Below are 72,089 nucleotides of genomic sequence, written 5' to 3'. Positions count from 1 at the left end.
ATTTCAATTCATTCCAAATCATTTCATTTCCAAAGAAAAAATGAATGCATTTATATTAATCATTTCCAAAGAAAGAATAAAATGCATTGATATTCAGACAGACTTATGATATGACTACATTTTAGTATGTCTGTCTGAAAATAATGCATTCTTGTGTGTGGCAGCAGCCTAGAAATCTAGACGCACCCTAGCGGCAGCAAATGCAATTCTCTGTTGGCTTGCAAGCTGGAAAAATTAAACTTCGATCAGGCCAATCACATGCTGTATAGAGTCGGTGGGTGGGCTTAACATAATGATGGCAGAGTTCCAACGGTTCTGTGTGAATTCCCTGCTACTTGAAAACAAAGAAGATGAATGCTGCTGCTGGTAAACAGCGACACGAGTTAAGCTTTTTTTAAGTTGGCAAAAGTTTGATCAACTAGCCAACTAGCTCCACTGGTGGGAGACACATGGGAGTTGTAGCGCCATCCTATTGCGTGCAGAGGGAATTTGAAAGACAACCGTTTATCCCACCCCTCGGATTGAGCACTGTGAATGGTGAGTTCCCAGACCCTACATCTTTGTGGGTCTGGCTTGTCAGGCTAGTGTGGCAGTTTATTGCCCTCCTGAATCATCTTTTGCATTTGACATTCGAGTGTTATAGGATTTTCATATGACTCCTCAGACTTTATGGCTTCTAAATTCCTGAATGTCACAGAATGTCGCAACCAAGGCCAAACTGGTGTTCTACTATGGCCTTGATATTATCTCTGTAAGGTTGACCTCCTTATCTCTAAATGCCAGTGTGACATTTCGGTATACTTCACCACCAAATGTTGCTCTACCCTTTCCAGGTAATTAACTAATGGTTTCCCACCGTTAATGATGAAATTATCTAACTTACATGTAGCATCCTCTGTTGCTGATTGAATGTGTTTAACAGGGTATGATGCTATCCAAGCCAACATTATTTCAATTTCAATTCAAAGAGTTACCCCAGTTATCCTCCTCATATTTTAAGCCAACATTTTCACCAAGGCATGTTTTGGCTCATGGCATCTTTTCAAATGCTGCTGTGCAATTCAATACAATGTGGAGTTCCACAAAGTTCAATACTGGACCCCATGATCATTCTTTTAAAGAGCATGGGGTCTATAACTGCTGAACTGAAAATATATGTGCCTCTGTTTAGAGAAAATAAACAGATCAAATATAAAAACATTTTGTCTAGGTGACACTTCATGACTCTGGTTTAGTTTCCATAACCAAGGCACAGCGTAAACGTAGCAGCAGAGGCTGCAAAACATGTAATTTGGCACTCATATATGAACATATACACACCTTGCATTTATATCTCAGCTTCAGAAGATGTGTGAGTCAGCCTTCATTGATCAAATGATCAAAATCATTATGTTACGGGACCTGGCATTATTGATCATATTGTGCAAAAGTCAAAATCATCAAATGGAAAAACTGATAACTGCTGACACCACCAAGTGCCAACAGGATGGCTGTTTTTAAAATTCCTTATCATCATATTGAATTATGTTTCTAGAAGCATAACTACAACAGTCTACTTGTAATAGGACACACCACACAAGAGAGACCAGGAGGGTGCAGCATATGTTTTAGATCTTAAACTCAATTTCATGAGTTTGAAAAGTAGCACATTTACAAATTGCAAAGGAGATTACATGGATGCAGACTCCCTGCCAATGCAATAGTCTAGGTGAAGAGCATAGCATTTAACTGGCGTTTCTTAGATGAGCTGAGACAGAATGATGATGGAACACATCTGTGAGGTTTTAGGCTACTATTGGGCAGTCTTTCCCAAGTCCTATAAAAATTAAAATTAGCACTTCATGGTGTTATTACACTATTATTAGTATGGTGTCACCATTAGTTTATACATCACTGTGACGTTATTCTAATATAGCCCATTCATAAATAATGTCATGAAGTACCATAGACTAAGTATGTCATATTAACAGCACACTACACCCTACTCTCTATACTCACCTGTATTCTACATGGTGTTAGGCTATACCCATTATAATGGACTAGCTGGGGGACAGGGTTTTTTTTCTTACAAATTTGCCAATTCATCTACATTCAAAAACTGGACATTTCTAACTATTGGTTCAATAATTAGCCATTTTCTTTTCTTTTTTTCATTTTATGCCTTGCATAAGACTTTTGTTCATGGAATTCTAAGCCAGTTTTGAACGCAAAGATTGCTGGGGATTAACTAAATCAATGATTTGTCATTTCAAGGCAGCAGTATTGGTTTACATAACAAGGCAAGGCTTTGTGTTTAGAATAATTTTGTCATGTAATGCATTTCCTAATCTGCTGAATCTCCACATGAATTTGGACAAACATAAACAAAAATGTATTTTCATGATCAAGGAAGAAACTTTACATGGACAATATCAGCATGCCACAGAATGATTATAGGGCGGTACATTCCATTGGATGCCATAAAACTATACTGCTCAAAAAAATTACGGGAACACTTCAATCATACACTGGATCGGTACTCTGTCACCTTTGGTTCTGAGCACAAGTAAAACTTTTGAGGCGAGTCTTTTATTTGCAACTGTCAGACACTCTGTGAATGTAGTTTGAGAATAGAGAAAAGGGAGGAAGGTTTAAAAATATGTGTTTTAACAATTGTGGCAAACTGTAAGTGTTCCCTAAATTTTTTTGAGCAGTATATATTAAGCCTATATGGACATTTATTTTGTGGACATAATTAGTTTCATAATACAAGGAGAACAGTCTTTTGCCTACAAAATGAAACATTGATTCCATGGACCACATGGCCGAAAATGACATTTCTTATTTCTTACATTAAGTTCAACAGACAAAATGTTTGTGGATTATATAGGCTAGCCTAATGCATTACTTTGTCATGAAATGAATGCCTTCTTTTTCATATTGTCTTGTGTTTCAAATCAATGTTGTCACAGCTCACAAGTACATTTTTAGCCTACAGTATGGAAGGCAGCTATTAATTTTAGGCTTTTAGTTTGTGTTTTGGAGACATGACAACATAAGACATAGGCATAAAACAACTGAGGAGGTAGCCTAGCTGCAAAGTTAAAGTTTCTGTGTAATTTCAGCTATAACCTCGTCTCGGACTGAACTGGACTGCAGTTGATGTAGGGTGATGGTGTCAACATTAATAAGCTAGGGTAGGCTACATACTTTGTAAGTAGCCTAAGTTTAACTTCCCAATCTTTTTTATGTCTGCATCACATAGGTCAGCAATTGAAAAACAGTAAACTATCTAACAATTGTCCTATTGTGTAGGTTTTTTTAATCACACCTTTAAACTGAATTCGCCATTCGCTTCTCACTGCAACAGAACATCCAAACTGCGTGACAATGGAAGCAGGCTACTCATCTCACCAGGTGCATCTCAGTGCCTCACCTTAGCTACGAGTGGCTAATAAACGTGGTTCAATAAACATATTAAGATGTTGAAAACCACACGAATGATTAAAAGTATCGCGAACTACCCTGAATTTCAAAACGTTCCTGCTTAAGTTGTAATGATATTGTGTAGCTACTTACGTTTCGATGAAAGGGACGATATCTTCATAGGTTAGGCTACTTTGTTGGCGTGAAGGGATCTGAATAAACCTATCGTAGCCTAGGCAATAGGTTGCGTTAGGTCTGCCAACTGAGCAGACCACATTCAGCATAATAACCTATCGCAACGTGCCACTATGAGCGCTCCAGAGACAGAAAGGGGGGGGGGGGGGGATTGTGCGTGATGCTTGAATGGCATCAAACGTCTGTCATTCTTGTAGACTAAATCGGAGATATGATTCCATATGGCCACGATAATTAGCCTAGGTATATATTTACTGGGCTGTCCTCTGAAAACTTGAGCGAAACACATTTGGTCATACAGTTGTGTGGCTTTAGGCGTTCCACTTCTGTTTGTTTTATCTTAAGTCATAAGATAGGCTAAGACATAAGCAGATCTGGCTCAGGTGCATAATACAGGTTGTAGGCTAACTGTTCAGATGTTGCAAATCAGTCAAACTGCAAGGTCTTGCTTTTGGAGGTCTACAACTTTATCATAATAAAAGTAAAATATCTCAAACTGAGATGACTCTGGGCCACCACAAACCACACGAAACACTTTGAATCTTTTAATATAGAATATGGCAGAATGTGTCAGACTAAATATTTTTTGAAATTAAAGATTTAGACATCATCTTACAAATTCCAAATATTCACCTATCAAAGGCGATACAATTTAGTTCATATGCATGTTAGAATGAATGCAGTTTTCAATTGGAAATTGAAAATGACTTCTGAATGGATGTGTTTAAAAATCACTGTGCATTTTCTGTTGCGTTCTGAATATTTATATTTGCAAAACAATACCATGTGTAGAGCAAACTGGCTTTTAATGACAGTTCTGGGCTGGGTGTAGCACACAGTGTACTACTTGTGATGAGGGGTGTTTTCAATGAAGGCTGAGGTTATTTTAGCTCCAGACATGTTTACATTTCTGTGGTCTAGTCTCTAACTTTCCCTGTTTTTTTTTCCTTTTCTCATTTCAGAATGCTCCCGGACGAGTGCTGGCCCAATCCCCTCAGCAGCCAGACATTCCTGGAGTCTGCCAGCAAATGGAGAGAAAGAAAAATAATATAATATGACAGACACACACATGCAGAGACCCCCAGCATTAGGCAGAAAGGCTCCTGTTATTTCAAGTGTCCCCATCATCATGTTCCACTTAAGAAACAAACACAGGTCTTGGAGTTTCAACATAATCCTAAAGTATATTGACCTGCTAACATAGCCTAGTTGTTGGGATGTTGTGCTTTACAGATTACAATTGCTTAATAAGCAAAGTTTTTTAAGCAAAGCAAAAACAGGGATTTTGTCAAAACACACACAATTCACAGAACCACACACACAAATAGCAGAACACTCCAGATCTTTTGCCAAATTAAACACTTATATCACTTATTGATTTAAAAACCCTTATTTTGTCACTGTATGGCACTCATGTAGCACTTTGGCCATATCTCAGGCTCTCTAAAGACAACAATGGAAGAATCTTCTTAAATGGCAAATCCATCCTTTAAAAAGAAAAACTTTTTATACCTTTAATCTAACAGGACAGTGAGGAGAGTGACAGGCTTCGAGTGAGAAACTGTGTGGGATAGGGAAATGACCCGTTGGACTCTAACCTGGGTCCCTGTAGGCCAGTGGTTCTCAAAGAGTGGGGCGGGCCCCACTAGTGGGGAATAGAGACATGACAGGTGGGGCGCGAAGAACAAGAGGAAATTGTTTTGTTTTTTGTGCCTATCTTTAATAATGCCTTTCTTTTTTTGACAAGGAAGATCATAGATTCAAAACAAAATAGCCACACACAAACATAGGAGTCATAAACAGACCGACATATGAATTAAAACATCATCAGATCCTGCGGACCGAGACGGGAAATGTAACGTGGAACCAAAATGCGAAAATAATATTTTAACGTTACCATTTTGCCGTGGTGATGGGGTTATTGAAATTTCCCCACCTCCAAAGTGGGGAATGACATAAAAAGTTTGAGAACCACTACTTTAGGCACACTGACCTGATTATGGTATGGGCGCTGTAGCCAGTTGCACCACAGCGCCCTCTGGTAAATCCATCCTTCCATTATGTTGCATGGCTCAACCCATTCTTTACAACATACCATAGTCAAGCATGCAATGCTGCTCGAATCTCATCGGATACATTTGGTCCTTGTCTACTTTGTCCTCACTCTCCCCTTTCCTCTCCCTGTCAATGCTGTTTTCCATTTCTGTTGAAGGTACGTGACACGTGATGGCTGTGATCAACTGGATCAGTGTGGTACTTTTGAAGTACCTTATGCCCAGCGCATCGTGGAGCCAGTATCTGCTAGTTTGTGGCCAACACAGTTATCATTGTCCTGTCAGGTGCATACATTGTCTATGACATTGTCAGGTGCACACATTGTCTATGACATTGTCAGGTGCACTCATTGTCTATAACAGATGAACTGAATGAAAAGCACATTCCCTTGCATGTCGGAGAAAAAATTAGGTGTGGTCAGGCACATTGATCACACATTGCTATTTTGATGCCACTAAAAAAAAGGATAATGCCAGTGACTGGTCTAAAGTGAATTGTGTAGTATTTAACTGTTATTTTGAGAGTGCACAGTCAAGAAGTCCAGCTTCTTGTTATTTTTAGTGTCATATCGTGCATTGCATTGACTGGAAATGTTCCATAGATGTGTGTGCATAATGTTAGACGTCCAAGATTTAAGGAAAGAGCTGTGTAGCCTTCATGTACAAATCCTACAAGTCAAAGTAATGTAACATCTCTGATATGAACATCCTGAAAACAGAAAAAAAGACCAGAGGGAACTGAGGTTTTAAAGGAAGAGAACACAAGAGGGAGCTTTGTCACAAATTACCTCAACTGTGATCTGGTTGTCTGTGCAGACAGTCCAATAGAACGTATCTCCTATGTATTTCATAAGCAATTGTATTTTACAGTTTTTCACAATTGCTAAAACACTAAATCCCATTCTCTGAACAAATGCTCAGAGACCTGAACACATTTATTGATCACTGTTGACAAAACCATAAACACTTTTCACCTAGTAAACACAATTTGCAGAACTCATTTACATGCAAAAACTCTTAACACATTGATTCTCATGTAATGAGATTCAAAATCCTGCAACATACCATTTTCCACTGTTGATTTTTGCTTTTTTCTCTAGATAACTAGAGATAACAATAATGAATAATTAGATATTCATATTGAACCATCACCAGTCATTGCCATTTTTGGAGTAGTACCACAAGAGCTTGGCATAGGCAACTGGGGAAAAACGATGATAGCATTTGAAACTCTCCTAGCCAGGCACATTGTTTTAATTCAAGGATAAGTCTCCACCTATATATTTACAAAAATCCCCTCTTTAATGTCAAAGTGAAAAAAACATCTACAAAGTAATGTTAATTAATTAAAAATGTATAATGCAAAATAAGCGATATAACATAAATCACCCTTCAAGTTGGCATTGAGTAGATGCACCTTTGGCCGCAATTAAAGCATGGAGTGCGTGGATAGGTCTTAATTATGCTTGCACATCTGGATACTGCAATTTTACTAAATTTTTCTTTGTAAAACTGCTCAAGCTCTGCCAGGTTGGAAGGGGATCGGGTACGAACAGCCCTTTTAAGGCCAGCCACAGATTGACTCGACCACTCCAGAACATTTACCTTGTTGTCTTTAAACCATTTCAGTTTTTGCTGTAGGCTTCGGCTCACTGTCTTGTTGGAGAGTTAATCCAGGATTTCTATATATTTTGCTCAATTCATTTTTCTTTTACCTTTACAAGCCTTCCAGGGCCTGCTGTCGAGAACTATCCCCACAGCATGATGCTACCACCACTATGCTTCAAATTACGGATGGTGCGTTTTTAGTGATGTGCAGTGTTTGGTGTCCGCCAAAAATAGCATCTAGTCTGATGGCCAAAAAGCTCAATTTTAGTCTCATCAGACCAACAAACCTTCTTCCATTTCCATTGGGTGAACTTTAGTCGAGATTTGATAAAAGCTTTGCCACTCACCCATAGAGCTCTGACTGGTGAAGAACTTGGCAAAAGTTGCTGTATGCATAGTTTCTGCCATCTCAACTGCTGAAGCATTAAACTTCTTCAGAGTTGTCATAGGTGCCTTGGTCACTCAGGTTGTGGTAAAAGCCTGCTCTAAGCAGATTTGCACATTTGCCATATACCTTACATTCCTTAATGATGGATTTCAGTGAACTCCAGGGGATGCTCAGTGACTTGAACATTTTTTTGCATCCATCCCCTCACTTATGCTTTTCAATAACGTTTTCTTTGAGTTGTTTGGAGTGTTTTTTCGTCTTCATTGTGGAATTATAGCCAGGAATATTGATTGACCAGGGACTGGACCTTCCAGACGCAGGTGTCTTTATATTACTTCACTACATTCACTGCACTCAGATGATCTCCATTTCACTAATTTTGAGACTATTAGCACCAATTGGCTGGACCGCTGTTGATTTAGGTCAGTCACTTTAAGGGGGGTGAATATTTATGCAATCGCTTATTTAAAATATAAAATATTATATATTTTTAATTAATTAACATTACTTTGTAGAAATTTGCTTTCACTTTGACGTCAGAGAGGGGATTTTTGTAAATTATTGTTAAGAATACCCCTGTTATACTTCGTATAAATAAAAGTAGACTTTTATTTGTAGGATTTATAGCCAGTGTCAGTCAGCATCATGTAATGACCAAAAAACCTAGATGTACCGCATAGCGGTACAAAATATGACCGCCGCTCAGTCCTGTACATCCGTTCCGCGAAAAGAAATCACACTTCAATTTGTCTCCATATTTTACTCCATCCCCCACTCTTGAAACTTTTGTGTATGCTTGTTTGGCATGCCTGAGTGTGTGTGTGCGGCTGCACAGAAAGTAGCCTACTGGTGCTGAAAAGGTGAATAGATTGTAGAATAGCCAAAGAAGATGTAGCATTGTTATAAAACCTTTAAAATCTCTAAACAATCACAAGTAGGGCAGTTCATCCCAGTTCATCCATGGCAACTGGATTGATGAAAGGTCACTTAGACCTGTAGGCTACATTGTATTTGGGAAAAGCAAAAGGTATCAGCATAATGTTATTTATTTATTTATAAACAAAAACATCTGTCAGTTCCATGCCGTTTTCAACAGCTATCAAAAACAAAGGTCATTTTTGGATGGATGGATTTTTTGTGAATGTTTCTTCTTCTACATAAGATTTTAGTCATCTTTAGTTCATGTGATACTTTATTGTCAATGCACAAATTAAGTAACAGTAGTCTGAAACGTTATTGTTAATGCACAAATTAAGTAACAGTAGTCTGAAACGAAATGCTGTTTTACATCTAACCAGTGGTGCAAATAACTGACATGTCCACATGTGCCTTGATGAAATGCGTCGCTAGACTGTTCATACACATTTTAACGGGACAAAGTTGAAGAGCTGTTGTCCGTTATTGTTCGTGCAAATATAGGCTGATTCATGTTCCCTTGCATTGTGTAACTGAGGTCCATGGCTAGTCTGGCTTTCACCAGACCAAGCTCAATCTTTTAAGAAATCAAAAAATAAATAGCGGGCAGATCAGGCTGGGTTCACCCAGCCTAGTCCATAGGCGCCCGATATTGTTTAATTTTCCGATTGAGATATCCACGCTCTGGCTATTCTAAATGCAGAAATGCATCAGGGAGTTATGACAAAACTGTAACTAACAAACTAGATCCTAATAGAAAGCTGTTAGCTTCCCTAAGCTACAGGTAGGCTTATAAGGTAGGCCTATTTACAACATAAATTGTCAATAGGCTATGCTGGCGACACAAATAAAATCTCCTTTGGAAACCAATGGCTTACGCCAATTACAGTATTAAGCGGACTTAAACTGCCATATCGTGGCGAAAAGTTGTAATAAAATTCACGCAGCTCCATGAGTCAAGGAAAGCGCGAATGAAGTAGCCACTTCTAAATGGGACCCACTACACAGTAGCTTAAGGTGTGTTGCTAAAGCAGCCATAATGAAATGAAGGTGTCTGGATACTTCACACACACGTGCTTTTTAATTTCACAGACTACAACTACCAAGCTGGAATCAAAGCACCACTTAAAACAAAATAAACAGGCGTCTCAGTCTCACGCATACAGGAAAAACTGTATCAGACCGGTGTAACGTTGGTAAATCTTCCATTGCACAGAATGATTTTTGTAGCACGTGCAACAAATGACAGTCGAAAGATACAATTACAGTGCTGCTATCAATTTGCTTGGTATAACCGCATTTATAGTTTTCTACAAATGCAATCAATCAAATTGGCCTCCATCACTCAACCAACGCTAAAGGTACATTACCTAGGTCCTTATTGATATTATAAGATTAACGTACCTGCAGTAAAAACCAAGCATGTTCGATAAACATCCTCAGATTTATTTCGGCTTCAAGAAGAAATGGGAATTACATTTCATGTGAACATCGTCCTATCCTTATTAGACGTTCTCTGCGGTAAACTAGTCCTTGTAGGAAGCGTCCATTGTTTTTTCCAACTCACTTTTAACTTCCAACAAAATTACGTCTCACTGCAACGATGCGCCATCTAGTGGACAAACGACTACTTATCGCCAATACTGGAAATGCAGCCATGATGATGAATATTTATTTTGGCTTTCTTTTAATCCTACTGAATTTGTAATTATGTATCGGCCGTTCTAATACCGATAGTATGTGGGTGCCTGTGTGTGTGTGCATGTGTATATGTGTGCACCGCCATCTACAGGCCAATGAGTGTACAGTCACTAAATGTACACATAACATAATTTTTTTTAGACCCCCCCATGGATGAAATTCTACGAAACTTGGCATACCCCCAGAGAATGCCAGGTCAATCATACACATAAAATTTGGTGCAGTTCTGAACATCTTAACTGAAGATATGGGCGATTAAAGCAGAATAATATTGCATTTTCATTTTTTACCGGGGGGGTGCAAATCACAAATGAGTGATTATGGGCCAGGTTGATGTGGGCCCTTGAGACCAACATACCATAAAAGATTCTTCATCCTCAGTGCCACGGTTCAGGTGGTTATTTAGGAAAAACTGCTTTTTTTGCGGTTCGGGGGGCCCAGCACGGGGGGGGAGTGGCCCCCGGGGACGAAACGAAATTTTTCCGTAAAAGTCTAGTGGGGCTACATACCCACCAAATTTCATGTGACCTGGTGGTTCGGTGTCCCGGGTATCGTTGACCAAAAATTCAGGAAGTAGATGACGGAAAAAAAAAAAAAAAACTTTGACAATCCCTATATGAGCGCTTCGCTAGCTTCGCTAGCGGCGGTCATAATTATGTTAGCATATTTAAAGGCTGTTGTGAGCTAGCATAACAGCCTATGCTGCAATGGCCAATCGTTTCATACAATAAATGAGCTTTAGCAATCTCACATTCTGACTTTTTTTGGTTGATATCAATTTGGTATATATCAATGCAGATCATCTTCGATTGTGCCAGCAGTGTTTGTGTTATATGTTACAGGATTCATCATTTTAACGCTATTACATGATGCTGACTGACACTGGCAATAAAGCCTACTAACGTTTAAAAGTCTACTGGGTTAAGGCTGTAGGCCTACCAAAACCTGTCCCTGTTCAGTTAAATTCTTCACAAACTATAACTTATTGTTTAATTTTGAGTCAACTTTCAGAGAGAATACATATATACGACTCCTTTCTGACCAAATTTCACAGCTTCTAAAAAAGTCTATCGTGTTTTGAACAGAGAAAATAGAAAAAAGTTAGGCTACAACTTTGCCCGTTCTCCCATACAGATCAACACCCCAAATCAGGGCAATTTTAGCTAAATAACGTTCCTGTGACAGGCTATCAAATATTTAACAATGATGGTGTAACTCTTGTGTAACTCTGTTTACCGAACAGTCTCTGGGTTAGCACTATCAAGTAAATTCTGTAATATCTCTCACTAGATTCTGTCAGGGTTATCTTAAGGTTCGTACAGGAGGACTGCAGTAATGCTCAATTACTAAGTATTGCACCCAAACCCACAATGACAACAGCAGCAGACCAATCAGATTATGTATCAAAAGATAAGCTTGTATTAACAGGAGGTGTCATCACATTAAATCGGAATGTATCAGGAAAATTTTATAAATGAAAAATGAATATGTATATTCTGTATATTAAGTGTAGACACTGGAACTAATTTCCAAAAATGTGTGGTGTATAATATGAAATATCAAGGCAGATCTTAAAATACCACTAGTAAATCGTGTGGTGTATAATATGAAATATCAAGGCAGATCTGGAAGTAGGCTACCACTAATAAAACGTGTGGTGAGTAATATGAAATATCAGAGCAGATCATAAGGTTCAGCCTTAGCTTGTAGAACATGTAGTGAACCACAATCACACATGGAATATTAGACAATACAAATCAAACTATGTTGGATCCAACAACCCCCAAAAGAAAATGTAAATGTCTTTAAGTTTGAGATCTCTTAAAAAAATGGAATCAAGAGCTCGAGCTGAGACGAATGAAAAAAGGAGAAAAAAGTTGTGTGTTAAGTTCTGATCAGTATATCCCGTCCTACCACGCTCCTGGGCGAAATCAGTCCGTGGGAAGGCGTCCTACTCTCAAGGGGAACTTCTCAGTCCATGGAACACTGCACTCAGGGGGGTGGGGAAAAAAACCAGCACACAGCGATTAACAAAACTACATTCTGGAACTACGCTGTTCATCATTCAACATTTGGGGTAAATAATTCATTCTCCATGGCGTTACTCCTTAATATGAACATACAGCAAGTGTTTATATCAAAAGACACAAGTATTACTTTTCTTCATTCAAATATGTCTCCTAGCTTATTCAGCTATAGCACAATAGCTAGGTGGCTAACACAGCTAGCTTATATGAACGTACACCACCGTAATAACATGAGATTTGCAAATTGAAGGTTACACATCACACTTGCAATAATAGTCAACCTATCCTGACTGGTTTACAATGCAATTCTTTTCATTTGACATGTGTCTGTCTTGAACAATTTAGCTAAGTGTCCACGTTTTAACAGTAAGTTATAGCTGAACACTTCCAAATCACCAGGATAAGTTCAAAATAAATCAAAACAGTTCTTCTCGGAAAATTTCAAGGTTTCAATTACAACTCTTAGTCTATTCTATGTGTTCTGTGTTGTATGTAAGCGATAATGAGCTATTTGCCATACATCTTATGTGAAATCTCTGTATCTGGTGGATGGTGTAAGTGTGGGAAAATGAAAGGGAGGAAAATTAAGTATTGTTTTTCTACAAGGGGGAGGGACTTAGAGAGTTACTGATAACACCCCACCACCAATACTAGTGCAGCCAAAGAGAGGGACCACTCACATCAAGTGGGTGAAACTAACGAGGGTTACACTTGACATGTTGATATTGATGAAATACAGAGATGTAGCCTACCGAGAGGCACCTGTCACAAGTCTACACTGACATCTTTAACTTGTCCCTTTAACTTGACCAAAAGGCCCCAGTTAGTTAAAATAGTCCAATGTGTCCAACGCACTGACTGTCTTTCGGAGGGAGGAAGCACAATCTGGTGATAAGTCTGTTTCCTGCGAACAAGGACCCCCTCTTGCAAACCCAACCGTGGCCACTGTTGTAATATCCTCCTGGGAACCAAGAAAAAAAAGTGTCCAACAATTTCTTTTTTTTTTGTGATTTCCTTTCTATTTAGGATTAAAAAAAACATCTTACAATTTTTATTTTTTTAAATTTATTTTTATTTTTAATTTTATAGCATGTCCCCTGTGGTGGACAAAAGGACCGTTTTACTATGAAAAGGTAGCCATGAAAATAGACAAAAATGGTAGTGGTATTAAATTAAGGGTAAACTTGACCAAATATAAGTGAAAATGTTATTTATCCTTCTAGACTACTTTATTTGCCTTTTTGGACAGTTGTATTTCTTTCTTCTGGATTGTTCATTTCATTTTCATGTTTTTCTTTCATCTGCGATAATTCATTTTTTTGTCTTACTTTTCCTCGCTATCTTCTTGAGGCACAGGTTCATAGTCCTCATCTCTGTTTCACTCACTCATCACCTGAGAGCTCCAAATCTGAACCCACCTCATTCATCCTATACAAATGATCTCCTAAATTTCCCAAAAAATCTAAATATTTTGGTCCTGGTGTCCATTATAATGGACATTCATAAAGTCACTATTATTTCAAAATGTAAATAACTTAACTTCTTTCAAAATGAATCATATGATTCCTGACATTTTCATTAACAAGACCATATATTGGCATCATAATGAATGCTTAATAAGAAGACACTATTTGACTTATCTCTCCTCCTTCCATAAAATGTGCTTGTTTTGATGTCAACCATTTTTGAGAACCAGGAAGAGTAGGTTCCCAGCAACCCAGCCAATCACATGATATATCATTAGAAAGCCCAGGGTGTCCTCTTTAAAAGACCACAGGAATTGATAGAATAGCTCAAAGGGGTAAAGGGGTATGCTTCTAGAACTTATGTCCACTACATGATAACTCACAGACTTCAGCAGGCTCCTTCCTACAGGCTTGTCCTGACAACCGGTTACCTGCAGTAAAGAGCTGTTTTATCCTAACCAAGTTGGGGGTCCTTACTCTGTACACAAGTCCATCTCTGTGGGTCCCAGGCCCACTGTTGGACCTGAAGCTCCTGCTCCTGAGCATAAGGGGGCACCCTGCTGTTGGATGGGCGATAAGTAACCACACACACTGCTGGAACTCGTCAACACCTGAATCTAAGACAGTAAGGGCACCATGACTGGAGGTGACTGGAGTGGTGATTGTTGAAGACCAGCATTTACTGGCCTCATATGGAATTTTGGGAATGAATGTTATTCGTCACTGCTGGGAAGTCCTTGAAAAGCAAGGGGGGGGGGCTAATTGTTCCTTGTTTGTCTCTGCTCTCCCCAGGTCTGCTCGAGTAGCTTGGAGCCAAGCATTTGCAGTATGCCGGTGCCTGCAGGTGACCTCCAAGGCTGCAGCCCCAGTGGGAGTGTGTTGTCTGGGCTGATATTCCAAGGGGCCGACTGAGGGATGGGGACCAAGTCTTGGTCGAGGATTTTCAAGGTGGTTACCAGGAGTGGTGCATAGGCCAAGCCCTGGCCAGGGTGCAGGATGGACGGGTGCCGCTCCAGGTGTGTAACCTCCATGCCTACCCAGTGGAACTTCCCTTACACTGCCGCTGGCCACTGTCGAAAGGGTTGGACCAGACGCTGTAGTTACCCAACAAGTTTGTGCTCTGCCCCCAGGGGGAAAGTACTGGTGAGGTCATGTTGGGCCTGTTGGGCATGCTCTGCCCCAGCATCTCCAGACATTGGGGGAACAGGGGGAGGGCCTGACACCAGAGGAGAGGGGGTAGCTATATCGTTTGCTGGAGCAGTGGCAAAGGGTGTTTGAGTGAGATGAAGATGATTAGGGAAAAACCGACGCAGTATACCACCATATTCCAATGGGGACCGCTGCACCCATCCTAGAGCTCTACCGTCCAGTGCCCCCTAGCATGTATCTGGAGATAAAGGAGCTGTTGCGGGAGATGCTGGAGGGAGGAGTCCACAAGAGCTCCAGTCCTTGGGCCGCACCGGTAGTCCTTGTTCGGAAGAGGGACGGGGCCTGGCGGTTCTGTGTGGACTATAGGCGACTAAATGATGTCACCCACAAGGCCGCTTACCCCCTGCTCTGCATAGAAGAGTTCCTTACAGATCTAAAGGGAGCTGCCTGGTATTCCACCCTCGACTTGGCCAGTGGGTATTGGCAGGTGCACCGCACGACCAGAAGAAGACTGCCTTTGCTATGCCCATATGGGCCTCTACCAGTTTGAACATATGCCATTTGGGCTCTGCAATGCACCTGCCACATTCCAGAGATTAATGCAGCACTGCCTAGGGGACAAGGTGCATGATTCCCTGCTAATATATCTGATGATGTGATCGTATTTTCTTCTGACCTCTCTTCCCATCTAGCCCATCTAGACCAGGCATTTGCTCGGCTGGAGGCCCATGAGTTGAAGCTACAACCAGCAAAGTGCAGTCTCTTTCAGCGCTCTATCAAGTACCTGGGCCATGTAGTCGGCACGAGTGGAATATTCACAGACCCTGAAAAGACTGCGGTGGTACAGGACTGGCCGGTACCCACAACTGTGAAGGAGATAAGAGCCTTCTTAGGATTTGTGGGTTACTACCGCCGTTTTATAGCCTGGGTGCCAGCCGAACTTAGTCCCGCCCACAACATTTGAGGTCGGGAAGTTCGGTCTGGCATTGCTCCGTTGTGGAGCAACTATGCTCGCCCAGAGCTGGGCGGACCAATCAAATTAGGCTTTACGATGATGGACAGGTGAGCAACAGCACCTCGTCTATCATGTCATCTGAGCACGCTTAGGTTGATTATGTTTGCAGCAAAAACGCTGTGGCTAGAAGGAGACAGATGGCTTCTAGACCCCATATGGAAAATGCATATTATTTTACTGAAAACTTTTCTGATTATTATTATATGATTATATTCTGATTAATTCTAAACACTTTGGCCAAAGTTGAGATGTGGGAAAACTCATGGTGTCACTTTCATCAAGGGAAAACAGCGTGTTGCATTGTGACATGTTGTTCCCTCATTTGTTTGAAATCCCTGATTGACCACCTGTTCGAGGGATTTGCGACAGCCTTTCCCAGCTGTTTATAACATGTTTGTAGCATAGGCTATCAGTGTTCAACAGAATTATTTTTAAAAACAGAGGGGATATAGGCTATCAGTTTTCCTAATAGCCTACCCTACTACGTATCTCTTAGATTTCGCTAATGAGTGTTGTAGGAGATATTGATGGCACAATAACTTTTACAAAAGCCCAGAAAACAATGTTGTAGCAGCCTTTGTGGAGAAGAAGGATGGTTTGTGTGTTCTTCCTACATCTCATGGTAAGCTATTTCGTTGCTCTGATTGGTTAGGTCTATCCAATTGAGTGCAGAGGCATTCCCCCCCTGTATCGGTTGAAACACGCCCCATAATTACGTCCCAATGGAGCAGTATCAGACTCATATTCTGACTAGAATTTGAGTATTATGTCAGGCTAGCCGTTTTATATCCGGGTTTTCCAAGTGGGCGGCACCTGCATGCCTTGTTGAAGGGAGTCCCTGGGGCATCACGTGGCAAGGTCCAATGGTCGGATGGGTGCCAGGAGGCATTGATGGCCTTAAATGTGCCCTGGTGGAGGCGCCAGTGCTAGCCTACGCTGTATACACCCTGCCGTTCCGCATCTACACAGATGCGCAGTCCTCGCTCAGGTGCAGGGAGGTAAGGAGAGAGTCATAGCTTACGCCAGTTGGAGTTTGCTAACATAGAAAAGAATGACCAAAATTACAGTGCATTCAAGTTGGAACTGTTTGCCTCAAAGTGGGCTGTAACCGAAAAACTTAAAGACTATTTATGGGGCATGAAGTTTACTGCATTCACAGACCATCGACCTCTCCTGCACCTGAAGACAGCCAAGTTGGGAGCTGTGGAACAGCGATGGGCTGGCCAGCTTTCCTGCTATGACTTCGTACTGCACCACAAGCCGGGGCTGGAGCACCAGAATGCCGACACCCTCTCATAGCAGGTTGGCTGCTGTAGGGAAGTAGGTGCCTGGGATGAATCTGATTGGGCGGAGCAGCAGGGACAGGTCCAGCAATGGCCCAGGTGAGACGGGGGTGGTCATCAGGGGTGGCACCTACCGCGGAGGTCCGAGAGGCACTGCTGGGGGCTAGCCGAGTGCTGCTCAGGAACTGGGACAGGCTGAAGGTACAACAGGGGGTGCTCCTGTATCAGGTGCATGGAGAGGAAGGGTGGGGTGTGGTGGTCCCCCAAGCTGAGTGCCAGGCCATCTGGAGGTAGTAACACAAGGTTCTGGGGCAGGTTCTTAGAACATAGTTACTAGAAAGACTTCTTATATTCAGATGGAAAGTAGAGAACATATTAAGAGGCATAGATACACACACATTCTTAAACTGGGTTTCTTTGTAAAAGAAGATTGGAGATATCATGTGATGAAAATAAATTTGAGTCTGGGTGAACCTCAAGATAATAGTCCACTGAAGCTGGATCAAAGGGCTTAAAGGTCAGTGGCCAGTTGCACAAAGCACCTTAAGTTTTTTCCCTTAAGTATGACCCTTAAGGCTTAGGTAAGGGATTTACTTAAAGGAACACGCCACCCAATGTCAGTAGTAATATATGTTCTTACTTTAACTTTCACGAGTTGAGTCATACCTCTCCCGTGTCGGTACGTGCACTCAAACGCTCTGGTGCGCGGCGCGAATGTGTTAGCATGTTGCTATGCTAGCGGGCTCAGACGTAGCCATAGATAGAAGTAATCAAAAACATCCACGTTTTCCCTACTTAAATACAGTTGCACGAGTAGTTGATAAAAATGTGTAAGGTCACACAACATGAAACGTGGCGATTTTCCAAGCGAATAAACAGGAGAACTACAATGTGTGGCGCAATAGCACCTAGGAGTACTTCGACCTAGTGTAGTAATATTGTTAACACCTAATTGTAGATCCCACGCCACCCAATGTCAGTAGTAATATATGTGTCACCAGGTGACGGCACGTAGCATGGGGGAACTAACCTTCCAGGGTTTGTTTCCCCCCCAAGGGGGAAGAATTACCAGGCGGACATAAACAAAGCAGACATGAGCACTAATTGTTGTTTTTATCGTTAACTATGTACAGGTGTGCAGCGGTAATGTGTGGGTTTTAGTGATTGGTTTACAGCCATGGACCATGTGTTTTTAAGCATGTGACTTTTAGTGTTTGGGGCACCTTGTGGGGGTGAGACGTGGATTCGTGGTACGCTCCGGATTACCGAGTGAAGAGGACTGCTGTTTGGAATACCTCAGAAGAGACGCAACTTGGGAGTTCGTAAGGAGGAGTTGACAACGACAACGAGTGGATTGGGAACCGATTACCTTGGGCTGTGGACAACCACATCAGACGAGACCGGAGGTCACTTGGGGCTATGGCAAGCTAAGTAAACTCTCCCACTTAATCCGACTGGTCGAGTTGTAGAACACTTGAGGAATACCGTCAGCGTTTGCCCGTCTCTCGTCTCCCCCCCTCGTTTACTGTGATCAAAGTGTTGTGACAATTAGTGTATGTCCAGTATAGTCAGAGCTGCTAAGTCTTATCGCTCAGACGAGCCTCAGAGTGAACGTGCACTACTATTGCCTTGCCTGTGTTGTAGCCAACGGCTCGTCAGCCCCCTGTACTGTGCTAGCGACTTTCATACTGGATGCCTACTATTGCCTTGCCTGTGTTGTAGCCAATGACTCGTCAGCCCCCCTGTACTGTGCTAGCGACTTTCATACTGGATGCCTACTACTATTGCCTTGCCTGTGTTGTAGCCAATGACTCGTCAGCCCCCTGTACTGTGCTAGCGACTTTCATACTGGATGCCTACCACTATTGCCTTGCCTGTGTTGTAGCCAATGACTCGTCAGCCCCTTCACTGTGCTAGCGACTTTCATACTGGATGCCTACTATTGCCTTGCCTGTGTTGTCGCCAATGCCTCATCAGTCCCCTGTACTGTGCTAGCGACTTTCATACTGGATGCCTACTACTATTGCCTTGCCTGTGTTTTAGCCAACGGCTCGTCAGCCCCTGTACCTGTAAGTGGTTGACCCTGGCTAATTGTTCCTTTGTCTTCCCTTCTAGTCCGGGGCAGTGTGGGCGCTGAGTTGGGGAGAGTGGCCAGAGACTCCCGGGACCGAGACAGTGCTTTTGGCCCTCACGAGGGTTCCCGCACCAGCGAATTCACTTTTAAAAATAAAACTGTATACTTTTCTACTAAACGCTTGCCTCTGCTCGGGTTTTATTGGCGGGTGTGGTTGCTCCTTGGGGTAGAATATAAGCGCCCCCTAGCGGCCACATATGTTCTTACCGTAACTTACCGAACACACACACACACACACACTTTTACCATGTCGAAAATCTATATATAATCTATATATCAATCTATTCATTGCATATTTTTATGTGTGCTTCCATATTGAGTCCATTCCACTTACTTTGTTAGGAAAATATGCAAATCAGTGGCGATCCATGCCATGCGCTTCCGAAACATGTTTGGAATGCCTAAAATGATGAGCGCAGAGGAGCGTTCAGCGACTCTGGTGAATGCGTGAAGCGCCGGAACATTGTCTACTCACCCAACTGCTAGACTTCAAAAAGAGGCTACAGCCAATCCAATTGTCAGCTGCTGTTCTCTTGAATGTGTATGAATGTGAAGGTGCTGCTTTTTAGACACTTTTTTCGTTTTGTTTATTTTGTTTCGTTTGTTTTGTTTCGTTCTACTCTAAAGTGGTGTGCCTTAGCTCACGTGTGGTATTGAAACCTTGGCCTGGTCAAGCTTGTATTCCGGTGGCCCACCCACCTAAGGCTTATCCCTATGTTAGTTGATGGATTTGTGTGTTATTTATTTATATATAAAGTTATATACAGTTTGTAAGAGTAAAGCCCTTTTGTCGCAAGTTTTGGGCAAGGTCCATAGGCTACAACAAAGTGTTTCTGGCGTGAAATTTTGAAGAATTTAGAAGAATATACCAAGGCTATCTCTATCTCTAACTAGCTCATATCGAGAAGAATGCATGACGGAAATAACAGTTTACTAACTATGGATAACTTGTAGACCATAAAGGTAAGAGTTCATTGTCCTTACGTTTAGCTATGTTCGCCATGTCCAGCTTCTAAATGTTATGTGGCTAACAGTAGTTTATAATGTGATAATGTAAAAGCTTGCTAGGACCGACGTTCAATGACTTCATGCTTTGTCCCTGCTTTTATGCTTTTATCGTTGGATTTTAGGATAGCCTATTATGGCAACCGATTGCATTCCAACCTACAGTCAACTCTAGCAGGTGTTAAATGACTTTAAGGATTTAAAGATTGTCGCAATGTGCTGTCTCTCCTATTGCTGCTTTTGATCAGTCAGATTTTAAATCTCCTGCAGTGGGTTGGACATATGTAGTGTCATCAAAACGCCCGCCCTTTCTGGTTTAACATTTTCACACTGGTGCCGATGTTACATGGCAACTGGCACCCATGGTAAAGAAGCACTATGGTCTGGTAGCAAGTGACTGCTACGCTAAACCCCTACTAGCTAGCGAGCTAGCCATCAAGAAACCAAGCTAAACACATACAGGGCTCACAATAAAACGGTCGAGCAAACACATTGTTTAAGAGACTATCAAACCACATTACAAAGACGAAGTTCACCCAAGGGTAGGCTACTTACAATTTCAACAGCAACAAAGCCAAGTTGGCTTCCGTTTTGCAGTCTTCAGAGTCTCTCACTTGACACCATTCCTCAAAAGCTTGCCCTATGTTCACTCGTGTCTGGTCTCTTTTTTTGTCAAACTCCCTTTTCTTCTGTTCCTCCGTCAGTCGCTTCTTGGGTTTCTTATTTGTCGATTGATCCATGATGAATGCAACAATTGCCTTGCAACTGGCTGTTTATCTAGCCGGTCCCATGTTTGGGGGTGTGTCTGCCGTAAAGCATTTTCGAAACTACAATCTGACTACATTTTCAAGGCGCGATTGGATACTTCCGCTGAGTCACATCTGGATTTACCCGGACCGGGTCCAGAAAGTTGCATGTTCGTTTTTTCCGCGTAAACGCGATAGGGGGAGACAAACCCACCAAACAATCCAGAAAGTGTTGTAGAACCATCGGAACGACTCTCAGCCTGCATAATTAAGGTTAATTAAGGCAAAAAAATTAATTTTTGCTAAAATTGTTGCATAGTTCTTTTGTTGCATAGTTCTGGCTGCGTTGGTGACGTTCCACAAGTGATGACGTTTCTTTGACAGATGTGGCCGCTTGCAGATTTGTCACTTTCTGATGGAAACTGGATACGAACAAATACAAATATGCATGACATTTTTAAAGCATTCCGGGAAGGCAGCGCTGCATTTGAAAATATGTTGCGCGTCAAAAAGCTGGGCGAAGCCCATCTTTATGTAAATTAATCCGTTGAACGCGAGGCGACTCTCCAATGAAAGGACGAGGTTGTAGGTCCTTTGTTCTACCACAACGGTGCCTGTGAAACTTTGGTTCAGCTTACAAGACAAATAATGTTTTAACGATCTCTTCCACGACCACCTAGTAGTCCATAAAACAAACGAAACTAGGATTTGGATAAATATATTGACTGTTGGGGTTTCTGGTGAGGATTTGAGATTGCATTGAGTAGTTTAAATAGGCTAAAACAAGATTTCGAAATGGCTTGCATAGTTTGTTTAGGCTATTAATTTGTTGTATACTAACAGTACATGCCTAAAATTGTGGTCCATTTGTGGAAAAACACTTTTACATACGTTAAAACGAACTGAATATGAGCTGGTAACTGACATTTTAAACAAAACGCCCACACATGACTGAAGGAGGGGAGGCAGCGCGACCCCATGTGTATGTCCTCGTGCAAGTGGATCAGTACCGTAAGTCATTTGCATAGCTAACGTCGGGAACACCCACTGGCATGCGTTGACGGAATGCAACTGTGTGTGGAAGCTGTTAAACTTAAATTTCTATATTCTATTACCAATATAAAAATAAATATCCAAAATTAAACATGGACCTCTGGGATGTATGCATTTTATGCATATGCATTTTATTGAGGCGAAATACCTATTTTGAAAAAAAGAATTTCTCAATTGTGCTATCCTGTAATGGCTAACAAACTCATTTTCAATCAAGATGCTGATCTATGTGTAGTTAGTATCAATCTGACAAAATGGATAGACTAGTAGGCTAAATCGCAGCATAGCCTATCATCAAACAAGAGGAAAATACTACATAATTAAAAATAATTTAAAACAAGCGTCAATGGGATCCTTTCCAGATGAACCTGCAAAGCAAATTAAAATTTGTTAACAGGTTTGTCTGGGTTGACTCAAGCTAAATTAAAAACATGGTTGATAATATTTGGGTTGCTCAGCTCTGCTCAAAGCTGCCCTCATGTTGCACGAATCAGGATAAGACAGAGTACTACTGTATAGCATTGGGAATGCATTTACGCTAATAATTGGAGAGAAGCTCATGTGTGCTGTCATACTGTGATTAAGTTCGATTTGATAACCTATCAAAAGGCGTGAATTTCTTTAATTTCACATCGCCTATGAGAAGTGAAATAGGCTTACAGGAAACTGGTTAACATGCTTAGATATTCGTTCAACATTTTCCCTTTGTGTATGGACTTCAGAAGGCACAATAAACCCGATAAAGCCGCAAGCCCGTCCCGAATAATAAGATAACGTCAGACATTTGAGTTTAACTTCCTTGTGGAGAGCCGTCCCGACGAAGGACTCACCATTTATGATAGCCACACATCGCTCCTCCCACGTACGAGTCCGTGCGCGCTCTGAACGGCTCTGAAAAGAGCAAGACGACAAACACTTCCTCATTGATAAGGCAGTCTCTCTTACTGTACGTGAACAATATACCTGAGGCTTACTTTTCTCTTATTTTCTTGTTTAGAATTACACGCCTTTAAGCAGGCCATATACTTACAAATACAAAACGCGGAGACATACTATTTTAATTAACCTATTTGTCGTGACTACGGAGACAAATAGCCTACTTCAACAGGTAGGTTGGCTATTTGATTTAACACATGGGCAATACATTTTTGTCGGGCTCAGACATGCTGATAAGTGAAACCTTGCCAGTTTGTATTGCGTTTTCAAATTGTAGGCTATGATTCGCTTTTGAGAAGGGCGATTTTGATGTTAGGCTATATTTGTTCGATAGCTAAAGCCAACATTTCGGCAAGACGATCAAATATTCATAAACTATGTTATAGCCAGCACTTTAGATAAGGGACCACCATCAACTCGACGATGAGTCATTTCTGTCATCAATTTCAGCCTGGAGGTGATCCGGGCAGGGTTTTCGTCATCGCCATGTAACATGATTTTGTTTTAAATAACCCAGCCAATTTAGGTGAACTATAGGCTATGTTTGGCCAAAAAAAAAAATATATATATATATATCTTTGTCTCCCATATATCCTAGATTTCAGTCTGACTACACCATGGAACAAGTGATGCCACTGTCAGCTGGTTTTCGCTCCTCATTAAAAGTAAGAACTGCGATCTTAAGACCTGTCAATGAAAACATGTTGCCAGCCGTGCCCAAATCAATTTTCTTAAGTGTAATTAGATTATTCAAAATATGTATTATTTGTAGGCTACGGGCTATCTACTGCAGCGTGGAGGTTGTTGTAATAGCCTATAGATTCTAGTCAGAGCTAATTTGACACGATCTTCATATTTAATCTGATTGGAGAGACCTTGGTAGTTTAAACTGGTTTGCAGAGTGCTTGGTTTTTCTCTTTGAGGCACCCACCCACGCAGTGTTGCTGGGTGACTGCCAGTCCTCAGGGAGAGTTTTGAAACCATCGGAAGAGGAAAGCCATATATGGACACATTCTCCCGACCAGTTATGACAAGCCGAAACCCTGATAAGAGACTGATGATTTTGAGTTGCAATGGCAAATGCATTCTAGGGAGTGCCCTCAGGGCGCTCTCTTTGTGTTTCTGGCAGATGTTTTTTCAATGTATTTTCAACTCAGTGTTGAGTTTGCTTTCCGGATTGCATTTCAATGATGTTAAGGTTCCATGGATTTTCTATTTGGAAATATGCAACTCGAGAGGTCTGTGTTGTTTACATCTATGTTTACACTTGTTTTCAGCGTCAGACCGCCATTGACATGTATGACCATATGTCATTGTTTTCTGGATATCTCCTGCCAGGAGATGAGGACCAGTCAGTCCAAGAGGTTCCCTCTGGCCTTGACTGTGTTACACATGGTAAGCATAAGAGTCACATAGACCCTTTACTCCCATGTAATACATAATAAATGCATTAAGTTTTCCATACACTGTTAACATTGTTTGTAAAGCTTTTTGTTTTTTAAATTAAAATGTTGTGAAATATCTTTTTTTGTGTTGTGCCTACCAGGCATGGAGACATGCACTGTACCACTGCTTACTCCATGTAGCAAAGCAGTCATGAGTCAGGCACTGAAGGACAGTTTTAATGGGTTTGCAAAGGTGCAACGCATCTGTGGAATCTCAAACAGTAAGTCACATTTCTCAGGTCATGATAATTGGCATTCTTCTTCCTGCCTCCTAGGTGTTCAATGTCACATCTATACTCATGACTCTAAAAGTCATGAAAAATTGAAGAACATTGTGTTTCCTGTGCATTTGTTAGACCCGCGCAAGTGGAGCAAACAGCATATCATGAAGTGGTTGCACTGGGCATCTACTGAGTTTAGCCTCACAAATGTTAACTTCTTCAAGTTTGACATGGATGGCCAAGAGCTTTGCAACCTTGGAAAAGACAACTTCCTGGAGCTAGCCCCTGACTTTGTCGGTGAAATACTCTGGGAACACTTGGATCAGATGATGAAAGGTAAATGGTTCATAATATAGATATTACTGTTTGTAATGTATGATGTATGTACACAGCATTAACAAATGATGTCTTCCTTAAATTAGAGTGTCATGAAAAGGTTGAGTCGAATGTCTTTGCTCAGGCAGTACAAGCAGTTCCCAACTGGATGAGCAAAAACAATGTTGGTAAGTCTGTTAAAAAACACAATTGAAAAAAGTTACCAATGGATTTAATATTATTGAATTATAGCCATTGTATGATGCATTTAAGTGTGTTGATGTGTGGCGGCAGAATGATGCTGATGGTGTTCTTTCTCTCCAGAAGGCTTTGGATTGGAGGATGGTCTGTGTTCACTTCAGGTACCTGACAACAGCTTACTGAGGGGGCTGTTTGAGACTTCAGATGAAACAGCACTGACAAAGGATCAGGAGTACTCCATGTTTCCCAAACCCCGGCTGAGCACTGTAAATGTTGGTTATATCAAAAGCAGGCAGAATTACACAATGACAGCTATTAGGCCTGGCATCTCAAAACACAGTGAGTTTCTTGGTGTTTTTGTTATTCTGTTTTTGTGATTGTTGGCTCTTGACTCAGGATCTGAATAAATGGAAGAGAACTCTGTTAATAATTGTTAAGACTGTTAAGAGTGTGTTTCTTAAGACACGTAATCTTTGTTTGTACTGCAAGTTTTAAATTTGACAGCTAAACATTTTTTTTTTTTTTTGCTTTCAGTTTCATCACATGATCAAAGCTCAGTGGAGAGTGTCGACAGCTTTGAAGGTGGTGCCGAGTCCATGTTGCGCTCATGGGGCAGTCAGTCATCTTTGGCTGACATGCAGCGTGTTCCTTCGCAAGACAGCTTTGATGATGAGTACTCCATAGCTCCATTTAATGTGGGAAAGCAGGGGCTTTCTTTTAAAGACTACATTTTGGAAAGGAATGAGCCCATTGAACAGGGCAAACCTGTAATACCTGCAGCTGTTTTAGCTGGATTCACAGGTGTGTTGAATCTGTCCTAAGTGTGCTCCCTCTATGTAAGAAACATAGTTTGTCTAGTTGTATGCAAACAAAGATTATACATCACATCTAACCCCAGTATTGAGCATGCACACAGTGACAGTGATTCAGTTGAGATGAATTAGGAAAAAAGTATTCACAAAACAGGGGGTGTATTCTTTTTTTTTTGATTAACAGGCAGTGGTCCAATACAACTATGGCAGTTCCTGCTAGAGCTGTTGACAGATAAAGCATGCCAAACCATCATTAGCTGGACTGGTGATGGATGGGAGTTTAAGCTCATTGACCCTGATGAGGTAAGCTCACCTGTCTTTGCTGCTAGACCATATAGTATGCACTTTTTAACCTATGATAAAGGTCTGACTGTCATCAGCTACAGCATTTTTAAAAATCATATGTTGTTTGCTTGTACAGGTGGCTCGGCGCTGGGGACGAAGGAAAAACAAACCTAAGATGAACTACGAAAAACTAAGCCGAGGCCTGCGCTACTATTATGACAAGAATATTATTCACAAAACGCCTGGGAAACGCTACGTGTACCGCTTTGTCTGTGATCTCCAGAACCTATTGGGCTACTCAGCTGAGGACTTGCATATCATGTTGGGGGTTCAACCTGACACCGATGACTGAGCAAGCTGGAATGTTTCTCAGTCTTGAGCGAGGTGATGAAATTTTAACCCTCCGAGTGGAAATATTGGCTTCTTGAGCACCTCCATTTCGTAGTTGGCGAGGTTCTTTGTTCTTAGTTCAGCGGGGGCTCGATGCCATGAGTTGCTGACCAAGAGTTTCTTTATTTGATAAGAGTGGACCTCAAGCATGGAAATGCATTGCTGTGCAAGCTCTGATTATGTAGAGCATCCTGACATTTCCTTAATTGACACAACAGAAGTGAAGTTGAGGTGATAGAATTATATCTCACATACTTATGCACTGGTTGTGGTTTGCACTGTAAAATTGCTAATTAAATTAGCTACCGCTTAGTGTGAACTGGTGGCAATCGTGTTCCATGTCAGAACGATATGGGGAATATCTTGATATCTTGGTATAACAGCATCTCCTTTTGAAATATATGTTATATTGTTCCATTCAGTGTGACAATGTAATTATGTATTTGGTTCTTAAAATGATGTAGAAGTTCACTGGGGGTGTACGATCAACCCCAAATTCTACTGGCCTGTCTTAGTCTGAGGCGTGTGGCACTGTCACCTTTAGCCAGGTCACTGCATGGTCTCCTGCATCTTAGAGCAATTTCCTGTGTATTAGCCGCATTGTGTATAAGCCGCAGGACAGTGTTTTATGCAAGTTAAAAGAAACAAAACCATATTAATACCATATTTACCCTGTGTATTAACCTCATGGCTGAAGAAATTTTGCAAAATCAATGTATAAGCCACGGCTAATAGTTGGGAAATTACGGTATCAAAATAAACTGATTACAAATGGTAACGCCTTACAAATTGTCAGTACTTTAAAACAGATGCCTTGTTATTCATGTATTTTACTGTAGTTTATCTTCGGGGAATGTAGCCAATCCACTGAGGCACGAATGCCACAATTTTTTTATCGCTCAGGCCAAAGTGTGATATGAATGTATAATGTCTGTTTTCTGATTGCATTTAGCTGTTTTTTAAAACCAAAGCTGTTAATCATGCTCAGCAAATGGTGTTCAGCTGGTTAAGGGTTGAGGATATTTCCTAGAAAATGAAAATATAAATGAAATGTGTCTCAGATAACTGCTTATTATACCGCTCTAAGCTAAGTTTTTGAAATATTTCTCATTTTTGTTTATTTGTATTTTGGATCTTAAGCCACAAACCTGGTGTACATTTGCTGCTTTGCTCTAAATGTAATGTTTTTATACATCAAATTTTCCTGAGTACAGAAATGCTTATATCTGATGGAGAGCACTATGTGAAATTGCTTTAGCAATCTTTTGAAACCTGTTTCTAGTACTACATATTTGCATGTAATGTCTTACACTTGGATGCACAATTTATTTATATGGTTGCAGAATAGTTATTTGACTCCAAAATGCTATGAATGTATTACTAAGTGCAACCAGTTTGAATTTTTAGATTTTAATTAACTCTGAACCATCTGTCCTCAGCACATATGTGGACCTTGTCTATGTAATGTTTATCAATTTAAAATTGAGACCGTTGTCTTGGAAAAAATCGGGAACTGTTTCCTGCTGTGTTTTTATAAAGCGCTATTTTTATATGAACTGTTTTATTATTTTGTGTGAGTATAAAACATTGTAATATTTAAAATATTTTTTGTAGAGGTATTACCACAAATTCATGTGGTGAAACAGAGGAAGATAGTCCTGCAGATATTTTATTTATTTTACTGAATGTGAGCCTGTGGCAGAATCCCTATATTACATGACTATTTGTTTTACTGCTGAAACTTAGTGTAGTAAGATTAGTTCACTCTTATTATCAACTGTGATGTTGCGTATAATGCAAGTCAGTAAATATATCCTGTATCCATATGCGAACAGAAGCCATACTTTACAGCTCCAACTGTGATTACTGTACGTCAAATATGTTCTGATGCAATTTGACAGATGTATGCCTTTCCTAATTATGTCCAATGAATTTAATTGGAGCCAAGTTAAGAAGCATCTTAAGGAGCATTAAAAGAAGTAGGATGCACCATATAGCTTTTATTTGTAATAAATTTACAAAACACTCATACTTATCATTGTGGTTTATTGTGTGTATATTGATGAGAGAAAAACGATTTCATTCACTTTTTAAAGAAGAGTGTGAAACATTTAAGACAAGTCTGAGAGTGTTCTGAAATCTCTGGCGGAGATGTAAAAGGGGAAACTCTGAGGGACCTATTTTGACGATCTAAAATGCATGGTCTGAAGCGTATATGGTTTAACTGCATTCAGGGTGTGTCCAGATTAGCTTTTGCTAGTTTGACGGCAGAATAAATGATCAGATGCCAGGCGCATGGTTCAAAAGGGTTGTACTTATGTTTCTTAATTAATCATGTGTGTGATGTGGGCGTCATATCTAATAAACCAATCAGAGTGCCAGTGCCCATTCTCTTTCATATAGCGCATGTACCATGGCACAAATTGGTATTATGATAAGTGAAGGCATTTCTTCAGAGGGAATCCACACACAAGCATGACCATCTATGCAACAGCAAGATTACATCAAACTGGCAACGTGTGCATGTGACAAGCAAAGTATACACGTGTCTGTACTTGCCTATGCATTGAACTCGTAGGCAACAACAAAACAAAGTCTTACGTGGAGTGAAAGCCATGGAGTATTCCACCATCACAATTCTCATATTACCAGATTCCAATCCAGAGACATAGATAGATAGATAGATAGATAGATAGATACTTTATTGATCCCCAGGGGAAATTCAAGGTCTCAGCAGCATACAGACAACACAAACACATTCTTTAACAGCAGAAAGAGTAATTAAAGTATATAACACAACTAAGCAATAAGGACAGTAGAAGATAAAGAATATGCTAAATATACTAAAATACAAATTATACTAACTAACATCTATCTAAATCAATTCTAAAAACAGTATCCACATAGTGGTGATTAATCAATCAGAGGTGCTTGCAATGACTGAGGCAGGGACTGAGCCTGTGATTCTCTGTGCATAGTAAGGTAAGGTAAGGGGCTCTGTGTGAATGAGTGTCATGGTGATAGTGCAATGGTGATAGTGGTCATGGTGATAGTGCAAATGAGTAAGTCCAACAGTGCAACAATGCAGAAATAAAGTAAAGTAAAGTCTATATATCTATATATTTAACTATTTTAAGAAAAGGTATAAGTGTGGCCACAGTTCGGCTGTGGCATGGAGGGAGGGGTTATGCATATGTGCTAATGTGCTAATATAGCACGCAAACAGTGAGGCAGAAAGACAGTGGTAAAAGTGGCTAGTGGACAGACAGTATCCAAACATGGAGGGGGTGAATAGGCAGACAGACTATGCATTGAACAGTTCAACAGTTCAGTGAATGCCCAGGGCCAACATCACTGGGCAGTCCTCAAACACAAACCTTTTTCAAACAACCTGTCCTTGCACACACATTTTATGGGTAATACCAAGACAAACCAATTCAAGGGGAGAAAATATTCAACAATATTCAAACCTACTACATAGTGTTTTACTTTGCTTGATAATGCATTGAAAATATTAGTGGTGAATTTCCTGAGCATCCTAGCCACCATAAGAGACTCTGAGTCACTCGCTGTCAATTTTTGCACCTCCTTCTCCTCTGTGATATTGCCACCGTGTTTCTGAAGGAAAAATGATGACGTGTAAACTGATAAATTGTAATGTGTTAAGATTAGCTAGTCCATTTCTCTTCACTGGCCATCTGGGTATGATAGCTGTCTTCACAATGTGTAAGCTGAAAGAACAAAATGCTGACAGAGATGCCATCTGATCTAGTGGTACAAACACCATTATATAACAGGAAATCTCCAGAATATCAAAGGGATACTTTTAAATTAAAGTTCTGCAAAAGATGTATCAGCTCTTGTTTGCATGACCCAGAAATGCCTTCTCCCAGTGCAAAGTGAAACCAAGACCATGAACTAACATCTAAAACACTCATGGTTAGATCATGTAGTGACAGAACATACATTCCTGTCTGGGGTTGGATCGGACGTGGGCAGGTAGTGATGTGACCTTCCTGGGTAGATTTAATTAAGATGTCTCTTCTGCGAGCAATTAGTTAGGTACAACATCGGTTCTGTCTGCTTACAATACACATTCAGTTCTCAGCCATTTCTGTTGGCTGAGACAAAAAGACAGTAACAATAAAACCACCAATATTCAACAGTGTGTGCAAATTGCAGAGTTGTCAAAAGGGGGAGAAATGCACTCTCTAAAAGCGAACATGTAACCTCTTCTGCCCATGCACCACTCAAAAGGCTATTGCGCTGCTGCTGCTGCAAGGCCAGTGGGGGGGCAGAGGTGTGTAATACAGTAAGTAGCAAGGCACAGATATCTGAGTCACTTCTCAGAAATGGTCAGGTATGTTTCATGTACTGTACACATCTGGGAATTTTCTGTAGGCTTAATCGGACGACATGACTAATTAAGAACAGGATTTCTTAGTCAGTCAAAACCATGACAATCATAATATTTGTTTATGAAATCTTAAAGTTAAAATGTTTGTTAAATAAGCACCTAATTACACTAGCAATCAATAAAATTATCAGATTTTGATTGAAAATCATCTGTTTGAAATCTTCACAACTCATTAATTTGAGAGAAAACTTAGCTCAGAGTGTCTACATTGTGTTGAGATCTGATCTGACACGGGGAACAATCTGAGGACAGGATTACACTTACAGAATTTAAATTCTCAAACAAAACCTTGGGAATTTCATATAAGGGCTACCTCCGTATATTTGGCCTCTGGCATGTGGTTAATCCTTCAGGTTATACAAACTAATCTTTACAGAGTAAGAGATGTTTTCAGCCTTTAGTGCATTTTTCACTGCAAAACAATTACACAACAGAAATAAAGTTATTCATTTATATGGCTCAAACCTCTGAACAGCATACTCAGTGTTTTAACGTCCACTATAGCCACTTTTACCACTGTCTTTCTGCCTCACTGTTTGCGTGCTATATTAGCACATGACGTCTGGCTTCTATGGCAACCTGCCCCTGGGTTCATTAAAATCCTTCAGATGATCACTACAACATGATTTTATTGCACTGCCATCAGAGGTTACAGCCTGACCTTAAGTTGTATATGCAAATGCTTTGAGCAACCCTTGCCATACCGGTCCTCAGTAGGCAACTGGAAATTCAGTTGAGGATAACTACAAATAGTTAGTTAGTTCTCTCTTCAACAGAAAATAAAGTTCTGGCCAAGGACCCCCTTGATGTGTTATTAAACCCATCAACAATACTACGGCAAATGTAAAAATACATTAAGCTAATCCTAATAATTATTTTAACCACAAGCACTTTGCGATAGAGCATACAGTGTGTAAAAATTGTATCTGGGGCTTTCTGCTATATGAGAGCTATCACTCTACTATTATTCACAGTCATTATCATGGAAAATATAATGTCCAGATATGCGACACAATATTATAATGACATTGTATAACAACTCTCATAGTAGTAGGTATATTTTAAATTTTCAAATGTGTTTATTTGTTCCTTTTATTTTTCCTTCCAACTTGCTGAGGCCCCCATGGCACCCCCTCGCGGCCCCGGCCCCCACTTTGAAAACCACTGGTCTAAATGATATAGAATGTAGTCAGTGCCTGGAAAACCTCATGTCCGGAAGCAGATTTCCTCATTTCCACATACCATAAAAATATCTAAAAGTAATGCAAAATGTATCATAATGATTAAAATGTATATATTTAAGTAAGTAATTTCATCAGTATCAAAAGTTAGAAATTGTATACGTTTTAAATTTTTGTGTCAGTTGAATTTGTGTCCGGAGTTTGGTCAACACAGTCAGACTTTTTTTTATGATGAAAAAAATCAGGAATAATTGTGGGCAGCTAAAACACAGAGGACCCCTTTAGCACTTCCTAGTTCTTCCTCATTTCACGATACCTTTTTTAGTTCTGGTAAGTTTTTCAAATCTCGTGTATTTAATATCCATCTTTTAACACCTGGCATGTCACAACCATAATGTGTCAACACCGAAATGAGCAAAATACAACATTTGTGAAACATGTTCTGTAATTAAGGCTTAATATTAAGAAGATTATGGAAGTCACAAGCAACAGATATGCTAAAATACTGATTCTTGTATAAAATACATGTGATATAAGACGAAAATATAGCATTTTGGCAACTCCGTCAGATGTCAACACCATCAGTGTTTTGTACATTTGTTTAAATCTGCTTTCACTTTGACATTAAAAAGGTTTTTTTTGTAAATTATTGTAAAAAGGGACAAATTAAATTGATCAAGATTTCATTTATAAAAGCAGTAAAGGGGGAAATATCCAAGGGGGTGAATACTTTTTATAGGCACTGTATATCTGCCAAGGTAATGGATGGATGGTGAAGAGGAACATGTGAGTCGTCTGTTACCTATTCTTGGTATTTGTGAGGGTTCAATAGTCATTTTGAATGTAAAATGTCCCTCCGTTGATACCTTATCAATTCCGTCAGATGGACTTTACATTGTTTTTTTTGTTTTTTTAAAGAATACCTAGCTGATCTGTTCCCTTAAGGATATTTGTCCATTAAACCAATACATTTCCAAAGTTCATGTGTAATTTTTATGCTTCTAAATATCACTGTTCATTATGAAGGTTAAAAACAAAACTTTAAAACCTGTACAACCAAAACTGTATACATTAAACACTGAGGGCCAGATGTACGTACATTTGCGAACGTAACGTTATCAGCGCCATGGACAAACCGCAGACTGCGAACGCCGACAGACCCAAGTTTCCGTCGTATTTATCAATCGTTCAATCCTTGGTGTAAACTGCGCCTTTCTCTGCCTCTCTCCGCCCATAAACGCAATTTACGAACGTCCACCACTGAATGGCAGAGCCTACAAGCGCAGTTGAATGAAGTTAACTGATGACAACATTAAAAAGAATCAAACGTTTAGCGATCATGAAATAATACCATAGATAAGATGTCAATGAGCAGGGAGATAATGAAGATCAGTAGTTCTACTCAAACTACTTGTGAACGTAGGCTATGGAAAATTGGTCAAATCTAGCAAGTAGGAAAGTTTAAGTGAATGACGTGAAAGTGAAAGACATTCAAAAGGCCAACGAAAGTTAATGTTGCTTTTGATAGTAGCCTATACAAAGACTTGCAAAACTGGTGCTCTAAATAGCGATTCTGTTGTCTTTGAAAGGTTCTCTTATTGAAGCATTGAACTTCAATTTGGATTAACACCTGCTTTTACAAGGCGCAAGTATTTAGGCGCAGAATAGACGTGCGCTTTCAGGAGCAGTCTTTGTACATACCGCGGAATACATAATTAGGCGCTCTTTACTCTTCCCCTCCCATCTTTTTACGCTAAACTCCCACTTTCCCCTGGATCCTCCCATGAATGCATATGCATGACATGACAATCGCAATCTGCCACTTTCAGCTCCCGCGACAGGCAGTTTGCGCTTTTACATCATTGCGGCCTGTTTGTACATACCTCGCAATGATTTTACACGCACGTTGCGAAACAAATACGCCTGAAGTGGGCGCAAAAGCGTTAGTACATCTGGCCCTGACTTTTCTGACTTTATAAATCTGATATAATTAATTTCAAAACCTGTGTGCACTGTTAAGAGAATCAAGAGACTGATAAGTCAAACTATTTGTGGAAAGTTATTCAAAAAATCATTTTATAGACATTTCTATGTGTCTGATGGTGTTGACAAAAATCGAGTGCGGGTCCAGCAAACATGTAATTTATTAAAAAAATTGGGAGGTTGAACCAAAACATGGTTAGACATTTGTCACAAGATGTGTTAATAGCTTTTGAACATCTTCAAAATATTCTTTTAGAAAATGTAAACCTGTTTTGTCCCTAATCTCAAGAATCACTGCTTGAACTGTTACATCCTTATGTTTCAATGTGTGTTACGTTCTATTAAAAATGAATAAATTGACGAATGAATATCAAAAGCTGTGCAGAAGTAAAAATGTGCCTGATTCCCTACATTCCTACATTACATCACATTAAGCAAATTATGTACAATAATACTTGTGTATTCCACTGACTTTGATATCCCATGATACAATAGGACTTTTCCCCTCTGTCAAAATGTCTGAGGTACGTACTAAGATGTTGAAATTCAGGAAGTATTACATACTGAAGAGGACATTCTGTTCATTGTGACATGTCATGAGTCAACATAGAAGATGTTGCCAATAGAATCATCATACATGTATAAACAGCATGTTTCCAAGGTGTCTGACAGCTTGGGTAAATTGAAACTAAATTTGGCTACACACCCAAAATTACAGTTAAATCTTTGATAATGAGCCAGACATATGAAACTGAGCTCTCAAAACTGATTAGATATATCTGCGAGCTAAAAAACTAGGGTTGGCAAGCTATTTGTGAAAATCTTGCTTCTAGCAAAAGGCTTCTTTTTAATAGACATAATAATTTAACAGTTAAAGAAGACAGTTTGAGTGTATGAGCAATCTTTGGAACGGTTGCAACACAAAGGGGATTCCCTCAACTGTAGCGGCAATTGAATTTAGACATTATGAGGAGAGTGACTTTTTGACCCCATGCTTTCCTGCTGGCTGCCTCCCTCTTTACCCATCTCTTTCTTATGACGTCTGTACCACCAGATCATATAAAGAGTTTGGTTTCAAACGCTATATCTCAGTTTTTAAAAACATTAAAAAGTCATGATTGTGATTGAGTAAAAGATAAATCGAATAACAATACACAATTACATTTCTACTGAAATTACTTGGAAAACAAAATGTTTTTTTTTTTATGGAAATTCATTAAAATGGTGGATATAGTGTTTTGGAACTAAACTATTCCAAATAGTTTCTTTGCCAGAAATGCATATAATGCATTTTGTTTTAATGGTTTTGACATGTCTGCCCTGTTCTGTGCAGCTTGTTTTCTGGGGGATAGGCAGTGTTAAATTTAAAGTTTTAAATTGTTTAATTTAAAGTTAATATCAATGAATTTAAGATGAATTAGGAATAGGGAATTAGGCCTATTAGAACATTAAAGAGCTGAAAAATTCAATGGATCTATGGAAATGAAGTAGGCTATGCAATTTAAACTTATTTGTAACCATTTACATATGATACAAACATAATGAAAGATAAATTCTTGATATTCATTCGATTCTCGTGAGATTTGTTGGGCTGACATTCTTGAAGTTGCATGGCTGGTTTTCTCGGTAGCGACTCGCTACATCTATGCTGTGCTAGGTGAACGATTTGCCTCTTAAAAGTTAGTTTACCATTAAATTGGCTTTGTAAAGGTTATAGTAAGGTGAAAATCTTGCATAGTGTACCTTTAAGTGTAATATATTAAAGAGACCCAACCCTTAACATGGTCAGCCTATGAATATGTTTCATATTTCATATCTTTACTCCAGACATTATATACCAGGTTGTGGTATTAAAAACATTTCTTAACAATAATGATCATTTTGGTCTTACCAGGCCATCAAATTCACAAACAAGGCACCTCAGTGCTACTTTCAACAACTGTGCAAATTCAGCAGGAACTGCTGCTGCCAGGCTTGCGCACCCTCCCTCAAAATGCAGAATGATCACACGCACACAACATACATGCTTACATTCAAACTGCTTTCAGCGGTTCCAGTGTGCTCGCCAGTTGCACACCCTCTGTCAGACATAGTAGTGCCAGACAGACAAAAGAAGGCTGTGGTGATGGATGTCACAATACCAAGTGACAACAACATCAGACAGAAGGAAAACAAGAAGCTTGAGAAATACAAAGGGCTGAAGAAGAGCAAGAAAAGATGTGGAACGTAAAGGCAACAGTGGTCCCAACAGTGGCAACTGGAACATCTAGGGTTGTGACCCCAGCAGATTCAAGGAACAAGATCTGAGATCTCAATCCAGAAGAGGGCAGTCGGACTAGGAACAGCTAAGATACTGCGCAGAACCCTCAAGCTCCCAGGGCTCTGGTAGAAGAGCCGTGCTTGAGGTAAGAACGACCGCCCACAGAGGGGCGAGTCGAGAATGTTTTCTTATTTTTTTTGTCCAAAGGAAAATGTATTTTCTTGTTTCATGAGAAATAAATCAGCTTTTATTGAGATCTCACCTGTTTGTCTTAAGGGACCCTAAGGAGAAATAGGGTTAAATTAGAATAAACTGAGAAGAAAAAAGAGTTTTGAGACCTTAGCCGAAGTCCAAGTTCAACTTAATATCTTAAAATACTCTGTTTTTCTTATAAAGCCACCATCTCGCCTTATTTTTCCAAATGTTTTTTGGGAGAAACAGGTGAGATTTCATTTCACTTTGTTTTCCTATCCTATGTGTGTGTGTGTGTGTGTTTTTTATTATATTATGTTATTACAAAATAATGTATAAAACAAGCTGCATTAAAAACTCTCAATTTATTGTTATTCATGCTTTTCTGAGGAATCAATCAGGTTCAATGTACACACTGCTCAATGTATACATCTTTTCAAAAACATGTTAAGTTTATTTGTTTTGGGATATGTCAAATGCCAAGTGAGGTTAGGCAAGCCCCTATAATAACCATGTGGTCCAAGATATTTCATCCTACTACAACCTCTAGTGGAAGTACAAAGCTTTACAGGTTTAATAGCAATAATAATAGTTTACTCTCACACAGTCTTATTAGCATTAGAAAAATATTTATCATAGTCAAACTCTGCAAAACAGTATACAGACAACACAAACAGACCGTTTATGTATACAGGTTACCATGGACATCGTCACAGCCCCTTGTGAACTTCTGAAGGATGTCTGTGGTTGGAGGTTCCAACTAAACGAAAAGTACAGATACAACAATGAAAGAAAGAAAATAGAAATTCAACATTAATAATGTGTCATAGACACACTAAGTAGGAATGCTGTGACATTTTAAACAAGGAATATTTATATGTTACTATACTGTTACCAAGGTATCAAATTCTCCCTGCATTATGTAACATTGCAAAACACAGCATTACAACCACGCAAGAGATTCATGACACTACACCAAATGATGTAACTGGTTTTACCTTTATACTCTTAGTCCAAGTAAGAGCAAGCTTGTAGGTTTCCATTGTGACAGAGTCGGCACTTATCACATCACTGTAGCTCTGGTACAATACAGCTGGGATCCCATGAATTTGACAATGGCAAAGCACTGCGAACACAAGACAATATCATCAAAATAGTGTAAGACTTGTGAATATATTTAAGTGGGAGTGGGGTTAGCAAAGGTTTTGAACATGTATTAAACATGTTTCCACACCTAGACGTGGCAGAGGTATGGATCATCTTCTCCTTAGGAGGGATACCTTCTACATCTATTCACTTAATACTATGTCACCTAAACACCTTGATGCAACACATACTACATACATACAGCAACATAGTTCTATTACCTTCAAATAACGACTTCAAATTCATTAGAGTTTATCAAATCAGTTTTGGCATGACCTTTTCTCATTTCTTGAAACTGAGCTTAAATACCATTGTGTGTAAATACATTCTCTATAGAAGCACTTATACTGTTTCCATGGTCCAATACATGCATTATCCAGCTGTCCAACCAGTGTATACTGTGTGTAACACATTCCTACCAACAGGCATTTGTGCAAAGTTACCTGCTGCAGGTAGTCCAGTGACGATATTTGGTTGTTCCAGAAAGGGACAATTTACAACTTCTTTATATGCACTGGTCTTCAGAGCACGAAGAAATGGAATGTCACTCCCATGGTGGTAGTCTGATGTTTTGTATTCTGCAATGGGTGCATCTGACAGTACTGTAACAGTAAGCCCTCTCTTCTGAAGACATGCAAACACCTGAGAGAAATAATACAAGACGAAAGTCATATGTATGCACTATACATATTAGACATGCAGGATATTGTTAAATATATCGGTAAAAGAAGCACACATTGGCTTTCGCCGCACTACTGTAGCAACTCCCCCTCTCACTCACACAGCACTGTAGGCTACCAGAGAGGATAAAAGGGCCTTTGGCAGAACTGAATCCACAGGTAAAAAGTTAAGCGAATGCAACTAACCTTTCTCACCTACAATTTTGGTTCGGACCAAACTGAAAAGTCCGAGGTCCGGACCAAACGAGGTAGGTGTGAAAGCCCCCTTAATTCTAACAGATAATTTTGTATACTTCTTTTTACTGATTTTTAACACTGATCTGTAAAAGGCACTGTAAGTACACTGGTCATTACAAATATATCACTGAAACACAAATTCTGAGAGTCACCTTTTCGGTCCATTGAAACAGCTGATCTTCTGCAACGTAGCATGTGCACTGACAGATTAGTACCTGCAGAAAATTGAGACATGTAATTTGTACTTTGAAGTTAATAAAATATCAATACATGCCTATGTACTGTATGTATAATAAAGCAGTCCATGACAAGAATTGGTTAAGGATCCTCATTAGGAGCTAGTCAGACACTCTAGGTCTAGGACCTCTCATTCTAGGACTCTTATAATGTCTTATAATACACATAACAACGACAGTGCTGTATAATCAAAATAGCAAGAGCATATAAAGCACATTTAACACATAAACATTTATGTTGTGAAAACATCGGTGACCCTTCTTGTGATTTCAACATGACTTCTACTTCTGCTTTGCTAACTGCCACACAAGCAAGTTACTAGTGTCATTGTGCATCATAATGTCTGCTCTTTCATGTCTACACGGTAATGACTGAGTAATTGAAACAGGATTAATGAGATGGGGAATGAGATAGCTGCAGATATTAAATGACTTGTCATTATGCCATGTCATTTCAAAACCAAATTACTTTACAATACAGGCAGTTCCACATACAACTAATATTTCAAATGAATAGACTGCAATAAGGCCTACTGCGTTATATTCAGATAGAGTTTGAGTTGAGTCAAATACAACAATATGTCCACAATACTTTGTAAAACTCATGTAAACTTCTCAAAGCTTCAGGCCGTTTATCCACTTAAGCAACAAAGAACCCGCCTGTTACTTCAGAGATAAGGCCAATAGCAGAAACTGAATATAGCATTAAAAAGTACATGTGGTTCCATTAGCCTATAGTGAGCCCTTTACATCTACATAGGGACAGGGTACCCCTCCACAGTTTCAGTCTCCATGATTCTACTGTAGCTTGAACAAAGGACAACCCCAATCACTGCATCTAGAGAGCCTTTTACGTTATTGTGGCACTAGGCAGCCGTTGCATTTCTCCCCCACTCTTGGAAATGGAGTAGTATTCAGTTGGTGGGAATTCAGCAACCACACTACAAGATGTTACACCCTGAACAAAACCAAAACAAGCATTTGTTTGCAACTTCAACTTCTCAACGACTTCAACATAAGATCTCGTTTGTAACTATGGGCCTGCTTGTAGGTCATTACATAGACTAGCAAGTAGCATCGTTGAAAAGGGCTAGTCTTATTGATTATTTTGATGTGATTCATGATGAAGCAATGATTACTAGAATTTCCACAATGCGCATGCACAAAATATGCTACTTTTATTTCCACTGCATAAGCCCCACCTATTCTCAGTGGAACACAGAAATGCCCACATGCCTGAAATGAAAGGCAACATCCCCTCTCTGCCAAGTCTTATAAAGATTTCTTTAATCTGTTTTCCAGTGGGAGTTCTCCACAACTATGGACTGGACTGCATTTATATAGCGCTTTTTTCAACTCCTGCAAGCACCCAAAGCGCTTTACATTGTCATGCCTCACATTCACCTATTCACACACACACACACTCACACATCTTGCAAGGCGCCAGCCTGCTCATCGGGAGCACTGGGGTTAAGTGTCTTGCTCAAGGACACTTCGGGAGGGGGAGTTGAGCTCGAATCAACAACCTTCCAGTTGCTGGACGACTCCTGTACCTTCTGAGCCACTGTCGCACCAATAACTATGACTATCTTGTGATGCAAAATGCAGATCCGGCAATATTCTGCCTTGTTTAACATTGACAGTTCAAGTTGCCATTAAGATACATTTTAAGTTTGAATTTTATGTCTCTTCCAGCACTATTTGGAAGAGACACCCCTCGTTCACACAAAACTACAATTCACAAAGCAAATAACCACAGTCTACTCACAGAGCCACCTTCCTTCTGCTGGTATATCATACAGCTTGGCTCTCCTGGGGCAGGAGGGCTATTCACGAGACTCGATCCCCTGTTTCTCTCATTCCATAGAGACAGCCAGCCAACTCTGTTCCAGCTTGCAGAGTTTAAAATAAATGCTGATACAAAGCCTACGTAGAGACAGGAGTAATGTGAGATTGACAAAGGAAAGTCACAGACTATTAAATCAAATATCATGCTTTTACTGTACTCACCAGTAGCATTGGTTCCCACAGCTATGATAAGATGGGAGCAGAGAAGTGTCTTATCAGTGCAAGCCTCAACTGCTTGAGATACCTCTGGACACCATTTCAGATGGACCTTTCTGCAAGAAAATGACGTTGTCGTTCACTTAAAAAAAACACTAATAAGAATTCACAAGCAAGCTGATGAAGGACATTACAGGTGTGATGAGCAGCCGAGGAACAATCCACAAAGCAAGCAAGCACCTATATGAAATGTTTTTGCACAATTTTGTCTCTGTAAACAAATGGCTTCAATGTGCCATACACTACTACAACCAATAAATAATGTGGGTAATCAAAAAATGGCAAAGGTGCCTTTCATCATGATTTCGTTAAATGTTTCCCTTTTATTGCATTATAATAAATAAACTGAGTAATATCTTTATTAACCTACATTTACACACAATGCCTCTTTGACTAATTACTTACACTTGAAGCATTTAAAAAAAAATAAGGATCAGTCTTCAGTTATAAAAAAAATAATAACACGGAGGTCCGGGGGGGATTCTGGTTGCTAATCACACCATTTTGACATAGATTGAAGTAGTGCTGGGCAGGCGTGAACCTATTTTTGACCAGGGGTGCTGAATAACAAAAATAATGGATGTCCGACGATTTCTCCCCTCCTGGACATGTTTCAGATTTTGACTGCTAAATACATCATTTTAGTGCGGTGTGCGGGTGATAGAGAGAAGTTTTAGGGATCAATAAAGTATATCTATCTATCTATCTACGTCCTGGGCAGCCACAAATTCCAATGTTCCGCGACAGCACTCCGACTCCACTGCACCCACCCTAACCCCACAGAAGCGCACTTGACATCATTAGCCAATAATTCCTGAATAGCCTAAAGTGTGTCGTATCCACAGCAAGAATGTGTCCTAATAATTTCTATCTGCGACTAGTGAAATGATTTCACTAGCTATAATTTATTAATTTTGCAAAACTGTACAACACAATTAAAGTTTCTTTCAGCTTATCCATGCTTTTTTTTAACGTGTAAATCGCATAGAATATGTAGGCCTATATCAATCGTAGGCCTACACACTTGATCGCTATCACCAGAGCCCGTTTACAGATTAGACATTCTCTGGCTATCACATAGCTGAAACCACGCTACGGTTCTTACAGTAACTAACTCACGTTCACGTTGATTTCTATAACTGTTAATTTTTAGTAGCCTATATTCCAACCAATCCATAACCCTTTTTTGCCTCATCATTTCACATACTCAAATATAAATAATGACAGACAGCGAATTAGTAATTATTTAAAAATATAGGCTATATAACAGATTTTAAAAATCTATCTCCTGCCAGCAGGGGGTGCTGCAGCACCCTCAGCACCCCCCTTCCCGCACCCTTGGTGCTGGGCGGTATACCGGTTCACACCGTATACCGGTGTATCTTTTTGTTATATGATCGTCATATGATATGAATGTTTAATATACCGGCATATCGGTGTATTTGATTGCACGTTTGGAATGCTGTGCCGCGCGACAGTGTTTCAGACGGGGACCTTTTTCACACGCAGGCATGGTGCCACTGCCAGGCATAGTGAGGGTAAACACAAAACACCTTCACAAAACTTCAGTTTTTCCCCTGAAGTATGACCCTTAAGGCTCAATTTCTCCTTAGGTGTTGCACAGAATACCTTAAATTGTTTCTTTAGTTAAGGAAAAACGTTAAGGAATACTGCATTGAAAGGGATTTACCGTCACGAAAATTCTATTGAGATTGTTCAACAGCTGTAACTAGCTGGCTAGTAGGTGATGTCGTTAGTTAGCAACCCACCGAACACAGTGAAGTTTAATGATCTTAATCTTATCATTCATCTCACCTTAAGAATATTTGCTTAAATTATCCAGGTAGCAAGTAAAGCATGTTATAGACATGAACTGAGCAATACTAGCTGGCTACCAAAACAAACTTTTTTGTTAATGTTTTGCCTAGAGAACCGAACCGAAGCTCATGACAGGCTAACAAGACATCCACATCCACATGAAGTTAACGTTAGCCTACCACTAACGTCATGTAAACCACACAATAACAATAAGGCATGTTTATGAAAGGCAGAGTAAGCAAATTAGCAAAGAGGTTTTATTTTAAATTGTATAATTTTCAAAAAAGTATAATTATTGCAAGTTGCACTACTTTTTGTATTGGTTTTATACAAGATGTTTGTGAAATTTGCACAGTAAAACTGTGGCTCTTTGTAAACAGCATCATTTTGTGGGGCCATGCAAAACTGCATGTTGGAGTTATTCTACATCATGACAGTAAAATAGAGCATCCTTAGTCAATGTAGCAATTCCTCTCTCAACCTGTAGAAAATGGTGTGAACATCTGATTATGCATGAAAAAAAAAATTCCGTCATATACAGTGAAACCGTAAGAATTTTGAAAAATACCGTGATATACATTTTGGGTCATACCGCCCAGCACTAGATTGAAGGGGACGGGAATGCTAAAGATAGGCCCATCTTCAGTCTGACACATCATTTGAACATTATTCCATGCATTATTATACCAAATGTCATTGCTTGACTATACCATAAGATTAAGATCAAAAGCTCCCCTAAATTATAGTAATGATTAGGCATCCAAATTTACACCCATTATTCTCTGTTGAATTGCTCACGGAGTACTTATCACACAGATATCACATGAAAGAGCAGAACTGGAGCTTTTCAATGATATTAGCATCTAGGTGCTGTGGCGGTTGCAAGAAAATCAATATTGGATATACCGTATTTTCCGGACTAAGTCGCTCTGGAGTATAAGTCGCATTAGTCAAAAAATGCCTCATGAACAGGAAAAAAACATATATAAGTCGCACTGGACTATAAGTCGCATTTATTTAGAAATGTATTTCACAAAATCCAAAACCAAAAACAGAGACTATGTAACTGGACTATTGAGGCCAAAAAGAATAATGTTAATGAAGATAAAGGAGTGAAGGCAGCCAAGAGGAGGGCCGGAAGGTTGCTTGTAAAGCAAAAGATTCACTGAAAGAAAATGCCATGTGGTACACCAACATTTTGCTAAAATGTGGAAAATACAATGCAATCAAGCATTTTGTGCAATGTGGAGTCACAAGCTGGCAGCAGATTAAATGTTCATGAGAGAGAAAAAGATGGTTTTAAAAGGACGTGACCGAAGCAAGCCAAGCATAGACCTATAGGCCCGAAGGTAATTGTAAAGCAATTTACAAAAGATTCACTTAACAAACAAACTTATAGTACATGAAAATTTAGCTAAAAATGTGGAGAATGAAATGCAATCAAGCATTTTGGGCAATGTGGAGTCACAAGCTGGCAGCAGATTAAATGCTCACGAGAGAGAAATAGACGGTTTTAAAAGGACGTGACCAAAGCGCAAACCAGGCGATCGGCCTATAGGCCCGACAGTAATTGTAAAGCAATTTACAAAAGATTCACTGAACAAAAATGTTGATGTGGTACATGAATATTTAGCTAAAAATGTAGAGAATGCAATGCAATCAAGCATTTTGGGCGATGTGGAGTGACAAGCCGGCAGCAGATTAAATGCCCACGAGAGAGAAAAAGATGCGGTTTTAAGAAGACGTGCACAGACCGGTTTTAATAGGACGTGCAGACCAAAGCTGCAGCAAGCAGTTGATATTTAGAAATGTATTTCACAAAATCCAAGACCAAAAATAGACAGATGTAACTGGACACATAGAGGCCAAATAAATATGCGCATTTAAAACCAGGGCCTAAATTTCAGCGCGGGATTGCGGGTATTGCGCATAAGTTATTAAGTATTGAGCATAATAATAAAAGTCCCACAACTCCATCATAATGAGAGAAATTCCCACATATGTTACAACGCTGTCTGATAACGTTAATCCAATAATGGAGCCCTGAAAGCGTGACTATTGACTGGACGGACCAACTCTGACTTCAATTGAACCCCATGCACACATGCGCGCGCCACTTTGCGGGTGCCTCTCCCTCTCCCTCTCCCTCACCGCTTAAGTCAAATTATAGCCTAGGTGCTTCTACATCAACCGCGATCGACAGGAACCGTCAGGAATTTTGCGAACACAAAAGCATGACAGCCTAACACGAGAGAACATCGATGCGTTCTCCATTTGAGGAACGTTATAATCGATTGCGGACGTGAACAGACAGATACAGACACGGAGAGCATAGTAGGCCTACTTTCACTTTCTAGTGTGTGTATTCATTATGTGAAATATAATTAGTAGCAAAACAGTGATCAAATATTAGCCTACATGGCAGTGAGTTTTGTTTTCAAATGTTTTCATGCATGTCTAGATTACAGGTGAGACACACTATCGTAAATCCTCAAATCCTTATGGCGGGAGTCTTTTATTTAGGCTGCGCAAAGCATAGCACCTTTATTTGGGGCATGGCTTGTACTGTTTGATATTGCTAAATATCGGGACTGATGACCACTGAAATCTGTGGGGTATTTGACGGTTCATGTATGAAGTGTCGGGATTTCCATCCGCTTATTGCGAGATAAGGCATCCGCTTTCATTTATTCATGGGACATGTGTTGTGTTAAAATGGAAACCTTATTCCGTATAGCCAAAGAGGTCTACAATAGCCTACATTTTGTTATTTTTTTAATTCTGCATGATTTACTTTTTTATAAAATTCGTAGGCTGATGCCTGGCAGCAACAATTGTGTTTAAATGTAGGTTACTTCTTCGGCCTCTGGCAAGCTCAGAAGGGGGCAGCATGCAACTGGTAGCTTGAGAGCAACGTGTTGGAGACTCGTGGTGTAAGACAATGACTTTTCATTGGCAACAATATTAAACCAACCAACAATATAAAATATTAAGAAGAGCTCTTTTATGAGTTAAATTAAAACAAAATTATTACTGGCCTTTATTTGTCCGAATCTGAGGCCCGGCTATAAATAGAATCCCGGCCATAATTTGATGATTTAGGTGCACATGTGCTTCAGGCATAGTGCTACCACTAATTTTTGACTGAAAGTGCACAGAACTTGTGCATTTGAGAGCGCTCTCTTGCGCTAGACAGTATGATTCATGTAGGGTTCATGTCAGTTAATATGAATTAACATTTAAAAAAAAAATTCAATTATATATTTTTTTCATATAAGTCGCACCTGACTATAAGTCGCAGGGCCAGCCAAACTATGAAAAAAAGTGCGACTTATAGTCCGGAAAATACGGTACATAAAATTTCATCATATTTGCAATGCATTCTTTACACGGTGCTTTGTCCATCTCCACCCATTACTCTTGGTGGTGTCTTACAAACGCTTCACGCAAGTCATGTTATTTGATTGTGTATTTCAGGTAATATCAATATAAGTGCAGTTGTGTTGTTTTGATTGTGTAAAGATAAATCAAATTACAATTACCCAATTATAGTTCCACTGAAATTACTTGGAAAACAAAAAGTTTGCCAATATGCTGCATAGCCTACTTCTGAAATGTCATAAAACCCAACAGTAGGCCTAAATGAACTAAATTCCATAGCCTAGATAGGTTAGCAACACAAACTTGAGAGGTGCAAGCAGGTCAGCAAATCAGCCTACTACTATTTGTTGCTGTGCAGCCACAACATCACCTAAACTAGCAGCCATGTCTCACTGTACTTAATCACAAAACAGCTACAGGTTGAAATCTGTGTGCGTGTGTGTATGTGTGTGTGTGTGTGTGTGTGTGTGTGTGTGTGTGAGGAGAAAAGACAGGCTATGCTTTGCGCACACTGACATGAAATACGTATCTTACTGCAAAACAACACTGTTATTCTTTAAAGTATCGGTACTAATTAAATTAAGTATCGTGACTTTTTTCATTTCAGGGTGTTGGTGCACCGTGTAACACTAGTACAACTCCATATCTGAAAAAGTTGTTATGTGCAAAATGCAAATTAAAAACAGAATGTGATCTGTGAATCTCGTAAACCTATTTAGCTTCAAAAAGGACAGAGAAAACATTCAATGTTTAAAATGACAAATTTGACTATTTAATGGAAAATATAAGCACATTTTGAATTTGATACCAGCAACATCTCAAAGAAGAATCCAGGTGCTAGTCTGTCTGCATTCAACTGTCCAATATGCAAATACTACCAACCTAATTCACCCTCAATTTCCCGATGATAGCTTCATTAGCTTGCTAAATAGCTAACTTTATATTGTCAGTAACCAACTAGTATACATTACTTGTTAAAGCTATTCAAATGGACATTCTAATGTACATTCATGTGAGAATAAATTAGCTGGCAGTGTAACTGGAATAGCCAAAACTTGGGAACGTAATGTTATCCTTAACCCTGCTGACACACAGAGAACTCTCAGTCCAAACTTTTCTTGAGCCGTTTATTGATGTTTAATTGCTTAAAGATTTAATCTAGTAAAGATGTTTTCTGTACTAACGCAGGTGCATCTCCATTAGGTTACATTCAATCGAATGGAACGTGTAGGGTTTTTATTCAGCAATTTGGGGGCGGTAACCGTGATTATGACTAGATGCCGAACAAACATCTATTGCCTGCAGGCCCCAGCATTTCCCCCCATAATTGGTTGAAACAAGCCCCACATACCATAACCAAATCCAAATGATGTGTTACCAGACTCAAATTCGAGTCTGGCTACAACAGGCTAGGCCTATGGCTCGCCAGCTTAGCCCTGTTGTGGATGAAAAGATTAGACACAAAATGTGTGCATGCAGGTGGGCAATTTATTTTAAACATTAGCCTACAGCCCCGGTGGGTCTTTCTCTAATTACTGTCACTTTATTTCATTATTCGTTGATGTCTTGGTGTAGCCTAGATCTTTTTCAAGCACTATTTTTCTTTACAAAAATAAAATGCTTCTGGAACGCATTCACGTGCGTTCGAAATGTGCGCTGAGGAGTTACTTTCGGTTTGGTACGGATAATGAAAATCGTTAAGGCAAACTAGCTACACTAGTTTGTGGACTAGAGTCGGTAACGTGTAATCCCTTATTTCTTTAGACACACGGTGGCCGAGTTGCCTAGCTTTAAAACTTAGGCAGAAAGAGAAAGACTAAGGTTGCATTAACGTTACCTCTTCTCCTCTAACTCTCTCCGGATTTCTACATCTTCCTCGTTTTCGCTTTCCTCATCCTCCCGGTCGTCCTCTTCTACTGCCCTCGAGTGTACTGACAATACTTCGCCGAAAAATGTAGCCATTCTTGTGTACTTACAGTTGTGTGTGCCTACGCCAAATAGCTTAAAAATTTCTAAACATGAGTCTCTGACAGTGCTTCGGTAGTAGTGGGCTTCATCCTGCCAAGTGACACATTGCCACCTACTGTTCTGGAGTGTAAAAAAAAGGCCCCCTAGCCCTGTCTCTCTCCTTGGTGATACAGTTATTGCTAAACAAAAACATAGCCTACCCTACATTTGCAAGGATGGGATGGCTATAGGTGTTGCTGATGCCCCCCCCCCTCCCCCAACCTTTCAAAGGACAATGCCTTGGGCACAAACCAGGCTCTGATAGTCTTCCTTGGTTGGCTCTTAGCCATTGCAATACACTGGAAAAATCTTGTTCATATTCTAATTTCTCAACATGTATACAAGTAAATTTCTGTGTGTGTGCATGTGTGTATGATTGTTTGTGAGCCCCACTCATCCTCAAATTCAAGCTCAATAAATTGCTCATCACTTACAGACCCCCTCAGGTGAAATCAAGTCTTAACCTTCTTAACATGTCCATAATGTGTTTTGATATGATACAGCATATCAGGAGCAAAACAAGCAGTCAAGGCCATGCCTGAATATTTCCACCTTAAACTGACAGTTTGTTGAGAAATAAGATAAAGTTTACTGGAAATAATACAGGCAGGTCGTTAACCGATACATCATGTAATATGATACCGGGCTTCTTCATATGTAATAATGGTGCATAACGGCAGACAGTCATGCTATACACAGTGCCTAGAAAAAGTATTCAGCCCCATGCTAAAGGGAATAAAAAAAAAATCATCTTTTGGAAATGGATCTTGATTTGCATTGAGCTCAATGAACATCAAACCAGCCAATAGCTAACTGAAATACATTATGCCAATCTCTAGGGTGAAGGGTATGTGATGATGTGGGCTATTTTAATTCCAAAGGCCAAGGGAACTTTATCAGGATGCATATCCTGGATCCATTAAATTAAATTCATTCACAAAGAAAATTGGTGTCCTTAAAGGTGTGATTTTCCCCTTTTTTTTAAATTAAGGCAAGATCCATTTCCAAAAGATGATTTTGTTTATTCCTCTTTTTAGTCAACTTTAGCCTGGGGCAGAATACTTTTTCTAGGCACTGTCACTGTCATAAAGCACTATAATGTTGTACACGATAAACATTACAATTATGGTAAATGGTAATTTACACACAAGGAGTTAAACACTCTGAGCCAAATTTAAATGCTAGACAAAGTGCAAAGTTCTCTTTCATAAATGAACAGCATTATGTGATATGAAACAGCTTTTAACTAACCCACTGTTGTTTGTGCTAAGGACAGGGGTTCCCAACTTTTTTGGCAGGTGACCTTATTTTGATGTCACAAAAATTGGCAACCCCAATCATTCACAACATCTCTGTTGTAACACTTAGTTGAAAGTGGTACTTTGATTTTCCCCAAATGTCCTAGCAAGCTCATTCGTTTGACTATCTCTGTGCGCCGTCTGGTTGCTACTTTGTTTGAAACGTTGACATGATTACGTCAATCAAACATCTTATGCTAAACTATACTAGTTTATTTTTACATAACCAGACTTTAAAGAAGGATCCGATTAGTTAACTTGGATATCATGGAGGTTTTAATATTTTTTATTTAATGTATGTATATTGTATGTATGGCCCTTCAGTGTAACGATAGGCGACTTTGTTTTAGCCACTGGTAAATAAGTGCTTTCAGATTTGGCATTCTGCAGAAGGGGATGCGTTTCGTAATGAGTCATAGCTCAGGTTCCCCATCCCACTCTTCCCTACGCCCCTCTGTATGAGTGTGTGTGTGTATGTGTGAATGTGTGCATTCTCCGCAGGCTTGTTCTATGTAATCTACTTTCAAATGTTTAGAACACACAAATGTTTTGATTTTTGAGTGATGTTTGAGTGATGGGTACGCTGGCGACTACGCCGCTCCATCCGGCATCTTTTGTCTTGTTGTTATGTGTCTTGTTTGTGGAGCGCTTTGGATTGCACTATGTGCATGTTACAATAAATGCGCTTTAAAAACTAATCCTTCTGATTACAATGGCATGTATAACCCATTGATGGTACTGTAATATACTCAAGAAATATTTTTTTTTGTGTGAGGAGGTCATCCAGCACCAAAAAAATTTCAGCACGGCACAAAAGGGTTAAAATTCAAAGCCTCAAAGGCAATAAGCTCAGTTAAATAAAGTGGTGCAAGTCCATGTAAAGCCTCAAAAGTTAAAAGGAGAACCTTAAAATCAGCTCCAGCTTGAATAGGTAAAAATCTTAAGGTGTTATGTGGTTACATTTTTTGTTTTTTGTTTATATTCTTGCTGCAACAGGACCCGATTCACATAGACATACAAAAATTGGTGTGCTTAGGCCTAGCAGAGACTTTCTAATGAGGAGACACAGCACTCAAAAAATCCTCCATAGAAATGCATGGGGCTAGTTTGTAACCCCAATATGGCCGTTGTCTACACATCACACCCCTTCCTTGGCAAAACGTCAACATGTGAATACATTGAGCCAATCATGTGGTGTGATGTGAATACATTGAGCCAATCATATGGTGTGTTGTGAAGACATCGTGCCAATCATGTGTTGTGAACTCGCAGCTGGAGCAACATTGGTTGAAGCCTTGCTCACGCGCATTTCTGCCGAAGAGGATGCCCGATGAGTGCCTAAAAAGCGTTGCAATATGGCCGCCGAGTGGAGGGACTTGCCTAAAAGGACTTTGGCCTAGCCTACTTTATCCCATTTCCTCGGTGACGTTTGACCTGGTTAAAGGCACATCCTCCAATGTCGCTTGGACCCCGATAATTACCGTTTTTGGTTATATTTGCAAGATAGTTTTGTAAATCGAGAGAATGTAATTTTATGAAATTGTGCGCTCATTTGACTAAATTGTGGCCTTATTTTACTAGATTGTCCATACAATTGAGTATTCTTTCACAATATGGGCATTTGTGGGCGTTTTTGGGAGGTAACCAGGCGGTAAGGTAGCCTATGCCATGCTGTTGGAGGTGCAAAAAAATGTTGCATTGCCATTGAGATCACATAGAAAGGAGCTGACTTAAGGGTTCTAAAAGTATTTTATCATGTTCATTTGTATAATGAAAGCAGTGTTTTTACTGCCATTCATGTTCACTTCTGGCTCCTTGACTATCAATTTGGTAACTATAACAGGCTATTTGACGTCTTTAGAGCACTAAACATATCGGAACATATCAGTGTGCAGTGCACAGTGACTAGGCTATACAGAATAGTAGAGCGGCTACAGGAAAAATCGTGCAAATTATGATACAAGCGTGAAATTCGGCAGGTATGTGCTCAAGACCAATACAATCAAATCTACCTGATTGGCCACTTGAAATGGCGGCCATTTTCCAAGATGGCCGCCAAAAAAGACCCTAGAAATTGATTTATTGCTCAGAATTCACCAAAGATATTATGATACAAGCATGAAATTAGGCATGTATGTGCTCAAGACCAATACAATAAAATCTGCCTGATTTGCCATTTTTAATGGCGGCCATTTTCCAAAATGAAAAACTCTAAAAATTGGTTTGTTGTACAGAATTGACAAAGGAAATTATGATACAGCCATGAAATTTGGCAGGTATGTGCTTAAGACCAACACAATACATTCTAACTGATTTTCCAGTTTAAATGACGGCCATTTTCCAAGATGGCCGCCAAAAAATACCATAGAAATGGATTTGTTGCACAGAATTGATCAAGCAAGTTATTATACAAGCATGAATTTTGGCATGAATGTGCTAAAAACACAATACAATCAAATCTACCTGACTCGCCACTTGAAATGGAAGCCATTTTACAATATGGCCGCCAAAAGACTGAATGTAGCCCAGAAGTGAGCAAGAAAATGATGATACAAGTATGTAATTTTGTGTGTTTGTGCTAAAGAGCAATATAATGAAATCCACCTCATTTGCAACTTGAAAATGTAATATGGCAGCCATTTTTAAAGATGGCCACCAAATAAGACACTAGAACTTCATTAATTGCAATTAATTTAGAAGATGTGGCCCAAATCAATGTTAACATTCACTACATTTCTGTTTCCTTCTATGATGAAGTCATTGGAAATTCAATTCATTCCTGTGTCAAGTCTTGCACAATCAAGTTTGATAGGCAATGCATTAAGAGAGTGGGAGTGGGATATTTTTTGCTAATAATGTATAGCCATCTTTATCTGTCTTTGCAGGATTCGTATCAGGAGACTTGTTCTTTTGTGTCCTGCTGACACAGACAGCACTTTGACCAGTCAGTCGTTGTCCATTGTTAATCTAAAAAATCAGATTGAGGTATGATCTTTTGATCACCTTTTGAATCCATGCATGGAACAGTTATTTAAATTTCAATTCGTTTTGGGCTGATTGGCAAAATGTGATTCAGAATTTAGTGTAGGTATTTTAACAGAAAGACGCACGTGTATAAAAATGCTATTTGTTTTTCAACAATGTAAGCCTGTTTTAACAAAGCTGTGCAAACACATACAGCAGGTGGAGAAGAAGAAAATGCCTTTGATGAGTGGTGTGGCAGTATATCAATATCAATTGCTGATTATTCTGACCATGTCACAAGTAAGATGTTATATTTCTTTACCCACCCTCACCTTGAGGATGGAAATGGGCAATGTTGCTACAGTTAGTCAAACCAAACTTTTTTTTTTTGACGTTGCGGTCAGTCAGGCCTTCAGAGTGGTTACACAGAACACTTATATGCTAGTATGCCTCATATATAATATTTCTGTCTGTTCTTACTGCCCTACTTTGTAGCCTACTCTCCTACCACAAATTACACTGTATATGCCGTTTTACATTTGAGTATATGCACTGTATCACTATCCATATCCTTACAATATTTAGACCAAAACTATCTGAATTAAACCAGCCACTGAGGTTATTCGGAATTAATTTTAGTCACTTACAGCGACATTGGACCACTGCTGATTGATTCACTCTGGTCGCCTTGTTCTCTAACTCTGGAGTAATTGTGGGGACAGTCGCAGAGAGCACAAATTATAGTGAGCGGCACATTATTACCATATTATTACCGTTAGTACCATTAGCACGTTATTAGTGTTTTTAAACGCCCATATCGAGAAAATCATAAATTACCGTTATTAGCATATTATTACCACAATGGTATCGCATCACGCACCACCCTCCATTGACATCAAGAATTGTCATTATTAGCATGTTATCACCATGTTATCAGTGTGTTATAAGGGGCTTATTTGTCGTTAATAACTGTTACCGCTGTTATTTGCATGTAAAACCAAAAGCGACCTATGCGACCGGAAAGACGGAAGTCATTATTTGTCTATGGAGGGTCGGCGAATAAAGCGACCAAAGTGAATTCGCCTGGAGCGAACCAATCTGGACGACCAGAGCGATTAAGCGATTTAGCAATTAAAAGTCAGCTAATATGATGGTAATGAGCGGTTCGGCAAAAAACAATTGGAATGCTCTTATCTTCGAATGTCCCAGGCTGACAAGCCAGAGCCGTTATGTGATTAGCTAAATCAAACATCCAGAGCGAAAAAAGCGAATTTATGACAAAGGTTCTTCAACGACCTTGGCTACTTTGTAGCTGAGGTTGTTTCTGGTGTACACGCATCTTTTGTTTAACAGCAACATCGAGAAAACCATGAATTGCCGTTATTAGCATATTAGTGTCATTATATTATTAGCATGTCATAACCATTTTATTTGTTTGGGGGGGTGGCATCACGCAACACCCTCCATTGACATTAAGAACTGGCATTATTAGCATGTTATCACCATGCTATTTGTGTGTCATAAGTGGCTTATTTGTCATTGTGGAACATTTTTAATATCTGTATCACTTCATCATCTATGGAAACATATTTAAGGAGAGTGAACAATTATTTACACCACATTTGCAATTTGAACTTTGCAAATTTCTCGGGTCTTTTTGGACGCCATCTTGGAAAATGGCCAGCATTTCAAGTAGCAAATCAAGTGGATTTGATTGTATTGGTCTTGATCACATCCATGCCAAATTTCATGCGTCCATCATAATTTGCTTTGACAATTCTGTGCAATAAATCAATTTCTAGGGTCTTTTTTGGCAGCCATCTTGGAAAATGGCCACCATTTCAAGTGGCCAATCAGGTAGATTTCATTGTATTGCTCTTGAGCACATACATGTTGAGTTTCGTGCTTGTATCATAATTTGCTAGGTCAATTCTATGCAATAAATCAATTTCTGGGGTCTGTTTTGGCGGCCATCTTGGAAAATGGCCGCCATTTCCAGTGGCCAGTCAGGTAGATTTGATTGTATTGGTCTTAAGCACATACATGTCGAATTTCATGCTTGTATCATAATTTGCTAGGTCAATTCTATGCAATAAATCAATTTCTGGAGTCTTTTTTGGCGGCCATCTTGGAAAATGGCCACTATTTCAAGTGGCCAATCAGGTAGATTTGATTGTATTGGTCATAAGCACATACCTACCAAGTTTCATGCTTGTATCATAATTTGCACGATTCTTGCCAAATTGGCCTTGTAGCCGCTCTACTAAGAAAAAACATCTTGCAATGACACCTCCAGCCAAGTAGGCTACAGGGTAGAATGGAGAAGTCATGAAGAGATGACGACATCTTGCTGTAGGTGGCGGTAGTGCGTTGCACTGAGTGGACACTACCACAAAACCCCTCAAAGAAGAAGGGCTAATTATGTGTTTCTGAGCCAATTTTTGTGGACATATTAACGATGTTCTCACTGCTATGACTCTTAACCACCAGTGCATCATCAAAAAGGTAATGTCTTGCTTTCAGGATTATCTACTGCATCGGGCAGATTCCTTCCTATATAATATCCAACAATAACAACACACCAAATGGTGCCTAGACAGTAACGTTAGCGCTACTACTCCTTACAAATGAGCGGAGTAAAGTTAGCTAGCTAGCTAGCTAGCTATGTTATTACGCCACCATGTCCTCCATTTGCAACCGTAAACTGTGTTGATGCTGGTTGAATACAGAAATAATAGGTTTCGATTGTATTAGCTACTATTTAACTTCTGTAGCGTATGTTCCCACTTTACTGGAACGTAACGGTAAGGTTAACATGGTTTGTTATCGTTAGCTAATTTTGGGGAGAGGATCTAGCTGCTAACATAACACATAACGCTACATCAGTTAAATATGGATAAAATAGAAGACTATTTACAATAAAACGGACAATAATTAACATGTCACAATATCTTTGAAGATTGGTGTGTAAGGTTAGCCTTAAGCTACAGTTAACGTTAACTAGTCAACATTAATATTTTCTAACGTTAGTTGAACCATCTTCATTCGAGCTTATGTGTGACAAAATGCAGAAAAGGGTTAGGTTGGTGCACCACTGCACCATGCAATCAGTACGTTTAATGGCAATATTGTCAGGGCATCCGTTTAGTTAATTTTATCTGTGGAAAAACTTAGTTGCGTTGTGCATCAACGAATGTCAGTCAGAATGCACATTGTTTCTTTTGTTTTGTTTTTGTACAGGTAGCCTTCTCTAAGCGCCTTGCATCTGCATGTGCTGGATTCTTCAGAAGTAAGTAGGCCTGTAACATACCGGTCAACAACATTGAGTTTTCAAAATAAAGGAGATACTCAACATTGGACTGTGGAAATAAGGAAGTTTTTTTGTCGTCGCCCCGCCCCTGCAATTCCGGCTTTCTCACCAAATATTTTTCAGACAAGACAAGGATGTACAAATGGAACCTAGAAATCACCTCTAATCAAAAGTGGGTTAAGTACCACTGTACGTTGACTCTAGTAAATGCACTGTTCAATTGAAAACATGCAACAGAATAATTAGTCTATTCAGATAAGAGTAGAACGTCATTAAATGAGTGAATCAAGTAAGTCAGTAACATGTATTTGTATAGCTGAGAAACTAGTGAACAACTTTTGTGACCTCCCCTTACACAGAGTAATTTGATTTTTAGTTATAAACGTGAATTTCTTAGCATAATAATTACATCAACAATAACAAAAACAAAGTCACACAAGCAACAACAACAAAACTGTAATAAGGCAGGTATTTTTTTCTTTAGCTGTTCTGTTCTGCTTATCCGTAGGTTGCTTAGGCTGCTGTGCCTATCTTGTTTTTTTTTTTTTTTTACATTCAGAAGTGTTAACAGTAAGAAATGTTACTGACTTGATGCAATAAAAAGCTGTATTGAACTAATGGTGTATTGACACTTTTAACATTTGGTTTAGGTTACATTCTCATGTCAGATATAATTAAGTACAGGTAATGAAGTAAACACATATTACTCACCTCTTCCACTATGCAACAACTTGCCTTAACATATCAACAATGATGAACTAACCTATTCCTTACACTGACATCAATTGTGACTACAATGTTGTGTTCAGTCACTGTTTGAAGGTGAAATGCTGAGAACAGACCCAGCTTTACATAAATAAAAAATACAGGGCATACACATTCAGCATTTTATTTAGCAGTTTATTACTCAGAAGTTCCATACTATAAGCGCATTATTATTATTATTATTATTATTGTTGTTGTTGTTATGTGTGTAAATTGAAGATGAGTGAGGCAGGGGAGAGTCTTGTCAGTAATCATGAGGAGTTATAAGAGATTAAAGTTGCAGATTTTGCATTCCTCAGTACATTTTATGGGGCAATATTTTGGTGAGACTGACAAGTGTAGTTTATTTTTCATCAAATAGCATAATTTTTCATCAGCAGTAAAATGAGAGAAAAGGTAAAATATCATGTTGTCCAGAAACATTATTTTGCCATTTCCTAGCTGCCACGGAGCTGCTAGCCTATCCATCAGATATATTATTGCCACCTGAAAGGTTTTCAGGTCTTTTCAATCCAATCTAATCAGGTGTATCCCATTGACAGAGTGAAAGAGAAAAGGAGAATGTCCACCAGAGGAGAGTGAGGATGGGCTAGTTCGTAGTGATCAGAACATCTGATGTGAGCAGCAGAGTTAGCAGTCATATAGCTTGCCATTTTTGCTGCAAATGTATTACTTTAGAGATATTGATTGGAGTAATTTAGTATTTTAGAGGATTCTGGGATGCCTTTATTAATCACTAGTCTATGAATAGACAGATATGATAACATTGATTTGGAACAGCCTGACTGTGCACCGCCAAATACCTTTTATAACAAATCTGGGAAACATCTCTGCCTCACTATACGTCAGGTCGTCCACAAAACTAAAACAAATGTTTTTCCCCCCCACCAGATACAGATATGATAATGTGTTGTTGTTGTTGTTGTTATTAAGATTCTCTTTTTCTTTTCTTTGTGTTTCTTTGATAAGTACATGATTCAGCAGGAGAAGCCAGATTTGGTTGGCACTATGCCCGTAGTGTGGCCCACCCTCCTTGATCTTGGTAGAGATGAGTGTAAGAGAATACTTCGCAAACTTGGTGAGTTGCTTTGTGATGTCTATCTGCTTTCTAAAGCAGTTCTGCAAACACATTTTACACATTTCTCTAAGTTGAAAATGTGATGACTGTGAATGCAAAATGTATGTGATTATATAACAAATCTGTACAGAGTTGGAGGCGTATGCAGGGGTAATAAGTGCTCTCCGAGCTCAAGGGGATCTCACAAAGGATAAGAAAGATCTGCTCGGGGAACTTACAAAAGTCCTCAGGTATCACGTTTTTATTTATTCTTAATGTGCATATGGATCTGTGTTAGTATGGTCTGTGTTGTTGTCAATAACAATAATGCTAAGGCTGTGTGTTATTTAGCATCTCCACTGAACGGCATCGTGCAGAGGTCCGCAGAGCCGTCAATGATGAGCGCCTCACTACAATCGCATATCAGTAAGTTTGTTGTTCTGATCATGTGTAGTGGTTTAAATATTGCTGCTGAATAATAATTAAATATTGCTATATATTTTTTTCTTCCCTGTGTAGTATGTCTGGACCAAACAGTTCTTCAGAATGGTCTGTCGAAGGGCGTAGACTTGTCCCTTTAATGCCAAGGTTGGTTCCTCAGACAGCATTCACAGTAACTGCCAATGCTGTAGCCAGTGCAGCCGCCCACCAAAATGCATCTCTACTCCCACCTGCAGAGACTGGTAATAAAGAAGGTAGGTGAATTAGATATTGCCCGTTGTGGAGCAAATAGATCACTTCACTAGGTCTGGTTAAATATACAGTACATTTGAGGAGGTCTATGCCAATAATGATTTTCTGTTTGTAGTGGTAGTTTGCTACTCCTACACAAGCACAACCTCTACAGCCACCAATGTCACTGCACCCAGTGGCAGTGGTGCTCCTACAGTCAAATCTCCGCGGCCTGCCAGCCCAGCTTCCAATGTGGTTGTACTCCCCAGTGGAAGCACAGTTTATGTCAAGAGTGAGTGAAGTGACCCATCATGTTATGATTCTGTGACTAAAATTGGATTACATCACATTGATCAAATGACTGTAGACAAGTCAGTCTGTAAATGTCTTGTTGATTACCCCAGTGTTTGTGTAAATTGATTTGAAATATATGAGAATTCTACTACAAATGCAGAAATTACTTTGGTGATGTGAATTTTACTCCCGTATATAGTCTTATCCAAAAATGAATGTCCAACGTTTTCTATGAATCAACATCCTGGGGATATGGCAGTTTACTACATTCATGACACCTGGAATCCATGTAATATTTGCCAGTCTCCAAACATTGTTTAGTACATTGTCTTAACTTTGAGTTAACCTTTTTTCCAAGCTGATGAGCACATCATCATGTGTGACTTTAAACAGGGCTGTGACATGTACAATGCTTGAGATAGGGAGGTACTACATTCAAACACCTAGTTCACAAGGTATTTTGCTTAAAAAAGGTTAAACCATTAATTTTCACAGCATATCTGACATTTACAATAGAGAGGTCTAATTCAGTAAGTAAGATATTTAGAGTAAATGGGATTAGAAGCAGTTAAGAAATGTAAGGTGCAAAATGTTACTTGTTGAAAATGTTACTTGTTGGTTCTGGCCTATTGTATAATTGTGGCTAAATGTTCATGTAAATGCATTAGCATGCAGTACATCAGATGAGTACCGATTTAAAAATATTCATGACTACATGAACTGCAGTATTTCCTAATGTTTTAAAATGAACAAACATAGTCACACAAGCAACAACAACAACTCTCAATGTTAACAAACAGGCCTGAGACAGCTCCATGTGTTCCATAGCTCCATGTGTTCCATAGCTCCATGTGTTCCATAGCTCTCTCTGTATATGTGTGGCCCAGGTGTGAGCTGTGCAGATGAGGATGAGAAACCTCGCAAACGTCGACGCACCAACTCCTCGAGCTCCACTCCGGTGATGCTGAAGGAGGTGCCGAAGGTCATCCCCCCGATCTCAAAAACCATCACGGTGCCTATGAGTGGCAGCCCCAAGATGAGTAATATCATGCAGAGCATTGCCAACTCTCTCCCTCCTCACATTTCACCAGTAAAGATAACCTTCACCAAACCGACCACGCCTACCACAAACACCACCACCCAAAAGGTCAGTTTCTTCTTCTCCTCCTCCTCTTCCTCCTTCTTCCTACCTTTCTTTGATTAACAGCGCAAAGTGAAATGTATCTCATGCAATTTTTTTCTCAGGTGATTATTGTGACAACCTCTCAAAGCTCCAGCTTTGTTCCCAACATCCTCTCCAAATCCCACAACTATGCCGCTATGTCCAAGCTGGTGTCCACATCTGTTTTGACTTCCTCCAGTCAGAAGCAAACAGTTGTCATCCCAACCTGTTCCAACGCAGGCTCTGGCCCAAATACGGTTGCTGTGACCACAGTAGTGTCTTCCTCTCCGTCAGTAGTCATGTCTACTGTAGCCCAAGGTAAAGGTACTTTGATAATATTGTTTACTGTTTATTTTAAGCAGTGGTGTGGTGTAAACATATCTGTTTTCTTTTATCATTATTTGATAGGCACATCTCCAGCAGCTGTGAAAGTTGCCACGGCAAGACTTCCCTCTCCAAAGACCTTTGTTGGTACACCAGCACAGATCCTTGCCCAGTTTCCCAAAAACCAGCAATCATCCAAACAGATTCAGCAGAGCAGCCCTGTTCCATCTTCATTAGGAGCTGTGCAAACCACTGCAACATCCCCAATTAGTAAGCCTAGCATCCAGATAAAGCAAGAGTCTGGTGAGCATCTCTCTGGAAGACACATTTCTGATTTTCACACCTATGTACATGAAGAGAAAATGTGATTGTTGTGTTATTCAGGAGTGAAGATCATTACCCAGCAAATGCAGCCTAGTAAGATCCTCCCTAAGCCATCATCTGCCACACTGCCCAGCAGCAATGCCTCACCCATCATGGTGGTCAGTAGTAACGGAGCGATTATGACAACAAAGCTGGTGTCCACACCGACAGGTGAACATTTTTTTTTCTCTTTTCTATTGTGATGCTGAATTGATTCTGCTGAATGTGTATTCTAGGATGCCTTTAAAAAGAGTTTATTGCTTGGTCCGTCACCATGTCATTTCATTTAACTACTTATTTGGCTACTTTATTCAATGTCTAGTTTTCATTTTTTTTTTTATTCCTGTGAAATCAAAGACTAGGGTCAGACATGGGTAAGCTTACCTGTATTCAACCCTTCTTTGGTCAATGCTTTGATATCAGTTGTGTGTGACATCAAGGCTGAATAAATGGCTCAAAATGTTGAGGAAAAGGCTTATATTTTGCCCAGCAACTAATCGAATGGAATAGTAGTGATTAACAAATATGGTTAATTCATATTAGACCTCTCAAATATGTACTTTGTTTTCTCCAGCAGCTGGTCTTTTTGAGGCTTGTACTGGATCTTATCACCCTGTTAACAGTAGCGATTTCCTTGTATTTGTTTGTGATTTTTAAAAAACATTTTTTATTGCAGGTACCCAGGCAACATACTCACGCCCAACAGGCAGCCCCACAATAGGGGGCAGAATGTCAACTTCTCCTGGAGGAGCCACCTATGTGAAGACTACTAGTGGCAGCATCATCACAGTGGTTCCCAAATCTCTTGCAACGCTTGGAGGCAAGATTATCAGCAGTAATATAGTGTCTGGTATGGCATTTTTTTCCACATGATATTGGGGTATTCACCCTGGGAAGTAGTGAATTTGTTGTGTAGAATATGTTCTCCTGAACCATGATCAGATTTTTTTAAAGCATTAGCATTTTTCCGCATTCCAGGCACAACAACAAAAATAACCACCATCCCCATGACCTCCAAGCCAAATGTCATTGTGGTGCAGAAGACAACTGGAAAAGGAACCACAATTCAAGGATTACCTGGGAAGAATGTTGTAACTACACTGTTAAATGCAGGAGTACGTTTTAATTTTGTGATGTCTGTTTGTCTTAAATACTGTTGTTTTGAAGATTTTGTGATTAATTGTAGAACTTATCTACAGGGTGAGAAAACATTACAAGCTCTTCCTGGAGCAAAGCCAGCTATCATCACTGCTTCTCGTCCCATTACCAAGATGATCGTCACCCAGCCCAAAGGCATAGGCTCAGGAATGCAGCCTACTACTACCACCAAAATCATCCCCACCAAGATAGTATATGGACAACAAGGAAAAACTCAGGTAAATAAATGTTTTTCTTTTGTGTGTTTGGGTGTCTTTTGAATGTTTGAAATCACCAATAAATGAACTAAACTTAATTGCAAAGCATATTGAATATTTATAATCATTGAATACATTTTCCACAGAAACTTTTCTAGTTATCAGTTTTTTTTTAACTCAACTCATCCATAACTGCAGACTGTAGTTGCAGTTGCTAAAAAGGGGCTCTCCATTTTTTATTATTAAGAATTAGTAAATATTTTCTGCTTAACCGTTAACAATTTTTATTTTTCTCTGGTTTCAGGTTTTAATCAAACCCAAGCCCATGACTTTTCAGACAGCAGTTGTGAGCGAGCATACTCGGCAATTGGTGAGTGAGACCCTTCAGCAGGTGGCCAGACCCTTAGATGCAGGAGCTCTATCTGGCCAGGACGGGTTGACCAAGGATGATTCTCCAACCTTCCCAGAGAGCAGTTCGCCCCCCTCAGAGTCTATGCACAGTGCTCAAGGTATATGTGCAGTGCAAACATCAGTCTGAAATAGCACTACAGGAGAACAATGAGTATGGAAGATTATGTTATAGTCCATCTCTGTGTCATAACCCGAAGAACATGTAATTAAATATATTTTTGTGAACCACATTGCACTGAAATAATATAAAAACACTCATGTGCATAGCCTAAAAACATAAAGTTTGAGTCAGCTGTTAAACAGAACCATTTTGACTCTTCGATGGGTTAATTATTTATTTGCATCTGCATATGTTTGATACAGCTGGCTGTAATGTGTACGCTACACTACAGTAGATCATAGTGCATGCTTATGAATGGAATGGAAAAAGAGCAACAGAGCAGACCATAGATATTTTGGCATTACGTTTAGGCGATGGGGTAACTCATCATCAGTTTTATGAAACACATCATATAACATTTCATTTTGTGTATTTGTTTTTAATAATTTAGTTATCTCTCCTGTTTTCTGACTTAGCTTTAGATGCTCAATCTGTCGTTCGGGTAATTGCCTCCAGAGGGCAGGAGTGGACTGATCAAGAGGTTGAGACCAGTCCTACCATTATCTACCAGGATGTCTTGGGAGAGTCCCAGTCTGCCACCTCCACCATTAAGGCTTTGCTTGAACTCCAGCAGACAACAGGTGGATTCCCTACTTGTGCTGTTTCCATTATATTGGTGTTGATATGCTCTGTGCCAGTTGTAAATGTAAATGTAAATTTAGTTATATAGCACGTTATCATACACAGTGGTCATTCAATGTGCTTTTACATGTTATGACACAAGATTAGTCAATATATACAATATATGTAAAAAAAAGTCATATTCATATAAACAGCATTTATACAGGCAAAAAATGTTAATTAAGAAACAAAATTATGACAGTTGCATTATGCTTATCTTTCAAGCGTAATGCTGCAGAAGAGGATACTCTTTTGTATGAGGAAGTATTACAGGGATTTCCCCTGTCATTCCCCTAACAACTCAGTCATTCCACTGATCTTTTTTCAGTGAGGGAGAAGACTGACCCCAAACTACGACAGCATACCATTGATCTTAGCCAGATGGCTGTTCCCATTCAAATGGCCCAGGAGAAGAGACAGTCTCCAGAGTCTCCTGGACAGACACAGGGGGAGGCTGAGGTCCCTACAGAGTTCATTCCAGCCGGTATGAGCAGGGACTGCACTAGTCATTGAAGCTCTTCAGTCAGTTATGTTTTATGGGTTACTGTACTAGTCATTGAAGCTCTTCAGTCAGTTATGTTATATGGGTTATTGGTTCCTGTTGAGAATTATAGCTCTTGATTTATTAGACTTTTACCTTGCAAGAATGATTCACAGTTTCAGTTTCACTTTCGTTTCTTCATCCATGACTTGATTGAATAACACCTCTCCTCACTTGTTTGTGAAATTGACTGTAAAATGTATGTGTGTTATGTTATCTGGTAGTGATGTAGCTTTTGATCTTGTTCTGTGCAGGTAAATTCACGCCCAGCACCTCTGCTGGAGGCCCAGTCGGTGAGGTGGCCCCACCCTCCCAGCAGCAGCAGCAGCAGGATGCTTCGTCCCTGTTAACAACGGTGGCTGGGAAGTCCAGTCCAACGTCATCTACATCAGCATTCATTCAACAGGTACCACAGGACTATCTCATTTCAAGGTGTTTTTTGTGTCTCTGGTGTTCCTGATTGATATAATATGCAATTGCCATTGTTGTTGATGTAGAGTGGAGGGAGTCCATCTCTGTTGAACAAACAGGCAGAGGAGCAGGTGATGGAGGAAGGAGACCTTGAGGGGGACACCCTTGATCCACAAACAGGGCTTTTCTATAGGTCCTCTCAGCCTGCTGTCCCGCCCCATCAGCAGAGAAGCACTTTGGCAACCCAGTCAGAACAGGGTCGACACACACCTCACTCAATGCAAACCCAGCAGAGCAAAGCCACAGCCAGCCAGCCCTCTTCCTCGTCCACCATTGCCCTTAAAAAAGGGTCACAGCCACAAGAAACAGTTCCATCAAAGGAAAAGCCCTCTGGTTCTGGGACCCATCCAGTGGTAGTCCTTTCTATGAAACCTCCCCATACTCCCCAGTTGCCTAAGCTACAACAGGCCCCGACTTCTCACAATAGGCCTAACCTCCACTCTCCACTGTCCCATCCACCACCCTTGCAGGCACACCATCCTGTAGGATCTGACAAGACATCCTTGGGACAGGTGGGTGTACAGTTCTCAGGGAAAATGCCTACTAGTGATGCGCGGGTTGGGGCTTCTAATGACCCGCACCCGACCGACCCGTTTTGGAGATCCAATCCGCCCCCCACCCTGACCTGACAGAAAATACGTAAAACATCGACCCGAACCCCGACCAGACCCACAAATGGCTGGTCAGGCGTGCGTGTGTGCGTGCGCACATAAACACATGCCTATCTGTCCCATTTCTCACCTCTTACTGAACTTGAGCAAAGCATTTGCCAATGTTATGTCCGTTCTTCTTGCTGACCATCAAAAAAGTTTTGGTGGTGTAATCTGAGTAGGCTACAGGCTACCACACGCATAAAATGTGATCGCAAATTAATAAGAAGATGGGATGATAATATTTTGGCTGGACAATATCATGCTAAAGACTAATTATAAACTAAACTGAATTAGCCTGCAGGCCATTGTAAAAGCCTGTGGAGTGTGGTAACATGCATAGAAATAACTTGTTTTTATCAAAGAGTAAGCTGAGCAGGGAAGTTACCAGGTTAAGATCTAAATGTTATCCGTTTTCTTACATCAGGTGTTTTCATCAGGATAATGAACACAACTGAATGTATTGTGTGGATAGGCTTTGTCCCCTCCAATGAGGTATTTTTGGAGAGAAGGTGGACATCTCACTTTTACCTACGTCACACGCAATTCTGCACATGGATATTTGTAACTTGTATCGTCGCTATCTAGTGATTTTGACCCGACCCACCCGCAACCCGCAATATTATCCATACATCATACCCGCACCCGCCCGACCCGCGGGCTATGGGTTGGCCCGCGCATCACTAATGCCTACAGCTCTCTTAAGAACATGTTTTTGAGCAACCTTTGGGCAACTTTTCATCTGCTTAAACAGGTTCAGCAGCCTATCATCACCCAGGGAGCAACGGTGACAAAAATTACCTTTGGTAGTCACATGTCACCTCCAAGAACCAGCACTGGAGAAGCAACAGGCAAACTGGTGCCAGAGTCCAGCTCAGGCCTAGGCCATCCAAGTGACAAGCCCTCAGTATCAGACATCCTTAAAATATCCATGATGGAAGCTGAGATTGACCCCGGTGCTGAGCCTATGGTTGTTGACTCCTCTAGCGACTGTGATTCCTTCAATAAGGACACAGCTGCCACATCCCTCATCAGCAGCTCTGCATCTGTGCTGCACCATTCAAAACAGCAGCACGGCAAGTACAGCCACATGCCAGGACTCGCCTCCCAGAAGAACAAAGACATGGATGTCATTCAGGTACTGTTGTCCTCACCGTCAAAAATTATTTCCGGTACCTAAGATCACAGGTTAATCAAGCATATATTTAAAGGAACATGGCAATATTTTGAGAAATTAGCTTAGTTGCCCTCTACCCTAGAGTTAGATAAGAGGAGATGCGTACAGGGTTAGAAAGGAGCACCAGCCACCAGCCAAATGCTGATAAAATATGAAAGTGGCTGGTAGATTTCAGATACAAAGGGATCATTTCATATTGATTTTCAATATTTCATTTCCATCCCTGGATGCATACCCTTCTCCTCTGTGCATGCAAGCTGGCCTAACTGGTGTAACCCACTTCCAGTGAATAATGCATGCATCCTCTTATCTACCTCTGGGGTGGATGGTAAATAAGCTAATTTTCCCAGATTTTGGCGATTTCCTTTAAGTTTTATAGCAAGTGCAGAAGAAGCAAGTGAAAAACAAATAAAATGAGATCTGAATCTTGTTGTGTTTTATCATCCAGTTATAGTTTGTTTGTGTCTCACAGGTCATCCCACAGTACTCCATAATGCCAGACTCTAGCCAGTCAAATGTAGTGGTGGAGCAGAGTGGTTTTCTTGAGATCACAGACTATACCAGCCAGCGTCTGGACGATGAAAGCATTATGGAGCAAGAAGTGGACAGCAGCAATGATGAGGCAGCAGCCTCAAGTCCAATGGAAGGCTGTGCCGACCAATCCCAATGAGCCACAAGAACCACATATGGCCTCACAGTGGCGTAAATCCTTTTCGTGTCATCAGTCACACCAGTCGCGTGGCATCTTAAAAGTGATTTTTATAGAGAAACAAGAAACTTGACAGAGGAGCTGAAAAGGAAAGGTATGCAAGACAAATTCCTTAAAGAAAATGAATTCACCTTTGGCAAATTTATTTTTAAAACAATATTACCAAATTGTAATTTGTGAAGATCATCAAAAAATATTGTTTTTATTATTTGTATTGTTTGTGAAGCGCTTCAACTTATCAGTTGTATCTGTATATTTAACTAGAGATGGAGTAGGTATAAGTGGCCATAATGCATCAGTGTAATAAATGTGACTTTACGTGATGTTCAAGTAGGCTAGATGACATTAATCACCTAACCCTGCAGTGTCCAATTTACTTGCATTTCTGTACATTTTACAATCATTTCTTTTTTAGTAAACTTCCCATTTGAACAACTTTTACAAATTCTTGCTATTTTTTAAGCATGATTTGAGCAGAAACACTGAACAAAGTGCATAATTAATTACATAAAACATCTGCGGGTACAGTGTTGCTTACAGTGATCATGAGAGAAATGGCTGAATGTGTCTGTTTGGCTAGGGCTAAAATTAGAAGTTGGGTAAGATAAGAGATGTAGAATATGTTTCTCATAAGATTGCATACATTATGTCTGTTCAAAGATAGATTAATTAAAAGTGTTTAGAAACTTGAATGTGTTTGACATTTCATAAAAACTGTCAAAACTAATTTCACAGCAGTATATGGAAAGTACCAGGATAAACGTCATCACAATTGTAAACAGATAAGACTGAGAAGGCGGGGTTGGGTAGACTTTTCGGTGAATCCCAGTGACTGCATTTGTTTTGTGTGAGTGGTTTCTAAGGGGGTAAACTACATTGAGTTTACAGGGGGTTTTGTACTGGGTAAAGACGTGTAATTAGAGAACCTGCCCTTTATACTCAGTTACTGCACATATTAAGAACCTGTTTCCTCCCCATTCTACCCATGCAGTGGGACTTTCCACCATTGATGTTTATATGCAGGCATAGAGAATACTGCAGTTCAGTTGTAACACTTCAGTACCTTTGAATATGTGATCATATTTATGAGAATTTTATATATATATTTGGAAGTTGACGTTGTAAGTGCTGTAGTTTCACTTTCAATTTCAGTACTTGCACATTTGTTTGTCTCTGTCTATGTTGTCTGTCTACAGCACAGGTGTCAAACATAAGGCCCAGGGGCCAGATCAGGCCTGCCAGCAGGTGCCAGATGTTTTGGGTAGGAAGGGAAAATTAGGAGGGGAAAAAAAACATTGACATCCAGTTGTCTTCAACAATGGGTAATAAGACATATCTCTTATGATATGAGATTGATTCAACCTAGCATTACAAACCATCCTCAGAAAGGAATAGGCCAAAAAAAACTGACATGGAAGTAGGGAATTTCACGAAAGGAAGAGCAGTATATGACAGCAGTACATGATTTGTACAGTAAAGGAGTATATCATCAAACAACACTGATACCCAAGCAGAAAAATGATAATGACCATGACAACAAAGGCCCCCGTAAGGTCTCATTCCAACAAATCTGTCACTGTCTGACATGAGTTTGACACCCCTGACTCAACAGTATCCGTGCTTAAACTGTTGATGACCCTTTTAAAAGTTTTTCTTTCATCTTTGCATTTTATTCAAATGCAGATTTAAGTGGGAAGAGGATCTGTTGGTTGTACTACGAAGATAATTTAACCAACTCATATTTAGCAGCAGAGAGGTCCTCTCTCAGATTTTACACCAATGTACTTGAAAATGTTAGATGGAGAGGTGGTTCATATACATTTCTAAAACAGATAGCTCCGGTCCTTGATTATGATTGGCTGAATCGTGTTCAATGCCGTTTTAAAATTTAGCACAAGCATACACCTTGACCTCATTTCGCTCTATATTGCTGCGCTACCACAACTCGATACAAAAGTCAAGAGTAGCTGCATCTCGAACTTGCTTAGCAACCATTCTGATAGAGGATATATATTTCCTCTATCTGCTTGCGCGTCATGCCTAACCACGGCCATTAGCTGTTCTAAAATCTGTGCAAGCAATGGCCTTATTGCTTAAATACATTGAGAGAGCCACAATCACTCTGTCACTCTGAGCAGTTTAGAGATGTAGCATAAATTGCAGCATTCCTTGGTTAAAACTTCTCCACATAGTAGTATGGGTTAATTGGAAATGACACCACATGTCAGTAAGTTACTCTTAAAGCTACTTTGGTAAGCCAGTAACCTTGCGTCGTAGTACAGACCTTTGAAGGTTTATCTTCAATGGGTACATACGTTCAGGTCTCCCTAGGAAAAGGTTTGGACAAAAACAGTATATAACTAGAAAATGTAATTTCGAGGAAATTACCAGTGCATGAAAATATAAAATTCCAAACAAACTTTTATTTGGAAACAGTTGGCAGGAGTCATAGCTGATAACAACGGACAGTTGAAATGGCTGAACAGTTAAATAGTTGAGTAGTTTAAATAGTTAAATGATTTAATAGTGAATTATTGTAGTGAGGACATTTATTTTGAAACAGTTGTGGGCAGAGGAAATAGTAGTCTTAAGAGAGCCATATTGTATGCTTAAAGCCTGAGACATAGTATATAGTTTAAAAGTTGAATGTACAGTAGATAGTGTAATGGATGTTGATAGACAGAAAGTTGAATGGATGTTGATAGGCAGATTGTTTAATGGATGTTGATGGATAGTTTAATGGGTGGATGAGGGAATGGTTTGAAGAGGATGAATGGATAGAAAGTTGGATGGAATGTGCCTTATATCCTTGTAGAATGGAGAGACACAGAGAGAGTTGGCCTAGTTAAGCAGAAAGCAGTTGATACAGGTGCAATCAGTTTAACTGGCCCTTTGATGGGTCCTAGTTGAGCAGCTGGAAGTTGATACAGGTGAAAATTAAGTTAATTAGTCCATTGTGATGTCATAGTGCTAATGCAAAGTCTATGGGGAAAAATAAGCTTGTTTTTTGTTAATATCTCAAAAAGTATAAAGTTTACAAAAGTGAAAAATACATTCCTCAAGTGTCCTTTTCAAGACCTACGTTACAAAATGAACGAAGTTTCTACGTTAAACGGTTGAAGCTGAATTAGACGCAGAAATTTGGTGGGAAGAATAACTAGAAAATGTAATTCCAGGGAATTACCATTGCATGTAAATGCAAAAAAGCTGCTTTTTATAACATTATATTACTTACAGTATAATTATTCAGATTACATAGACTTACAGTATTCGTGAAAACAACTTACTTGGTTAGATGTTAGCTTAGAGTAGGCTATATGACAGTCAGTAAAAATAAATTGTTAATTCAATATTGATCAACATTCTTTGTTTTAATACAGCAGAATGATACTCAGAATACACTAATGAACACTTTAACAACCAATGTAAGCTCAAAGTAAAAAAAAAAATCACAGTTGTTGAAACCAATTTTAAAGTTACCCAATAAGGATTATGGAGAAACCAGATGTCTACTGAATTTGCATTCTTACAGAACTTGATAATGCCAAATTTGATGGTGATAATAGACTGAAGAATAAGATTCAGGCCTTCAGATGATCAGTTTTAGACAGAACTTAGGTTCGAATCTTAATTTTCACACACCACAGCCCAGGTCTAAAAACAGAGGTCTAACAGCATAGCTAAGTTTCACAGATGTCACAGCACAGGTATGATTCAATATGCATGCTTCATATAGTTGTTGGCATAGTCCTGCTGCAACAATATAATACTCAGAATGTCTCAGTGTAGATCTCAGATCTATGTCTCAGTATAGTTCAAAGGTATGTGCAGATATGGTCACATGTTTTTAGGAATGAATGTTAGTGTTAATGTCAGAGATGGTTGGCAGGATGTGCACACAGACAGGTACACGTAATGTAATACACGATCATCACCACACTGGTCTGGTCTGGAACCTAAAAGACAAAAGCAAACAAGTTAAGAGTTATACTAAAAACATGGAATGTGTACAATTGTTCAATACAACTTAGATATTTAAGTGAGGTTGTTGCACCATAAATCTGTAATGGTTGTTAACTATACTAGCCTATAGTATTTCATTGCAAACAAAGCAACATTTTGTGTTTTATTCATTTCAGTTTAAGGATAGCTGATAGTAGCCTGGCGAGCCAGACCCACATTAAAATGTAGGGTCTGGACACTCACCGTTCGCAGTGCTCAGTCCGAGGGGCGGGATAATCAGTTGTCTTTCAAATTCCCTCTGCACGCAATAGGACAGCGGCAGCGCTATGAGTCTCATGCGTTTCCCACCAGCGGAGCTAGTTGGCTAGTTCAAACGTTTGCCAACTTAATAAAAGCTTAACTCGTGTCACACTGTTTGCCAGCAGCAACATCCATCTGATTTGTTTTCAAGTAGCAGGGAATTCAAGCCAAACCATTGCAACTCTGCCATCAATCATTATGTTAAGCCCACCTAACGACTCTATACACGATTTCATTGGCCTGAATAAGTTTCGATTTCTGGAGCTCACAAGCCAATGGAGAGTTGCTAGACTAGCCCTGGCAGCAAATGTAATTTGCTGCCGCTAGGGGCACGTCTAGATTTCTAGGCTAAGCTGATAGTATAAAGTTCACAAATATGAAAAATACATTGTACGATTGTCCGTTACAAGAGCTTTGTAGGAGTCTTTGAATGAGGTCAGACGGTTCAACGGTTTCAGTCGCATTAAACGTTGAATTTGGTCGTAAGAAGAAGAATAAGAAGAACAGCGATAATAGTTCATTGCATTTACATAATAATAATAAGCAATTTAGCAATAATAATAATAAGAAGACTTCGGATAACAGAACAGTGCATTTTTATGCACTGTAATTAGGGTCTAAGATCACATTTTCCTTTGATGTGGAGATAAATGCTGTGGCAGCGAGGAGGTTGGTCTCCTATTTAAAGGCAAATACAGTAGTTTGATATTTTTGTGTAGAAAGCAAAAATCTCTGAATTTTCTTAATGTTTGGAACATGATTTGACATCAAACTAAGGCAGGGAGGACAAAGGGCAGAGACATTAGTCAGGATATATAGTTGTACACAAGTAACTACATCATACCCTGGAAGTATTTGGAGATTGGTATCTGGAAGTATTATGTCCCATATTAAGTATTATGGCCTTCACCAATGGTGGTCATCAGAAGGGCATCTAAATGGTTTAATAAGAATATATTTATTTGTCATTGTAACAGATACAACGAAATTAAGTCCTTGTCAAGTGCATCAAGACATCTATTGAGGTAGTATATTCATAAATAAATACATAAAAAAAGAATGCTACTACTGCATACATCTCATGCTATAAACACATAGGAGACACACCCATGCAGACATCCATATTTAAAATTGCATATAGCCCTGTTGACAGAAGTGAGTGGTGGGAACT

At 39.7% G+C, this 72,089-nt stretch overlaps 3 protein-coding genes across 5 annotated transcripts; 2 read left to right on the top strand and 1 right to left on the bottom strand.

The window, feature by feature from the left end:
* Nucleotides 1-23,062: 23,062 nt before the first annotated feature.
* On the top strand, nucleotides 23,063-28,780 carry ets2 (v-ets avian erythroblastosis virus E26 oncogene homolog 2). 2 transcript variants are annotated; one of them, XM_076273716.1, is made up of 10 exons: nucleotides 23,063-23,252; nucleotides 23,679-23,745; nucleotides 24,358-24,475; nucleotides 24,627-24,746; nucleotides 24,882-25,082; nucleotides 25,169-25,249; nucleotides 25,389-25,601; nucleotides 25,797-26,063; nucleotides 26,259-26,377; nucleotides 26,496-28,780. In XM_076273716.1, exons 2-10 carry the CDS (start codon nucleotides 23,698-23,700, stop codon nucleotides 26,709-26,711), a joined length of 1,383 nt encoding a protein of 460 aa, XP_076129831.1. In that variant the 5' UTR covers nucleotides 23,063-23,252; nucleotides 23,679-23,697; the 3' UTR covers nucleotides 26,712-28,780. The 2 variants fall into 2 exon arrangements, with proteins under 2 accessions (XP_076129831.1, XP_076129830.1); XM_076273715.1 differs by having other exon boundaries at nucleotides 23,064-23,252; nucleotides 25,386-25,601.
* An 8,348-nt stretch (nucleotides 28,781-37,128) lies between these two features.
* psmg1 (proteasome (prosome, macropain) assembly chaperone 1) lies at nucleotides 37,129-48,399 on the bottom strand. The gene is made up of 7 exons (XM_076274470.1): nucleotides 48,182-48,399; nucleotides 41,092-41,201; nucleotides 40,850-41,007; nucleotides 38,998-39,060; nucleotides 38,372-38,570; nucleotides 37,781-37,908; nucleotides 37,129-37,542 (listed from the first exon to the last, which is right to left on the bottom strand). The coding sequence occupies exons 1-7, from the start codon at nucleotides 48,304-48,306 to the stop codon at nucleotides 37,465-37,467; spliced, it is 861 nt and encodes a 286-aa protein (XP_076130585.1). The 5' UTR covers nucleotides 48,307-48,399; the 3' UTR covers nucleotides 37,129-37,464.
* A 6,625-nt stretch (nucleotides 48,400-55,024) lies between these two features.
* Nucleotides 55,025-67,091, top strand: emsy (EMSY transcriptional repressor, BRCA2 interacting). 2 transcript variants are annotated; one of them, XM_076273501.1, is made up of 21 exons: nucleotides 55,025-55,118; nucleotides 55,854-56,095; nucleotides 57,658-57,766; nucleotides 57,897-57,996; nucleotides 58,097-58,171; nucleotides 58,265-58,440; nucleotides 58,554-58,709; nucleotides 59,599-59,858; nucleotides 59,957-60,191; nucleotides 60,282-60,467; nucleotides 60,582-60,731; nucleotides 61,237-61,410; nucleotides 61,539-61,675; nucleotides 61,760-61,936; nucleotides 62,220-62,424; nucleotides 62,903-63,067; nucleotides 63,436-63,591; nucleotides 63,903-64,054; nucleotides 64,146-64,631; nucleotides 65,524-65,907; nucleotides 66,419-67,091. In XM_076273501.1, exons 3-21 carry the CDS (start codon nucleotides 57,661-57,663, stop codon nucleotides 66,614-66,616), a joined length of 3,678 nt encoding a protein of 1,225 aa, XP_076129616.1. In that variant the 5' UTR covers nucleotides 55,025-55,118; nucleotides 55,854-56,095; nucleotides 57,658-57,660; the 3' UTR covers nucleotides 66,617-67,091. The 2 variants fall into 2 exon arrangements, with proteins under 2 accessions (XP_076129616.1, XP_076129615.1); XM_076273500.1 differs by having other exon boundaries at nucleotides 60,282-60,500.
* Nucleotides 67,092-72,089: the final 4,998 nt, after the last annotated feature.

This window comes from Alosa pseudoharengus, unplaced genomic scaffold, assembly GCF_046254945.1.
Source record: "Alosa pseudoharengus isolate Yale_2024_CS ecotype anadromous, Long Island Sound unplaced genomic scaffold, YU_APseudo_1.1 YU_APseudo_1.1_scf_8, whole genome shotgun sequence".
Lineage (NCBI taxonomy): Eukaryota > Metazoa > Chordata > Actinopteri > Clupeiformes > Clupeidae > Alosa > Alosa pseudoharengus.
The sequence above is the reverse complement of the archived record's forward strand: the minus strand, read 5'-3'. Positions and strand labels throughout refer to the sequence as shown.

Coding starts and splice junctions, on each gene's coding strand:
- ets2 (XM_076273715.1), top strand. CDS start 23,698: ATGGAACAAGTGATGCCACTGTCAGCTGGTTTTCGCTCCTCATTAAAA. Junction 23,746..24,357: donor GTTTTCGCTCCTCATTAAAA/GTAAGAACTGCG, acceptor ACTTGTTTTCAG/CGTCAGACCGCCATTGACAT. Junction 25,250..25,385: donor GATGAGCAAAAACAATGTTG/GTAAGTCTGTTA, acceptor CTTTCTCTCCAG/AAGGCTTTGGATTGGAGGAT.
- psmg1 (XM_076274470.1), bottom strand. CDS start 48,306: ATGGCTACATTTTTCGGCGAAGTATTGTCAGTACACTCGAGGGCAGTA. Junction 41,202..48,181: donor AGAGAGTTAGAGGAGAAGAG/GTAACGTTAATG, acceptor ATTTTCTTGCAG/AAAGGTCCATCTGAAATGGT. Junction 41,008..41,091: donor TGTGGGAACCAATGCTACTG/GTGAGTACAGTA, acceptor GTCTCTACGTAG/GCTTTGTATCAGCATTTATT.
- emsy (XM_076273500.1), top strand. CDS start 57,661: ATGATTCAGCAGGAGAAGCCAGATTTGGTTGGCACTATGCCCGTAGTG. Junction 57,767..57,896: donor GAGAATACTTCGCAAACTTG/GTGAGTTGCTTT, acceptor AAATCTGTACAG/AGTTGGAGGCGTATGCAGGG. Junction 60,501..60,581: donor CCAGATAAAGCAAGAGTCTG/GTGAGCATCTCT, acceptor TGTGTTATTCAG/GAGTGAAGATCATTACCCAG.